This window comes from Tenrec ecaudatus, chromosome 11 (assembly GCF_050624435.1).
Source record: "Tenrec ecaudatus isolate mTenEca1 chromosome 11, mTenEca1.hap1, whole genome shotgun sequence".
Taxonomy (NCBI): Eukaryota; Metazoa; Chordata; class Mammalia; order Afrosoricida; family Tenrecidae; genus Tenrec; species Tenrec ecaudatus.
Window position 1 is genome coordinate 67,869,605 of NC_134540.1, and position 71,422 is coordinate 67,941,026.

General features: G+C 49.6%; 1 protein-coding gene across 2 annotated transcripts; it reads right to left on the reverse strand.

Annotated features, from left to right (window-relative positions):
* Positions 1-1,428: 1,428 nt before the first annotated feature.
* FBLN7 (fibulin 7) lies at positions 1,429-53,084 on the reverse strand. 2 transcript variants are annotated; one of them, XM_075563135.1, is made up of 8 exons: positions 52,760-53,083; positions 26,674-26,833; positions 20,604-20,774; positions 12,452-12,577; positions 9,605-9,799; positions 8,509-8,646; positions 6,509-6,647; positions 1,429-5,030 (listed from the first exon to the last, which is right to left on the reverse strand). In XM_075563135.1, the coding sequence occupies exons 1-8, from the start codon at positions 52,832-52,834 to the stop codon at positions 4,658-4,660; spliced, it is 1,377 nt and encodes a 458-aa protein (XP_075419250.1). In that variant the 5' UTR covers positions 52,835-53,083; the 3' UTR covers positions 1,429-4,657. The 2 variants fall into 2 exon arrangements, with proteins under 2 accessions (XP_075419250.1, XP_075419251.1); XM_075563136.1 differs by lacking the exon at positions 20,604-20,774 and having other exon boundaries at positions 52,760-53,084.
* Between the last annotated feature and the right edge of the window lie 18,338 nt (positions 53,085-71,422).

A 71,422-nucleotide genomic window follows, 5' to 3' on the forward strand; every position in this document is an offset into this window, starting at 1 on the left:
AGGCAGGCTGGAGAGCGGACACATACCTGACCTCTGCCCTGCAGCAGCCAGCCTGGGGCTGGTGTGGATAGGATTCTCCTCCCTACTGAGGCCGGAGGTCAGACATGGCCCTCACAGCAGTTCAACGGCCACCCACCGACCGCACAGACGTGTGTGTTGTTTGAAATAGACCCATGCATGTATGAACGTGAATTTTAGTAGCAAGCAATATGCTTTTGATTTATCCTTTTATATATATAAGAAGGGGCTTCACAAGGTTCATGGAAAATTGGACAATGGAATTTTTTCCTGAACTCTTTTGAAGCCCTTTTATATAGTCATGTACACTTTTGCTATATACTGACAACCCTCTTTCACGGATTTTATTTTTACTGGTCCCATTTTCAAATTATGTATTTTTCTTGCATACATGTCTGTCTATCCATCTCCCCTACTAAAATGTAGGCTCCTTGGGGTCAGGGTCTCCGTTGATCTTGTTGTCCACTGTCCTCCCATGCCTACAACATGGTGTGTAGTAGTATTTGTTCAGCTACGACACACCTGGAGCTTTCACACAGGCAAGCCCGTCAGAAAGGCCCGGCTCTCCAGCCCTTGGGGAGAGCCTGGCAAAGGCGGTGGCTGCCGGGAACCCACCTGTGCAGCTCTCCGACTCTCCTGCTGGAGCACGCACGCAGTCTCCTGAGCCCTCACGTGTATTTCCTGTAACTAGGTGGCAGTGCTGGGTGGCTGCTTCTCTTCTTTTCTAGGCATACTTCCCCTTTTCTGTTTGCGGGTGTTGCAGGTGCTACACTTTACAATATATATATATTTTTAATCACCCTCAAACTTAGCTAACACGCCATTACTCTGGAACTGGGCGCCCCTTTGCCTTGCCTCCGCCATTTCTGCAAGCTGCTGACCGCTACTCAGGAGTCTAAGATGCGCCGGCGATGACAGCCCCTCCACCCAGGCGTCTCTGCCCTTCCAAAGGAGGACCCAGCAGGTGGGGCAGATGAGAGAACTGGGGCACCAGCAAGGGGCTGGCAGGCAGAACTCACCAGGCTGCCTATGTGGATTTAGGAGTGGGAACTCCTACGTCACTGGCTGGGGTAGAAAGTAGGGTGCTCTCCGTGCAGAAACACTTGGCAATGATCTGAGAAACCGACACAAGCGTTTACTTCTGATTACAGTGGCCTGTCACAGAGGTCCGAAGGCAAAGATACGAAAGGACATATGTCTATGGCGGCCATACTTTTAATAGGAAAGCGCTGGAAACGATCCATCTGTCAATCAAGAGGCTGAGTCAACAACGCCACGCTCTCCTTGTGCGCAGTTTCTAGTGGACGGGATTCTATGTAGTTCAAAAAATAAACTGCTGACCAGATAAGGAAAACAAGCGAATGTTAACAAAAAAGAAACAACAACAACAAGACCAAGGTCAAGAATGTGTGAAATTGTATGCTATCTTTTATTATTATTTTTTTAATCGAAGGTAAATGGAAACAGAAATTCTTCACTTAGAGCAGGCGGAGGAACTGGGATGTAGCACATGCTGGGCCAGAAGACAAATCTTCTGGATGCGCGTGGCTATGTGGCTGTGACTCCGGAACTGTATAAAGATTTTACAAAATGGTAAGATGAAAATTTCCAAGTGATCTATAAAAATTTCAGCAAAAACCCCAGTCTTGATTCTAGTTTGGGGCAGAATGACAGAGCGAGGTACGAGTCTGACTGTAGGATAGTAATTTGATTATATATCCCTAATGGCCTAACCCATGAGGACAAAATTAATAGTGAAAGAAAAATTTTAACAGTTTTCAGTCATCCATTTTTGTGGCACAGTTACACTGAGGATTAGGGGAGAAGCACCTGTAATGATTTTGGTGATGTAAGAATGAGGTTTCTGAGATGACAGCAGATATAAGGTCAATGAGGTTAAATAGAATACTACAGTCCTGAGTTGAACTGGAAGTTTCAGTATAAATTATAAATTCAGTATAAATTCATGTTGTGTTTCATCATTTTCTTAGTTCTACCCAGTAATGTCAAGAAATAATGACCAAACCAATTATCAACGACCATTAGCACCTAGTCACACGAAAGCACTGCCCACCACTGCGTCAATGCTGACCCATACTGACCCTCCAGGACAGGGTAGAAGTGCCCCTGCGAGTTTCTGAGACGGTCACTTTCACCTGAGTAGAAAACCCCGTCTTTCTCCGGGGGGTGGCTGCTGGTTTCCAACTTCTTATTGCAGCCCCATGAGTAACCACGGTGCCCCGGGCTCCTTGGCACCCAGATTAGGTCTCTCGTGAGCATTCCCTCTAGAAGGCAGCAAGGATTCCTAGGGTTCATGGCTGGATGCATGGTTGAGACTATGGCTTCATGAATAAGATGATCTTGAACTATCTGCCGTATTAAGTAACTATAAACTCTCTGAAACTATGAGAGCCACGTCAAAGGGAATCAGCCATTTTGAAGTGGCTCCCAAGGGCCAGAGATAAGGTCATTTAAGCCACACCAAGAGCATTAACTGCCATAGATTGACAACCATCAAATGTGTTTAAACTGTGAGTCCAAACAAACATAAATCTCACTGGGCGTCTTTGAAGCATACCAGGGAATAATCTCACTTTGAAATCTGACCAATAAAGAACAAAAAAATGTCAAGAACTTACTCTGCCTTTCCTGTACAAACAAACCCTTAGGATAATCACACCGTTGATGAAAAGGTTCCTCCTAACAGAAGCCTGCAATCGCATGCTCCCTGTCCCCTCGCCACTTGCTGTTCCTTCCGGAAACCAGCTCTTTGTCCTTTCTTGGCTCCACACAGGCACACCTTTGTAAGTTGGTGTTCTGGGACTGGGGTTCAGGGGGTGGTTTCATACATGGAAAGGTTTGATGTTTGCAATGTTGGCGATGTAATTTATTGCCATAGACTGGCCAGTTTGGCATCGCACTTAATACATCAGTGTGGACTGGGCCCTGGCCGCAGGGCCACCAAATCACTCTTCACCCTCGGGATGTAAGAGGCGTGTCCCTCCAAACCATCGCCCAGCGAGAACCTCCCTCTCAGGAGTACAGCCAGCCCCTTGGATTCGCCCACTGGCGGGCAACACGAGGGGTTGGGTGGCATGTAGACTCAGACCCACCATGGCACCATCTGGAAGCACAAAACAGTGGATAATCTCTAACGAACTCCTAGAGCCACCCAGCAGCGCAGTCTAGCAGGTCCTCTCCCATTGTTAAGGAGTGCTGGTGGCACTGTGGCCCAATGCTTAGCTGTTAAGCACAGGGTCAGCAGTTCAAGCCTGCCAGGCGCTCTGCCGGGGAACGATGTAGCAGTCTGTTTCATCAAACACTTACAGGTTTACTCCAAGGGGGCAGCTCTACTCTGTCTTAGAACATTTCTGAGTTAGAAGGTACTTGATGGCAGCGGGACTAGCTTTGGGGGGTTTGCTCTGTCAGAGAGAAGACCGCTGAGCCCATGGAAATAGAAAAAAAAAAATTCACAAACAACTCTTAACCATGAAATAAGACAAAGATAGGTGACTTGGATGTCCTTGACGTAGAGTTTGATCATCAAACTGGCGACACATGTCCTTTAGCCCCATCTCATGCCAGGGAAACCCCAAAAAATTCTTAAATAAAGCATGAGGGATGAAATAAAACCAATAGATGAGCATGCATGTAGATACTGAAGCTTCCTCAGGGCCCAGCAAGTTCTTTACTTGAGCTGTCCTCTACCCTACCCAACTTCTAGCCCCAGCCAGTATTCACAGTTCTGGGAGGTAGGTATCCCCCCACTACCACGCTTGCTTCTTCTAACAGAAGTAGCAGGCCATGGACTTGAGGACAATTTGAGTATTTCTTTAAACTCTTTTATGGACAGAGGTGGTCTTCCCTAGTCTCCCATAAGGCCAAGTCAAACTGCTACTGAGAGAACCGCCCCAAATCCAGTCACTTACTTCAGGGTGTCCAGCTACAGCAGCAGGAGAGCCAGCTAGCCCTCCTAGGAGACAGGGGGGGTCTGGTACGCAGGGGGAGGCCAGGTGGAATAGACTATTTCTTCAGTTACAGCACCAGGCTCTGCCTTGGGACAGGATTTCTTCAAAGGGAAGTGCTTTGGGCAGAACTCACTCATGAGTGTAGGTTCCTTGTTTTGGAAGACTCGGTGGGGGCTCCAGGCCGTCAGGTGACCCTCCGAAGGGAGAGAGGAAGCACGCAGTCAGACGGGCTGGGCCACGGGAGGAACTCCACGGTCTCCACCACCTGCACGGGGGAATGCTGTGCCCTCGGCAGAACCACAGCCACTTCCTAACCACGCTGCAGGGCAGCGGTGCTTTACAGGAAGGCTTGCAGGCCCTCTCCCACACCCCCCCCCCCCCGAGCCCTAACGCATAAGGCCATTCCCACAGCATTTTGGAAAGCTGCCCATCCCCTGAGAAAAAGCTTCGAGAAAGTGAGTGCCTAATCCAGAAGAAACTATGGTGACAGCAGTTTGGGGGGCTGTGGCCTTTCTGTGCCACTCCATGGGGCGGTACGCAGTGTTCCGGGACACCTGGGCAGGTGCAGGGCCGGGAGAGGAGAGATGTCGGCCACAGCTGGTGCCCACAGCAGTCTTTGGGGAAGAAAAATAAGCATAGAGCTCCAGCATCCCCGGTACTCCAGGGACACCCTAGAAGTTATAGGGGGACACAAAGATAGTGACCTTGGAGACATATTTTGTCTGGAAGGAGCGGTCCAGGTATTCTGACATGTCAACGACCACTTCCAGCGTCTGAGGCCCCTCCAGGGTCTTCACGAGGACCACCTCCCCCGTCCGTCGGTCTGCGCGCTGTATCACAAAGTGGTTGTGGCTCTTGCCACCCATGAGTCCAAACCGCAGGCTGGTGGGCCTGGGCCAGCCGAGCGGTGAGGCCGTGGCCATGCGGAAGAGCGCGACGGGCGTCTTCAGGTTGGAGGGCAGGGACAGGTAGTGGAAGGAGATGGTCTTGGGTAAATGGCGGCAGTGTTTGCTGTCCATGGGGCAGGGGCTTCTCTCACACTGGCTGCAGCAAAGAGGCAAAAGGGAGGGAGTGGGCCTTGGGGAAAGCTCAGCAGAACCTGCGCTACCCTGGCTTGCCTCCCTACCTGTCCTCACAACGCCACCCAGGTGACCTTCCCAGCCATGGAAGCCCCCACCACACGAGTTTCAGAGCTGGCAGCATGTGAGGGTGGGTGGCATCGGGCATGGGCAGGGAAGGGAAGGGGTGTCGTCTCTGCTTCTGTTCCTGGGGGCTGCTCTCGCCCACGTAGACTCAGTATTTCCAGGCACTTTGAGACCGATATGAAAATCTAGGTATACATGTGTGACTGTGGACAAGGGACTTCAAAAAGTTGGAAACATTCCATTCTTTTTCAATTCCATTTTCCCACGAACTTTTTGAAGGCCCCTCATATATAACGCTAGTGTTATAATCTAGAGATTGGCGAGCACTGGCCAGGCTGGCACTCAGACCAGAGGGCTCATCTATGGGAACTGGGCACTCAGTGTGAGAAGGCGCATAGCAATCCTCTGGTGACAGACAGCCTGCTACGTGGTTGTTCTCCATCGGTGAGTTTCCGGGGAAAAAAAAGAAAAAAAAATGTTTACTCCTACAGCAGGAAATCCTGCCTTCCTTAACCATTTGGAATGAAGGTCATGTGAACACGCTTTATTTGTCTGCTGCCACATCTGACTGTAATCGGGGATGGAGCCGGGGCTGTGTCCTGAAGGTCCCTTGCCTCTTTCCTGTGTGGCTGCTGAGAGGGCTTTTTGGTGGCTTCTCTCCGGCTTGGTAACAGGTAGCAGGGGCCGTCAGGCTGCTTCAGCGCTACTAGAATTCCCAAACGCTATTCGAAATGGCTAAGCTCATGAAGTCAGTTCTCTGAATGCTGAGGCTCTCGTGGTCTCTTACAGAACCTGGATGTGCTCTGTGGTAACTGCAGGGAGTCCCTAGAGAGTCACATCTCTTAAAAAAAAATCCAAACTCTATTTACAGTGTAAGTACTGACTCTGTGACAAGCTGGGCCTTCTAGTATCACTGGAGAAGCAGAGTGATAGAATGCCTGTAAAGTATATAGATTATTCCACCCACCTGATGGAGCCTCATAGCCACTAGCTAGGTAAACTCGGAAGATTGTTCTCACCCGAGTAGGTGTAATATATACCCACTTCCCGGGCTATTGGACTGATCTAGGTAATGTCACCACCCACCAGCTTTCTTCTCCTCAGTGACGCTCTTAAAGCGCCACCCAGGAGTGGTTTCAATTGCACTGTCCCGATGTCAGCAGGGGTGGACACTTAATGCATCTGTGGCTCTTATTTCACCAGAGAAGCAATGCATTAAATGCAACCACAAAAGGGGAATAGAAATTCAGAGAAACCAGACACCCAGCTAGATCCCAGAAAAGAATCCCTCCTTTCCCAGGAAGCTGCAGGAAGCTTCCAGTTCCTAGGGTCCAGTTCCTAGGAAGGCTTGCTTCAGGGATGCCCGGATATACTCACAGTGGGGACGTCTTCACGTAGCTCCCATTGCTGTTGCCCTCAGGACACTCCGGCTTGACACACTGGAAGCCTCCCCTAGTGTTGATGCACATAGTCCCCTGGGAACACATGTGCTGCGAAGTCACACACTCATTGACATCTGAAATACAGAACACCCAACAAGAGTGACATTCCTGCTGAGTTTCCCTCCATGGCAGGAACACACTATAGTCCCCCTACAAGCACTAGCCTACCCTGTACAAGGGAACGCCCCTCCCGGCACCTGCTCCTCTGGCCTTGGGGTTTGAGAGCTGACAAGTGCTGGAGAGCATCAAATGGGTGCTACCCATGGGAGTCCCCTCTGAAGTCATCATGTCACTCTTCAGAATTCCAATCTTCCTCTGGGAGCGCTGCATCACACCGTGTCTCACGCATACATCCTCACACCACCTCCCAGAGGCCCACTGCTGCCTCAAGTTGCAGGGCCTGGTTTGGGATGACCAATAGGAGATTCCGCTGTGCCTTCGGGAAGTTCTGTTCCTTCTCATGGAGATTCAGAGTATCTGTGTGTACCAATGCTTGCGTGCCCAAAGGTGGAGTGGAGGTAATGGGAGGCTTCCACAGGCGAATAAACAAAAAGAGGTAGTAAACCCCAAACCAATCGCCTGCAGGCAAGTCCGCTAGGACTCCTAGAGACCGGCCGTCATCAGGGAATACAACCCAAGCTCTGGTGGAAGCGCTTAACAAACACCCCCTACTATTTGAGGGGTGAGGCTCAGTGTAGGGCTTCTTGATAAAGATTAGCTGTCTGAGGGGAATGGAGGTTCACGACTGACTTACCTGTTCCATGGGGGGGGGGGCTGGGTTTTCTTCCCAGGCAATACCCCTGATGCACAGCCACCTCCTCCCACCCCCCGCCCGTCAGGGGAGGCTTGAATGGTGCTGTGAGAGGGCACGGCTTCCAGAGTAACAAGGAGTCGGGACAAAAGTCTTTCATCCCATTGTGCACAGGGGTGGTGTGAATCAGGGCTGATGTATTACCGTGCGACGTGTCCCTAGGACTTGCCTGCTGGTGATGATGGTGACTGTGGGGAGGGTCCTGCAACTTCGGCCTCTCGGGTCTACCAACAGCCAGTGATTTCTGTTGGTAAGAGCCCCTACCTCGTCCCCACTCGCCCATCCCTCTCCCAGCTCTGCTCGGTTCAGCTCCCTAGGAGGTTCTGTGCTCTAGACTCCCCAGCTCCGGGGCCCTCTCTCTGGCTTCCAAGTTGAGTTTGGCCCATGGAAGGTCTGGGGAGGCTGGAGTGTTAATTTCCTGCACCATCCCTGCCTGGATGTAGTGCTGGGAGTGGCTGTATCCTCCATGGTCACAGCTGTTTCAGGCAGGCCCTGCTCCCTGGCTCGTCTGCCCCTCTCCTCCTCCCCACTCAAACCCAGGGCTATTGATGGCTTCCCACTCTCGAGGTGCCTGGGTGCTTCCCCTCCCTTTTTGGGACTTGTCCTTAGCCAGCTCTCCAACAGGACTCGCCCTGTGAAGCCAGACCACACCAAGGCACACATGTCTAAAGATAGTGTCCCTTCCAGAGACATGAGTGTGCCGGTGGGAGCGGGGACAGGGTTTCAGGTGCCCACCAGCCAAGGCAAGAGGCACCGCACCCACAGAGCTGTATGTTCTCCTCTAGAGGGCACCATACGGGCGAGTGACTGGCTGATCAGTCCGAGTGAAGGCACTGCTGAGCCGGCAGCCCCGGCCGGAGGAGGAAACATACTCACTGACCGTCTGAAGAAGACTGCGTGGGGAAGGCTAGGCAACCCATGTCCCATTTATGCTGGCACCCTTGTAGCTTGGTCTATGGGAGGTCCTTTTGAGTTTTTGTTTGTTTTTTAGATAAAACATACTTGAGACCTTGACCTATCTATCCCCATTCAGAGGTCCCGGCAGGTCAAGATAGCAAATGGCCACCTGGGCGGTTGCTGTTCTCCCAGTCCCTACTGCCCGCCCTTGCGGCAGGCTCACTCACCCTCACAGCTCTGCCTGTCAGGCAGGATGCGGTACCCGCTGGGGCAGACACAGTGGTAGGAGCCCGGGGTGTTGACGCAATCGTGCATGCAGAGGTTCGGACGTCCCTCCTGCTTGTAGAACTCACACTCATCCACATCTGGGGACAGAAGAGCCAGCTGTCACTCCGGGAGCCCTGCAGCAGGCACTGACACACCTATGAGCCTGGACAGCCACATCTGGCAGTGAAGAGGTGACGGCACGTCTGCCTCAAGGGCTGCACCAGGTGCAGGTCCGGAGCCTTTTCTCCAGCTTCAGAAAAGGCTGGTGTGTGCCCCCTTTCTCCCAAGGCCAGGTGCCCACAGGATGGGGTGTGTGTGTGTGTGTATGTGTGTGTGTGTGTGTGTGTGTGATGTCACAGGACTGAAAGACCCAGGCAGGTTCTGCTATCCTTGGCTGAAGACCAACTGGGGGATCTTGCAGAGCAAATGGGCAGCTGATGAAGCAGAGCCCTAAGCTCTGCCTCACACCCAGTGCCCGCAGCCCCATCTGGTTTCTTCTGCTTCAGACGAGACCATGGCACAGCCGGGCACTGCTGCCTTGTGCGTTTCATTCGGCCATAGGGGCGCTTTGAGTCGCAGCGACATCACCACCTGAGAAACTGCGGGGTTGTTTGGGGAAGGGCCTTAGGTCGGTAAAGCTTGGCTGGGAGAGGACCAGGGAGTGAGGCCAGCCCCGCTCCCCCATCCCCTACCCCCGCCCCCCCCCCATCTACTAGCACAGTGATTTAAGGCCCTCCCAGGGGGTTAAGGGTCCTGATGACTTCAGACAGGACACACGGGTTGGTGGAGATACGTGTGGACACCCAGGCAAGGCTGCTTTCTCCAAAGCAGTCTTCCTTTCTCATGACACCCCCACGTCTGAGCTCTGGTCTCAGCAACCAGAGGGGATCAACTGACAGGGCTTTCGGAGACGCTCCCCACCCCGACGCCCTCTGCGTCCGCCGCCCCGTTGCGCTCGCGGGGTGGGAACCAACGGGATGGGGAAGGGGAACCACCCCCCCGGGGAACACCCCCCCCCCACCCGCAGCACCCCGGCCCGCGGCGGGCTGCACCTACCCAGGCAGACGCTGTCGGCGCCACCGTCGCCGCTCAGTTGGAAACCGGCTTCGCAGCTGCAGTACTGTAAGTGCTCCTCCTGCGTGCAGCGCGGCGCGTGGCTGGAGGCGGGGTCTCCGGTCACGTGGCTGAAGGCGGGGTCGCCGGTCACGAGGCTCAAGGCTGGGTCGCCGGTCACGAGGCCCTCGGGGGCGGCTGCGGGGAGAAGACACCATCAGTGTCGGCCCGGGGCGACCTCGGGGCGGGGGTGGGGGGGTGGGGGTGGCGGGGAGGGCCAAGCGGGGGGCGCGCCCCCCTTGAAGGGCTGACTGGAGCGGGAACGAACGGAAAGCCAAGTCCTGGTCCGGGAACCGGGAACCGAGCAGCGGGCGGGTGCGGGCCAGCGGGGACAGCACCAGATACGCGGGGGCTTTAAACGCGGGCACATGTTTCTGAACACCCCCGCCCCAAATTCCATGATCTTTCCGTTAGTTCATGTTACCACGAACCTTCTGAAGCCGCCCTCTAGAACTTGCCAAAGAAAGAAGCAGGCCTGCCTTAGGGGGAGTTCACGCTTTCCAGATCATTTGGGAAAACGTCAATATACTAACACACCACTGAGTTTGAACTGTGGGCCACGGTGTGTGTGTTTTACCCCTTCCTTTGCGAAAGTGGTCCCTTTTGTTTTTTTTATATTGAGAGAGTGTTATTTTCAAAATCACGGAAAAAGGTTCATTAAAATAATTTTCCAAGTATTCAAAAATCTCACATGGTTGGGAGAAACTCAGAAATCCCTTCCAGTGGGAAAATGGGGACTATACGGAGCCCGCTCTGCCCCCTTCTCCAAGCTGGAAAGACAGGCTACCAGTGACGCTCGGGTGCATCAGGTCAAGGCACAGGTTGGCGTCAAGTGCACCTGCTTACTGGGCACAGCGGCTATGTGTTCGGCTGCCATCTGCAAGGTGAGCAGGTTGGAATCAACAGGTGCCCCATGGGAGAAACATGGGGCTTTAACTGCTGCCAGTGTTTCCGAAAGCCACCTGCTCTACAGGTTCGCTGCGAGTCAGCATCGACTTGATGGCGGTGAACTTTTCCTGGACAAGATTCCTGCGGTGGTGCTGCTCCCTGTTCCCAAGGGCAAATACCTGGAGATCTGGCTGGCTGGACAAACAACGCCTTGGGGTTTTGAAGGTGCAGTACCCAGGACAGTACACTCATCTTCACAGGAGCCCAGGAATTTGAAGCGGTTCATTCTGGGTTGACTCTCTATAGCGAAATCTTATTTCCACTCTAGATACACTAAGCCAGAATCTACAGATATACAGAGATTCTGATTCAGTATATCTGGTGTGGCACGCAATTTCTCAGCAGAGGGTTGAGCTGGAATGAACCAGTTTGCCACCCTACTTCCCCCTTCTTGTTTGTAAGGAGGGGTGGAAGCAGGGGGCTGCCAGAAGCTCCTGCTGTGGCCCTCAGGTCTTCACAGAGAGCAGTGCTGGGGCCCCTCCCACAGACAGAAGCCTTAAGGGGTCCTAGCAGGAGCCCTGAGGCTGACCCTGCCGACCCCAACCAAGACTCAATGAGCACCAGCTCTCTGGAGGCAACATGTACAACCGACATCGAGCTGGGCTCAATGCTGGGGTATACGAGAGAGAAGTTACTTAGACCAAATCAAATCAACAATCACCGCTCAAGAGACTGTTCTCTGTACACTTCGTAATCACCGGCACCTCCACACCCAACAGAGATTGCACAGGGAGCGAAAGACCACCACACAGAATAGGTTATTCTTGTTTGTTTGGTTGGTTGTTTGTTTTAACAAAGGAATAGGGCATTATTTGCATGGAACTTTTTTAAGATAGAAAATATTGTGTTCCATTATAGTACGGGAATATAGGTTCCCTATCTTTGGGCTATCTCAGCCTTCACAAAACCAGCCACGATGTGGTTTCTTAGACCTTCTGGCTGGCCTTCTGTTGGGACTCAGAACTTCATATGTGGATGAAAACCTTATCAGCTGACATGACAGCCCCAAACCAATCTGCAGGGTCTGCACTTGCATTAAGCCTCTGGTGCATCTCCTGTGACCGTTGACCAGGGATGTGAACCACTTGCTAACAGTGCATTGGACGTGACTAATGCAAATGTGGCTAGGTTACAATCGAACACCTGTCATGTGCTCTCCCTGGGGACCCGTTTTAAATTTGTCCTCGTTTTCATTATTCTAGCTTATCAACTGAAGTCTTTCTGGTGCATTGTATTTTTTCCCTTTTCGATTTTGTATGTTTTTCTCTGTCTGAGATCCAAGATCGGTGGGCAAATCCATAGAGTCAGCAATTGAATGACTAGTGCCTCAGGGTAGCGGCAGGGGGTGTGGGGAGAAGATGTTCCAAAATTGGTCGCGGTGATAATTGTACAACTTCTAAAAATATGTTTTAAACCATGCAACTGCAGAATATGTGAGTTGCATGTCAATAAAGCTGTTGAAATGAAAAACCCCACACAAAAGAAAAACTATGTGCAATCCAAACAGCCTTGCTGTTCAGCTCTTGCAGTGCTCTGGCCTGCGTCGATGCCTACTAAATGATGGAGACACTTGCAAGGAGAGGCTGGTCTGCTGGCAGAGGAGATGCTGACCGAGCAAAAGGGGGGCGCAGTGACACTTCTCAGGCCCCAGTCCCAATCTGTTTGCTTCCAGAAGAATCAAAACTCTGGCAGTCCTAGAAAGCTAAGGTCCCCTGCACATCACCACCCCAGGGTGCCAGCGTTTGGAAGCAAGGCCTCAGCTCCCTTGGTGATTCGGGACTAAGGCCCCTCTCTCGCTGCAGCGTACCATCCTCTTCACCACCCCCAGCAGCAGCTCCATACCAGTCTGGGTCTGATGCTGACAGTGGCTCCCGGTCCATCCCGGTGGACAGATGCACTTGTACTGGCTGCCTCCTCTGACACACGTCCCACCATGTTGACAAGGCTGGCTGGAGCACTCGCTGATATCTAGGACAAGAAACACTTTTCAAAGGCCAGTAGGTGAGTTCTCGCTGCTTTATAAACACAACAGAACACTGTTGGGTTCGCTTTCTTCACACTGTGCCTTCCACCGCCTGAGCTGCCCATTCTGCCTTCTCTACCAGCAAGCGCCTGGGCAGTTAAGACTGCCAGTCCCCAAGCCCTGTGTGTGTGAGAGGCCAATAGGCCTGCTCTCAGCGAGCCAAGTATCCTGGCACCACTGAGACCACATAGACCTCTGGGGCTCCTCCTTGGGTGAAAGATGAGGCTTTCTACTCCCATAAAGGTGTACAATCTCAGAAACCCACAGGGGCTGGTCTACTCTATCCTATAGGGGCGCTATGAGTCAGAATTGACTCAATGGCAGTGAGTGAGTGCTCTGAGGGCAGGAGTTGGCTTACCACCCAGCCATGTCCCACCCAGAGGGATCATTTTCTGGTGCAAGGATGCTTTTAGTTAAACGGAGACAACTACCTGAGAGCATCCGCTCTCTTTGCCTTGGAGGCTGGCTCTGCTCCCTGTCAACCTTTCCTCCACCAGCCAGCACCTGGGGGAGAGCACCTTTTCAACAGGAGCACAATTCAGGGCAGTTATAAGGAGGAGGTGGACCCCCTCCTCCCACCCCCCCAAAAACCCAACTCACTGCCATCGGGTTGATGCCTACTCATAGCGACTCGATAGGACAGGGTAGAACCGTCCCTGTGAGTTTCCGAGGCTGTAACTGTTTATGGGAGTAGAAAGCCCCCTCTTTCTCCTTCAGAGTGGCTGGTGGTTTCAAAGTGTGGGCCTTTTGGATTGCAGCCCATTGAATGTGTAAGGCCCCTTGAATTGCCCAGAGATGGGAAAAATTAAAACTCTCTCCCACCCAGGAGCTACTTTGTCCTTGACATTTTGAGGACAACCTGGTCGTAGTTGCTCTTGATCGTTACTGCTGGAAATGGGAAATGTTCCTTGCTTGTAACCAACAGTCCTAGACAGACAAGCTAGACAGACAGAGAGACGTAGTTTATATGTGTGCCAGGCTTCTCTCTGAGTGGCAGATTCACAGATGATTCTCCCGTTTGTTTACACTTTAAAAAATAATCTTCCCCAGTGAACATTTACATATTTTCCAACTAGGGTGGGGGTTTGGGGGGTTATTTTTTTTGAGAACTCTGAAGCCGCCCCCCTCCACTATGAAGAAGTATCTCAGCGCAGTGTTAACGGGCCATTCCCACCAGAGACGTGAGGTTTGTTCATTCACAGCATCTGGGGAAGGACACTTTGAAAATGTGTTCTTGTTGGACACACCGTTCCTTGCTATCTCTCAACGAGAAAAAGGTGCTTTCTTCCGAAGGAGAATGACAGTTTGTTTGGGGTGGGCTGGCAGGGACTTCAACTTCCCTAATACTCCGTAGGACTGGGATGTTCTGTCGACAGTCAGCGGTTCCAATAGAGCCCTGGAGGTGTAGTGGTTACCTGTTAGGCTGCTAACCACAAAGTCAGCCGTTCGAAACCACCAGCCAGGCTCAGAAACCAGAGGCAGTGCTACCCTGTCCTGTAGGGTCCCTATGAGTCAGTGAGTTGAGGGGGCGGCCTTGGGAAGGTACCGTATCAGTTTCATGAAGCCTCACCCCCCTCACCCTTTTCCTCCCCCCGCACAGCATGGGCTCACGACTCACATTCAGGAACAACACTGGGCTCAAAAGCCAGAGCTCGGAATTCTCGTATCCAGCCCCACATTTCTAACCAGTCGAGTCTGGAAGTAGACAGACCAGTAGGACGTGACATTGTGGGCAGAGAGCCAAAGAGTGAATACTGGCATCGTTCAGTGTGGCCCAGTGGGCCCAGCGCCATCACCGATCCCCTGCCGGGCCTCAAGGGAAAGCCACTGGGTCTTGCGCGCACCTGGCCTGGCTGGCTGGTGTTAGGCAGGGGTGGAGGAGTGCCCTGGGACCTGCGTACTCGCTCCCTTTCTGTATCCTGTTCCAGAGACGCTCATTTCTAGACAGGTTCTCCAGAGACTCCATTTCTCATCTGGGGAAGCAACCAGGAGGGACTCTGGCTTCGATACCCTCTCTTTTGGATTGACTTGTATAGCTCCCAAAATACGCATGGAAATTCTGGCCCTCCTGGTGGACATGATCTTGTTTGGAAATAAGGATTTCTGTGCTATGTTAATGAGGCCAAGGCTGCCAGAGTCGAGTGGGTTCTACATCCAATCATTTCTCAGTTAGAGAAAAGCAGGGCAGACAGTGCACATTCGGGGGTGGGGGTGACAGGTCCACGTGAGGATCCTTGAGAAGCCCAGGAAACAAAGACTGCCTGGGACTAACCTGCAAGGATTAAGATCGGCACGGTCAAGGTCCCGACTCAGCCCTTTAGCGTCCGGAACTGTAAGGACATAAATTTCCCTTCTTTAAAGCCACCGACTTGTAGTGTGTCTGTTACAGCAGTCCAGGGACACGAAGGCGTCCTCTCACCTGCCATTTTCTCTAGCACTGTTTCAGCTCTGGATTATCCCGTCAGAAGCAAACAAACGATTTCTACATGTTTCTCCCTTCACACTTCCTGCCCCAAAGTCCTGGGGTCATTCACCCCTGGGCCAGTCGGCGTTCACTTCGGTGCACAGCAACTTCTGTGCCATGATGCAGGCACTGGCAGAGGCTTCGGGAGGGACTGGCTCAAAGCATAGTGGGTAATTAGCTACCATTTACTGAGCACTTGCCTGACTCCTGGAAACCCAGTCCACTCTTTATAGGCAGGATCTGATTTTTGTTTTTTAATTTCTAATCTTTGCTGTGTGCTGTCATCTCATACGTCAAGCTTTCCGTTTCTTCAAATCATCTCAATTCTGGGTTTATCACATTTTCACTTGTGCGGTTCGTTCTGGGTTTTTAATCTCCTTTCAACTTTTGCCTGGTTTTGAAATATGAGCGGGCTTCACCAAGATTGTGGAAACATTCCATTAGCGTCTTATTTTGCTTTCCCACAAGCTTTCTGAGGCCCCGTCCTTCTAGGTTAGAGAGGTTCCCATGTGTGTTCTGTCCCTTCTTCCTGGTCTGCAGGGCCTTTCTTCTCATAAGGAGTTTGTACTGGACTTGACAGTGATCCTTCTCTGCTATTCGAAGCAAGTCAGCTTCCCTGTATATAAGACTCCAACTCTTCCCCTTCTCTCGCGTTTCCACTGGGGTCACAGCTTCTGAGCTCGGCCTCTTTGGCCCCCCCTTGCACTTTTACCTGCACCTTCTCTTTCATCGACACCCATTCCCTGCGTGCTGCCTGGTTTGCTTTCCCTGCTGCTGGGCTCCTCTTCAAGGCTTTGTCCTGGAAAAGAGCATTGGCCTGTAGTTTTGAGGAGCCGGAAACCTCCTACTGGTACGGCACACCACACACCGGAGCAAACCGACGCAGAAAGGCCAGTGTGCCCTAGTGCAAATACTGGGTTTGAAAACAGAAAAAGTCCTTTGGGCATACAGGCAAGCAAAGACATTTATGATGGAAATCATCTCAGCAGTTAAAAATAGAAGACCTAAAAGCAACCTATTTAAGGTACTCAGGAAAGACCATGGAGGCAGGTCTCGGATACCCATCGAATGGACATCCTGCATGGCAGGCTGCAGACCTGCACTGTGAAGGTGCGGACCTGAGAGTCGCTCCCGGATCTCTTCTGAAGGAATTGCTGGAGCGACTGCTGGGGGGCGATGCTGACCAAGGTGCCCGCCTCACAGGAAGAGGGGTGATCAACAGGGCATAGCCTGATAATATGGCCACCTTGCCAAAACGAAACCCCAAATGATCCTGAATCTGATCAAACCACTGAGGCAATGACCAGTTATCAATGCTCAATTCTGTTCAATGACGCCACAGGGATGTAATGAGCAAAATTGAGGCTGTGGAAAATGTCCACAGGATAAGCAACCATTTCCTTCAGGTAAACTGCAAAAGAAAGACACATGGGGTGGGGAGCTAGAGAGCCCGCCAGTGAGCGAGCAAGCCAGAGTGGGAGGAGATTGTTGTTGTTCGGTAACATCACATAGACTGCAGCTCATAGCGACGCCATGCCCCAGAGGAGCCGGGACCCTAGGGTGGTCTTGGCTGTCCTCTCTATGGGAAAGGCCAGCAGGTCTTTCTCTCACAGCCACTGGCTGGGTTCCCCTCTCCAATATGTAAGCGATCAGCCAAGCACTAAACCACTGGGCCACCAGGGCTCCTGGGGACAAGGCTGTTAGCTAGTAAGAGCTATCAGAATACATCGCAGCCCCCCGTAATGCATGGACCTTGCTTTTTACCCTGACTAAATATTTGATGATATTAAGGAATCCCCTGTGTCGACAATGATGGAACCAGAGCTATGGGGGCATGGGGACGTGGCAGTATTGTCGCTACTTTCGTGTGTTTGAAATTTTCCATGATGGGAAATGTTCTAGCATGTTTTTCTCGGCGTTATTTACAATAATGAAAACTATGGAATAATAGAGTTCAATAAAGTAAAGACTAGCCCTTAAGAAACCATTAAAGCCAAACCTTGAGGGCAACGTAACCACACAGAGCAACTCATGAACAGAGAGGTCTACAGGGCTGGCCCCAGTCAGAGCCAAACTGACCCCGCCCCCTTCTCCCAGAAGGATGTGCTACAGAGGACAACACTAAACCTGCAGGAGGTTGGGGAGAGGAGCCAACCTGTCACGCCCATACAGAAGCAAACCAAAAAGGAAAAGGAGACAGATCAACGGACTAGACCCCATCCTGCCACACCAAGCGCTGAGGATGACACGGCCCTTCACGGAGCCGCTAAGGCACAGAGAGGACTGTAGGGCTGACAACAGCTCAAGGCTTCCCTCACTGGAGCACACTGAGACAGAGGACAATACTGGGGACACGTGGCAGGGAGTGAGTCTGGTCTGACCACGCTCCACAGTGGGATGAACCAAGAAGGGAACATAACAGATCAGCAAGGGGAGCAAAGCCAAGCCACAAAGCCCCTGAGGAGTCCCCAAAATAGATTTTAGGTTAGGAGGGGCAGTCCCCCAAAACCCCCAGGACCAATGGGGAGATAGTCATAAAATTCAGTAGGCAGACCTGGAATTGTGTATGTTTTTTTGTGATTTTTTTTGCTAGTTTTTGTCATTTTTCTCTTTTTATTCAGTCTTTTGTTTTTTTGTTTTGGATCCGTTATTGTTGATTTGCCTACCAATGTAAGATAGGCATGGGAAGCAAGCCCGAGGAGAGAGCAAGGGGACCAACAGTTCCAGAGGGACCTGGTGGGAGGAGAAGGCAGGGGGAAGGGAGCTGTGAGCAAACAACACCTTAGACAGGGGAACAACTAGGGAAATATATTCAACAACGAGGAGGATGTAGAGATCCTGGTGGTGTTGGAGCAACAGCAATCTAGCTGAGAGGAATTACTAAGAGGCAGAATGGTGAGTGTGATGGTGGGACAGGAGGAAGGTAAAAGGGACAGAGGAAAGATCAAGGCAGCAAAGCTATGGATAGATGTATAACATAGGTGTATATTTATGTAAATATATCCATATATGGCAATATATTTAGGAAGTGAATGGACTCTAGGCCTCTACTCAAGCCCTCCCTCAATGTAAGGACACTTTGTTCTAACAACCTGGCATTCTGTGATGCTCACCCTCCAGAAAGGATCGCTGAAGACAAAATGGGTGCACATGGCAATGTGGTGAAGAAAGCTGATGGTGCCCAGCTATCAAATGAAATAGTGTCTGATGTCTTAAAGGCTTGACGTTAAACAAGTAGCCATCTATCAGAGAAGCAACGAGCCTCTTGAAATGAACCTCCTGTAATGAAGATTGTCCCCTGCCCCTGCCTTAAGCACCGTGCACACACAGTGATGATGCGGGTGCTGGTACAGACAATGAGATGGGTGCACTCAGAGGCAGCTGCTAAGAGTCTAGGGCCACTCTTGAGGGAGCCACTGAATTGTTTTAAAAAACTCCAGCCCAGTGCCCTGCCTGCTCCGCTACTACTGTCAGGATTGGCCATCAAACAATGCAGATGGAGGCTCTATTTCTCCTTCTGCAGGTTTGGCTGGCACCACTCGATGGCACTTCCTGAAGACAGCATCCATTAATCACATGAGCTGCTGCTGAGAATGGAAAGGCCAACACAGGCACAGCGTGCCCACGTGGTGAGAGGTCAAGTAGAGCAGCTGGGTGAGAACGCTGACTCTAAGAGACCAGTTTCCTTGTCCAATCATGACTACTATGTGGACTCCGGCCAGGCTCAGATGACTCTTAAAGAAATCGAAACTCCATCTAAGGCCCCATTGTGGGCTGGCAGCCTCCTTCTCCCCTGTACGCACCCCACCCAGGTTGGAGATATCAATTGTGGCTCCCGTGGCAATCCTGGGTGAGCTGTTCTGGGCAGTCCTCTGGTGAGGTGGTACGGGGTCTAATTCTCATACCAAGGCAGATTTAGGTGAAGGGGAGAAGGGAACCATGCCAAACTGCAATTCAAGTGTTGATTTGAGTTGATAGCTGGAAGGAGCCCTGGTGGTGCAGTGGGTATGTGTTTCGCTGCAAACCCCCAGGTCAGCAACTCAAAAACCAGCCACTGCATGGGAGAAAGACATGTTACAGGGTCAGAAACCCACATGCACAGTTCTAGCCTGTCCTACTGGGTCGCTTTGGGTCAGAATTGATTCACTGATAATGCGTTCTTTATTTTGGGAAGATAGGTTGAAGTCCTTACCCCCCTAATACCTGTGAATGTGACTTTGTTTGCAAATAGGTCTTTGAAGACATTGTCAGCTAGTTAACCTGAGGCCATATTGAACTAGGGTGGGTCCTCATCCAATCTGAGTGGTGTCCTCTGAAGGAGGGGAGACAGAGAGGAGTGATATTTGTAGCTGTAAACCAAGGACTCTCTTTGGACTATGTGATGCTAATTGGCTTTGTATCCCCCAAAACTATGGTCCTGAGGCCCCTGGTTGAGCAACTCACCTCTTCAGGGAGTTTGGTTATATCTAAGAAGTACTCAAAAGATCTCTTTAAATGGTTGATGTTACTTGGAGGAGAAGGTGTGCTTGGTCCAAGCCATCGTATTTTCTATCGTCTCATAGGTCTGTGAAAGTTGGATATTGACCAAGGAAGACCGAGGAATTTGTTATGGTGCTGGAGAAGGCGATTGTACCATTGACCGCCAAAAGAACAAAGGAATTTGTCTTGGAAGATGCACAACCGGAAAGTTCCTCAGAGACAAGGCAGGGGAGACTTGGTCTCACATACACTGGACGTGTGGTCAGGAGAGACCAGTCCCTGGATGAGGACGTCATGCCCGGGAAAGGGGAGGGGCAGTGAAGAGAGGAAGACTTGTCACAGTAGGAACGGAAACAGTGGCTCCATCAGTGAGCGAAACAAGAATAAGTGTGAGGTCAGTACAATGGGGCCGGACCAGGCAGTGTTTCACCCTGGGGTACACTGGTCGCCATGAGCCAGAACTGACTTGACGGCAGCTAGCCACCTCAGCAAGTACTCATGACTTTGCCCCTTCTGATCCGTCACCTTGAGGGGTAGGTAGATTGACATCTGGAGTAAATACTCCTGTAAAATATCCTCTGTTAAAACCCACGTGTATTCATGGGCATATGTGCCCTCTCTCCTGTCACACCTGTTCAGCCAATGTCCAGAGCTTCTTTGCCTTAACTCCTGCAAGAGCCAGTCACAGATGTCCAGAGCAGAGTGAGGCGTAGAAGGGTGTCCGCAGACTCAGGGGTCAGAGTGTCCAAATGTAAATTCCAGCGCAGCCTAGCCCTTCCTGGCTGTGTGGTCTCAGTTGCCCCGGATGTTAGAGAAGATTAAATTGTTGCGAAGCTTAGCCAGTTCATGCCATTATCAGTCAGGCTAGGGCCTGGCATGAAGAAGGTAAGTGAGCAGTCACATTGGTCACTGTTATGCCTTTGAAGACTCAGGCAGGAAGTGGCCCCAAGGAATGACCCTTTCTGTCCACCAGAGCCGGCTGGGATGTGAAGGGTCCAGCCTACGAGGATGAGTGGAAGGGACGGTACCTTTACAGTGGGGCGGCTCCTCGGACCAGGTGCCATTGGGCAGGCACACCACACTGCTGGGCCCAACCAGCCAGAATCCACGGTTGCAGGTAAAATGGACCTCGTGATCCACCGAGTACTTGCTTCCAAACTTTCTGCCATCCAGGGGGGCATTCAGAGCAGGGCAGGGAACTGCGAGGAGAAAGGGCAGGATTAGGCGCCACTCTGGGGCCATTCAGACACCACTCCTATCTCTAAGGCGTCTCACCTGTGAGCAGGCTTCTGCTGAGGGCCTGCTCCAGGCCAGGCCCTGGAAATGCTTGTGCTCACGGAATCCTCCAAGCACTTTTGAGAACAGGCATGAGGTTCCCACTTAGTGAAAGATGAGGCGACCCCGGCTGGGCCACCGCGTGTTGTGCACAGTGGCTCCCAGTATGTGAGGGTCAGAGCTGGGGCCTCCACGGGACCCCCTTCTTCTTGCTAGGTATCCATGGTGCGCCAGTGGCTCTGGGTCTTGTTCAGTTTCTTGCAGGGGTTGGGCTCAGCCGCACCGCAGCCCTAGGTGTTTGCTCTTCTCTCTGCCTGGGATGAACTTCTCACGGCAGGATTCCTTCTCACCCTTCAGAGCTCCAAATGCCACCAGCTCCCAGACTATGTATGCCTGACCCCCATGCCTGACTCAGAGCTCCGGGCCCTCGCCCCTGGGCTCATGTGGCTTCTTCTCAGGATTGATACCCACCAACTGCCATTGAGTCAGTTCTGAATCGACCACTGGACCTCTCTGACTGGCGACGATGTTTCCATGTTTGTGGTCAGTTGCCTCTGTCAGGAGGCTGCTCCGGAGGGCAGGGCCTATGCCTGTCCTGGCGTCACTGCTGCATCTCCCACACCCGCCCATGGCCTGGCACGTAGGGCGTGCTCAATACACAATTCTTGAGCACATGAATGAGTGACAGATTATTTATTGCGTGCCTGCTATGGACCAGGTTCGATGCGATATTAAGGGCTTGGGATGCGTCAGTGAACGAAACAGATAAAACGTGGCCTTCAGGAAATGCACCTCCTAGCAGGGGAGACAGTTGATCAAACAGATCAATAAGTAAATGGCAGAATAAGTATGCTTCTGCCGCGTGTTGGGTGGGAAATGGAGGGTGACACCTGTTGGGTAGGGAACAGGGCTACAGGTGCCCAAGGAAAGGGTGCAATTTTTGAACAGGATGGTCAAGGTGGGCTGTGTGGATCAAAGACATCAATGGAAAGTGATGGGATCACTCTGCAGACTATCTGTTGGAGGCAGAAGGAAAGGCCAGGGCGTAGGCTCTGAGGTGGGAGTGTGCCCAGCAGGTGTGAGGGACGTCATAGAGGCCACTGCACTCTTAGCAGAGTGGATGAAGCAGAGGGAAGGTGGAGATGAAATCTGAAGGGCCGTGGGGAGTGTGAGAGTTAGGTTTTTTTGTGTCAACATGGCTCCCATAGGAACATGTGGGTGGAGTTTAGCCCGTCAATCAGGTCGCAGCTTGACTGGAGGGCAATGAAGATCAATGGCTTTCCAAGGCCAGCCTCTTGCTCTTTCTCCCTGGAGGCGGGTCACATGCTCTCTCCGCTTCACCCTCCTGTGTGCCAGCCACATGGCTGAGACCTAGGGGAGCCTTATGATGCGTCCACCGCCACTTGTTCCACAAGACTCTGCCCCACCAGCCCGTGATCTTCCTGCATTGTCCATCATCGCACAGAGCCGTGTGAGTCTGGAGAGGGGATTATGAACGAGTATTGGCCGTACAGACTTGGGTTGGACTGGGATGGGATGTTTTCTTGACATCCAATGACTCCTTGAAACAAAGCTCTTTCTTACACATACATGAGTGGCCCTGGATTTGCTTCTCTAGTCTACAAAGGGAACAGAGCTTTACATAAGTCCTGAGAAGGAAGTAGACAGCCATTTGGCAAGTGCTTTGTGTGATGGGGCGCCATTCCTGGGTTCTGATGCAAGGCACAAAGTGGCCCAGCTTACACGTTAGCTGCATTCTTCTGGTTGCGACTTGAGTCTGGAGAACCCCGAGCCCAGAACCCAGGGGTATGAGGAAGGCAGCTCAGACCGGGTGTGGCTGGGGGCGGAAAGAGGGGGTTAGGATTTCAGAGGTATCTTGAGGAAGAACAAACAGGACTTCCTGGTGGACTGTTGTGTCCTGGAGCGAGCAGGAGGAGAAGCCCGGCCGTTGCTCTTCTATCTGCAGAAACCTTGAGCACATGGTCGGTGCTCAGTCAGTTTGTTTGAATGACAGAATGCCTCAAATCGAGATAGGTCTGAGTTGGATTCAGTAGTGTTGGAAACTCAGAACCACTTCTCAAATACATTATAGTTCCATCCCAAGTTTCATGTGTAAAAACACCTGTAGGGTTTTACCCACGGACCATTCCGACTCCTGGAGAAACCCCCGTGACCCAGGGTTTCTGAGGCTGTCAATCTTTATGGGAGCAGGCAGCCTCATTTTTCTTCTAGAGAGGCTGATGGATTCGAACCACTGACCTTGCAGTTAGCAGCCCCATGCTTACTCAACTGTGCCACCACAAACAGAAAGTGCTTGCTTCCGCATTGTAGGCTGAAGTGGGGGAGAGAGAATCCCTCAGCTCCCACCACGAAGTAAACATTTGGCAACACGTCAAGACCTGGGGCCCCAAGAGGAATGCAGCAGGTGCCCCTGCCTAGACCCAGCCCAGGCCCTTCAGGGCGAGGCCACCGCAGCCTGGCCTGGGGAGATCGCAACCAGTCCCTCCACGTACTCTCCTGGCCCTTGGTTCCTGGGGAATTTCTGACCAGGGTTGAATCACTTTCCCTTGGTAACATTCCCTCTTGGAATCCAGTGGGCGAGTCCTTGTGAGAAGAAGCGAGTGCGGGACAGACTCCTAACTCTTGGGCGCTCCTCGGATGCTGTAAACAATGGCCTCATGACTCATTTTAAAAATGTGCTTCATTGCATCGAAAAGGATTTAAAACACTGTGAGGGTGAAGGGGAAGTAGAGCCTCTTGAAATGATAATCTTTGACCTAAAAAAAAAACATACACCAAACAACAGTACACCTGCTGGAGCCGCTCACAGATAAAATTGGACTTAGCAGACTAAGTGGTAATGACCCATGGCATATGCTCAGTATATGTCAGTGGAATGGATGAATGAATGGGTTCAAGTCCATTAAAAATCCCTTTGCGTTGACATCCTAGGCAGGAGTCAAAGGACGGATTCATTTCCGTGGGGGTCCCTGGGAAGCTCAGCTTCCTTCCCCTGCTGGAAGGAGGTTCATGTGTGAGCAATGTGACGAGCAGGTCAGCAAGCACGGAGACCTGGGAACGGGGCTACGCGCCTGCAGTCAGGCAGCTGCGATGCTCCCGGGAGAAGGGCTAGGAGTGCAGGTGGGAGAGCCTTTCTCTAGAAGCCAGGAAGCAGAGGAGCAGGCCTCCCCAGTACGACAAGCTTCCTGCCCTCCCCGACTCCTGGCAAATGCCCTTTAAGATCCTTTCCCCACTAGTTACAAGCTGACTTGGGGCAGGTGTCAGGTGAGATTGTGACTGGTGCCCAGGTGGCACCTGGAGACACAACGTTGTGGTTCGCTGCTCTCAGGTCACTTCGAGACTCAGGGCCGGTCCTGCACATCCCGGAGGTCAGCTGGGCCCAAACCATTTTATGCTCCAGAGAATTTTGGGAAGTAGGCTGCGTTTTGGAAGTCGATCGCTAGGCATCTCTTCCTGGTCCATCTTGGTCTGGAAGCTGCCGAAACCTGCTCAGCATCACCCCAGCCATGGGCAAGCCTCCACTGACAGAAGAGGTGCATCAGCCAGGGATCAAACTCCGGTCCTGGCATGCAGAATTCTCCCACGGGCCCACCAAAGCCTTCATGCGAAGGATACCTATAGGGTGGTAAGTTTTCAAAAGGGATTTGCCGATTTTTGAAACCCAACACTATGCAGGAAAGAAAGCCCCTGGATGTGGGCAGGAGAGGACCCGCGACTGGCCCTGAGTCCTCCCTAACATGAAAGGACCCTGGTGGCGGAGGGGTTACGTGTTGGCTTGCTCACCATAAGGGCAGCCGTTCGAACTGCCCGTCGGGAGAGGTGAGGCTCTCTGCTCCTGTACAGACTGACAGCCTTGGAAACCCACAGGGGCACTTCTGGTCTGTCCCACTGGGCTGCGATGAGTGGGCATGGACTCGAGGGCAGTGAGTTTGCTTTGGGGCTACCCTAGCGGGAGGTGGCATGGGGATTAAGTGAACTAACCCACCAAGCCCACCAGCTGCTCCGCGGGAGAAAGAGGTGGCAGCTCAGCATGATACAGAAGTCAGCTCTGGACAGCCTGGGCGGCAGTTCTGTCCTGCTTCTGCAGGGAAACGAAGAGCCACAGCCACCGTCCCTGGTGCCGGTGGTGTGGACCCTCGCATCGCGGGGTGATTTGATCAGTTACTCCCTGGGCGCTCTTCTGTGAAGCTGCAGCTGCTGCTGATGGGTCTGATCCTACGAAAACAGGACCCAAACCAAGCACTCACTGTCTTCCAGTCAATTGCTAACTCACCATGGCGCTATAGGACAGAGTGGAACTTCCCCAGAGGTTTCTGAGACTTGTCTTACAGGAGTAGACCGGTTCATCTTTCTCCTGCAGAGCGGCTGGTGGATTTGAACCGATGGACCTGTGGTCCACAGCTCCATGCACTGCCCACGACACCCCGTCTGTATAATGACTGGCTAGCAGAAGCACTTCTCAGTCAGGGTCCTCCCTGCTGCTGCTGCTGGCTCACTTCTCTTGGCCTCAGCTTCCCCCTCGGTGGCAGGAAGGGAGGCTCCCGGCCTGTCTCACAGGGTTTGATGGATGGAGCCTCCTCAAGGCCTTGGACCTCACAGTCCCTTGGAAGGTGGACAGGAGGCTTGGCCGGGAGGTTTCCTTCTGCCCCAGAGGAGCCAAAGGCAACAGGAGTAGACTCTGTGGCCTCTAACAAGGTGGGAGATTCCACTCCGTCGCCCCACACCACAAAGACGGCCCTTGGTCACATGTCTGCAGTGAGTCAATGGCTTCTACAGGTCCTGACTTAGAGCAAGCGCGATGATGTGCACCCAGCATGACCCTGCGGGCGAGTGGAGGTCAACCAGCCGTAGGTCTCTGGGCCCTGGCAGCAGCTAGAAGCCATGACTGGGACAAGCAGGGAGGCGGTGGTGCCCCAGTGTCGACTGGAGCTTGGCTCTTGCGCGTGGGAGTCTGAGGCCCGCACTATAACCTCAGCAGACAAATGGAACCTGGCCTCCACAGCCCCTCCTCCGCATATGCACCGGCAATGATGGGGCTCCTCACAGAGGACTTGTTCTCACGTCTAGAACCTGAACTAATGGGGAGGCCCATCTGGGTGGGAACAGGGAAGGGAGCACTGGCTCTGCTCTGAACACTGTGCCTTTGGGCAAATGTTTACAGGTTTTGTGGACATGCACGGATGTACTTGCGTTACGGTGCTGGTGAAGAATACCTCAAGTTCCCTCTGTCTGGGAAGAAGTACAGCCAGAATGCTCCTTAGCAGGGAGCGCAGCCAGACTTGGTGTTGTGTACTTTGGACAAGTTGTGAGGAGAGACGGGTCCCTGGAGAGGGACCTCATGCTTGGGTCGATTGAAGATCGGCTAAAAAGACCTTTAATGAGATGGATTCACACAGTGGCTGCCAACAGTGGCTCAAACACAACAAGCGTGGAAATGCTGCCGGACTGGGCGGTGTTTCACCGTGTTGCCCACGGGGTCGCTGTGAGTCGGGGCTGACCCGATGGCCACTTGGCAGCAGCAACCACCCCACGTCAACCCACGTGGGCATGCTAGCTGTTAAGCCCAGAATGCACCCTTGTGCACGGTCAGGGCATGGCGTCCAGACCGTGGGCGAGGAGAGAAGTCAGGCACTCATCCCTTCCCACCCCTCACCCCCACCAGGGTCACAGACAAGGAGAGGCAGGGACAGGCCTGGGCGTCCACTCCAAGACTAGGGGTCCTGTGGGCCAAGTAGGTATTTAGGGAGAGCCTGAGGTCTTGGGGCACCAGTGGCTGCTGGTTTGGGGACTTTGGGGACCCACCTGAGGGCGCGTCTGAGACTGTTTTGCTCACGGAGTTCTGCAGCGCCGCCAGCCAGCTCCTCATGTTGCGGATGCCCCGGGTGAAGTGGGTCTCCTGGCCCCTCAGCAGCTGCTGCAGCTGGCGGATGACAGTGAGGAGCTGCTGGTTGTTGACACAGTTCTGGGGAGAGGAAGGGTCACAGGCTCATCACGGACTAGCGGCTCACTGAGTACGACGTTGGCGCCTCTGGGTGGCCCGCCCAGGGAAGCACCGCAGGGTGGGCAGCTCACACTCACCCAGAAGACAGCCCTGGCACTCTGCTTCCCAAAGCTAGTCACTGCACGCCCTGCGGGCAGGTCTACCACGGACACACTCGGGGCCATGATACGTCAAGAGGGGACTCGGTGCCAAGTGGCCTGATTGAAGGGCAATGTGAGTAATTTCCCTCCTTCTCCTGCTCTGGGCTTCTAGTTGGATGGGGACATCTGCTGAGTCAGGTCACCACGTCACAAGGGGTCCAAGCACACCCCTCAACAAAACCAATGAAGTCGTTACTTTCCAACACGTCCTGCATTCTTTCCACAGAGGCCCTGCAGTCCGCACGGTGGCGGACCTCTCTCTTGGACGTCTTAGACCAGGGGTTCTCCACCTGCCTCAGGCCACCACCCTTTCACACAGTTCCTTATGTGTGGTGACTCCCCCCAACCATAACATTGTTTTCGTTGCTACTTCATCACTGTCATTTTGCGACTGCTATGAATCAGGCGACCCCTGTGAAAGGGTCGATGGACCTCCAAAGGGGTCGCGACCCACGGGTTGAGAACGGCTCACTGTCTTCGCCAGTAGGTGGATGCTAACCCAGGACTGGTGCAACAAGAGTAGCTTCTACACTTAAGAAAAGGTGAGAGGAGAGAGAGGAAACGGATGACATTCATAGCGCGAAAGAACCATTGGCGACGTTTCCACAGCCGGCCCTGGTGGCTCTTCTAAAGTTATTAAGAAGGGGAGGAAGTCGGAAAGCGCGTGCCTCGCACGAGGAGCGCCATCCGCCCGCGGGCACCGCGCTGTGCAGCCTGTTTCTAGAAGACCTCCTGGAGTGGAGAGGGAGAAGGGGGCGTCCAGGGGCCGTGCCAATGGCTATTGTGCTGGGCTGCCAGGGGAAAGGTTGGCGATTGAGTCCATCCAGATGCGCCTGGCTGGGAGAGGGAGGGAGGGGAGGGGCTTGATTTCTGAAACATCAGTCACCCGAAAACTCAATAAACCCAAACACAAACACCCACGGCCATCGAATCAAGGCCGACTGACAGCGATGCTCTAGGACAGGGTAGAACTTCCCCTGTGGGTTTCAGAGACTGTGGCCCTTTATGGGAGTAGAATGCCTCACCTTTCTACCAGAGAGCGGCCGGTGCTTTCAAACTGCTCACCTTGCAGTTCGCAGTCCAGTGCATAACCACGATGCCACCCCAGGCTCGTATGAAGACCCTGTCGTGCACGGTTCTGTTCTCACAGGGGGTGGGAGCGCCTCTGGTTGGCGCTGCCTGTACTGGAACTGCGGGTGTCCATGATGAGTAGGGACAGGCTCGGTGATGGGGAAATGGTCTTTCCCTTCATGTGAGAAGCTCTTCCAGGGTCCTGAGGGGCTGTGTGTTACCTGAGGGGCTGTGTGTTACACAGCAGAGCCTAGTCTACCCTGACTAATTTTACCTCAAGGCAGAGAGAAGGTGTGTTAATCCAGGTAGACTAGAGAAACAAATTCAAAGACACTCATATGTGTATAAAAAAGATCCCAGCTCAGTCCTGATCAAGTCCATGAGTCCTATATTAGCCCCTATGTCTGATACCAATCTATCAATTCCTCTTCAGACTCATGCAACACATGCAATGACGTGGAATGCAGGAAGATCACAGGTGAGTGGGTGGAAAGTCTTGTGGATCCACAGATGGTGGAAGCATCTCAGTGCTGGCATGGGTCTCCATGTGGCTCCTCCAGCTCCAGGACCCTTGCTCCCATCAGTGTGTCTCCATGTGGCTTGTCAACAGGAGTGTCTTGCAGGGAGACAAGCAGAAAGAGTGTGTGTGTGTGTCTGGCCTCCAGTGAGCTATTTATCTGTCATGCCTCCAAATGAGGTCATCAGGCTGTGACCTGATTGGCAGGCTAGACTCCACCCCTTTGTGAGTTGACAGGAGATTAGGTAACTGCCACAGAAGGAAATGATGGTTGGCTCCAAGGATAGGCTTTTGGATACTGTATTTTATTTTTATTTTTGAATTTTTCTACAATATAGTTTTATCGAGTAAAAATTCAGTAAAACCTGCAAAACTCAGAATTCACGCAAAACAGAAACTTGTAACTGAAGGAAAACTCAAATATATTCCACTAGAATGAGTGATCACCAGCCTATGAAAGGCTGAAAGCTTGAGAGCCCCGGAAAAGCCCACAGCTACAGGGAGTTCCGGCTCTCAGGGGGTCGCTGTCTTTCTAACAGCCAGAGGGGCAGCTATGGGGCGGGGAGGCCCGGGGCCCAGGCAGCCTGGGTGGCTTCTGGACTTGCCAGTGGAAACAGAGTCCCTGCCGCTCTCCCAGGAAGGCTGCCACTCTCAACCTTGGAGGCTGCACCAAACACGACTCCCTGGCCTGACTTAATGCATGCTTTTGGCGAAGGGATGAACCCCGAGTTGCCTCTGGAACTTGTTTATTCTTGGGGGCTCTCTGGCCTCTCCTCTTCCTAGGGTCTTCCTGGGCCTGGCTCCAAAACAAAATGGTTGGGAAGAAAATTTTCTTTGCCTTCCTCCTTTCCCATTGTGTTCCTTCCCACCAAGGCATGGGCATTCAGACGGGAACTTCCTGTAGCCCTGCCGCCCGGCACCTACCAACGAACCTACCAACCCTGAAGTCCAACACTCACAACCCCCTTAAAATCAATAGATAGATGATAGACAGACAGACAGACAGACAGACAGATAGATGATAGCTAGCAAGAGAGAGCTGATTTCCTATGGCCCATGCCTTATGTGTTATTCCCACAGACAACCGTCAGTCAGCCTCTTGCTGGCAGCAGTTGGATACAGATGGGCACTGATGATTTGTGATTGTCCAATTCCTAGATGAAGATCCAGAGCAAAGGGAGCAATCCCACCCCCCATGGGGTTCTGGAACGATTTAAAAATTTAAAAAACCTCTCACTGCCTTCAAGTCGATTCCAACATAGCACCCCTGTGGGTCAGGGGGCAGCTGCCCCGCGTGGGTTTCTGAGGCTGTAACTCTTTACAGGAGCAAAAACGTCATCTTTCTCCTGAGGTGTGGCTGGATTTGAACCGCTGGCTAATGCAGTGCCTACTGTGTATGCAGTGCTCCCAGGAACCATCGAGGGGGCTACAAAAGCAAGACCTAGATTTTATCCTGGATTTGGGGCTATCCTACCTAAGTTCTTAACTGCCACGTAGACACTGAGATGTGTTTGTTTTTTTCCTGAAAAGGGGGCAGTAGGTCAAATAAGTTTGGGAACCTGTAGCTTGGAGGCTGAATGCCAAGCTGCTTGCCCGTCTGAGAGGGAGAGCTGGGCTGGGACCCTGCTCCCCATCACGCCACCTGCCTTACAGATGCTGGTGTCTAATGCATGGCCTACGCCCGGTCTTTTCACACAACCCTGTGCACTCAGCGATCTCCCTGACGAATTTGCACGGGGGACTGGTAACTGTAGGACTCAACCCATGTGCCCCCACAGGTGTGGCAGTGCGGAGTTGGGGATGGAGAGTCTGGGCAGGGGACCAGGCAGAGTGGTGGTGGTAGGAAGTGGGAAGGGAGGGGTAAAGAAACATCTCACAATGAGCCAAGCCAGCAGCTGCCTGCCTCCCGTTCCTACGAGCCAGCCAAGCGCATGACTGCCCGAAGACTGATGGCAGGCTGCAGCTGCCTCGCAGGATGCCTGCGGAAGGACAAGGTCTTCAAAGTGTGGCGAGAAGGACATCGGTGCCAAGGGTTCTTCTGGGAAGCAGCGAGGACTCTGACGGGAACCTAGGGTGGTGGCACGGGAGTGCCAATACACACAGAAAGAAGGAGAGACTGCGTGGGTGGGGCGGGGGGGTTGCCTGCTTTCCACACTGCCGCTGGACAGAGCGTAGTCTCCATCCCGGGGCTCTGGGCTCATCTGCTCCTAGCCTCTTCAGCTCCTCCCAGAAGAGTCTTCGCAGCGCCTGCTCTGTGGACCACACGCAGCTCCGGCCTTCGCCCCCCTTAGGCTGAGATGGGCTCACCTCACCCGTCACTCCTAGAGACCCTTCCAGACCAAGAGACGGAGGCCGCATCCAAGGTCTGTTGAGTGAGATCCGGGAGCTAACAGAGCTCACGGTGGAGCGGGGAGACCCTTGCTATTCTGGCAAGCCAGCATACAAGCATCAGGCCCGGAGCGGCCTGGGCACGGAGAGCGGCTTGCCAGCTGTGCTGCTCACAGGGCCAGCTGCGATCGAGCCCCAAGGGCTCGCCCAACGCTGCCGTAGCCGGTGTCTGCACACACATCCCCAAATGTCTCTGGAGAGCCGCGATGAGGCAGGCATCCTTACAGACCAGGTCAAGGTCGCTCCTCAAGGGCTCGGCTCTGAGGGCACCGGGTGGTAGTGACCATGGTCATGGAAGGCACTATGGGCTTCTCCTTCAAAACCAAGAAAGAGTGATCGTTCTGTCTGATCCTCAGGCAGCCCCAGCTCCCTGGAAGATCATTCAAATAGTAGGCAGCACATCACAAACTAAGGGTGAATCTCAGGACCAATTCTTGGTGCTTTCTTGTCTGCACTGTGCCAGGGCATCCTTTCCGCTTCAGGTCCCTGGGCCTTGATTTTGCTTCGGTTCTTCAGTGCTGTGAGGAGGGGGGTCCTTTCTACCCTCCATGTGTTGGCCCCCTTCTCCTCCCCCCTACCCCCACCCTTACTCCAGACTGAGAAGAACGTGGCAGAACAGATCCTTCCCTTCTTTGCAAACATGGCCCTTGCTGAGGTCAGCCCAGAGGATGGCCAGGGCCTCGAGGCTGTGGGGCAGGAAGCAGGTGGGAGGTTGGCATCACCCACCAGGTTTTTGGCACTTCAGACCTGGGCCTGCCACCCGTGAGGGCTGGCTCTGGGCCCTCAAGTACCCACTGTCATGAGAACCCACAGGCTCCACACACCCCTTCCAGAACTGCCTCCCACTCGGGCACCACGAGATGGTGACAGGGTGAAGGTTAAATCCAGACACGGACTGGCTCCCTGAGACCTGCATCAATGACGCCAAATGCTGAGGGAGCTGCTGCTGGGGCCTTCCTGTCACCAACCCCTTCCCAGCCCCTTTATGTTTATTTATTTTTATTTCTTTATAGACATTCCCGCAAATGGTAGAAATTTCAGTTCCTTCCAAACCTGGCTGTACTGCTGACTCGTGCCGTTGCACATACACAGTGGGAAAAAGTGTTTGCTGTGTCTTTCAGTTAATAACTTATTTGAAACAAAACCAAGGAAAGACACGAGAGTGAAACTCTTGCATCTTTGAGAAGAAGGGATCAACACTGACCGACTCTTTAAAGGGACTGGCCACTTCTCCTAGCAGGACACGACCAGTAGTACTGGTGGAGAGAAAGAGGTGGCCCGACTTACGAAGTAAAAATGAACTTCCCAGATGGAGGAAGAGGCTGCGTCGACGGTTCTGGAACACTCCAGCCAGCGCCAAGGGCTGTGAGGCTGGAATTGAGTTCTAAGGCGCTCAGGGAGCGAGGAGGCCGCAGAACGATATTCCATCCCATCTTCAACTCAGAGAAAATCTTGTCTATCCTTTTTCCAACTCTTTACTCTGTTTGGAAACCATCCAATGCTTACAGCATTCCCCTTTCACGGAGAAAGAACAAGCACTCCTAAAAAGTTTCGCCTTCGAGGAAGGGAGAGGGGAAAATGAGGAGCTGATACCAAGGGCCCGGAAGAAAGAAAATGTTTTGAAAATGATGGCGACATATGTGCAAATGTGCTTGATACAATGGAGGAATGTATGGATTGTGATAGAGATCTAAGAGCCCCCAGTAAAAGTTCTTTTTTAAAAGTGTCACCTTTACCTCTAGACACCGCCCCACTAACCCAGGGTGGACCCCACCAGTTGTGCCCACGTGGGCGGCTCCCCTCACAGCACCGTCCAGGCAGGCTTCCATGCTCTTTGGGCACAGTCTCGGTGAAGCTCAAGACCCAGCCCCAGCGCTCCAGGCACTGAGGGGCACAGGTGAAGCTTTAGGGGGGTGCGTGTGTTGTGTAGGGGACCCTGAGGGGGAGCCTGAGGCATTTATCCCGGGTGACCCAGACTACAGTCTTCCTCACAGTGACAGTCCTGTCACCATGACGTTTTCTGGGAGCCACTCTCGGTGAATACGGAATCGCAAGGACTTCAGGTGGCCATAGGTGACCCCAGGGACCTTGCCGTCTCTCACGCTAGTCTCTGCTAAGCCAGAGCTATGCTTCCTGTCAGCATTCTGTTCACGGGAAACAGACGTGTGGATGCCATTAGGTGTTAGCATTCCAAGCGCACTCGCCAAATGTGTGCCTCCTCGCCAAGGCTGGGAGCCCTCACGCCACGTCTGAGTCATGCTAAGCTCACGCATGTGTGTTCTCCAGAAGCTATTTTTACTGGAGGACAAGTCAGAGGCAGATAATCCCCTCGGCCTCTCTTCCCTCCCGTGCCCCCCCCCCCATGCCCACCCCTCACCGCTTGTTGGGTCTGAGCCCTGGGTGCTCCGGAGCCAGGGGAGCGGACAGCACTCCCCTCTCCCACACGGGAGGCCAGCACCTACGGTGGTTTTTTGGTTAGTTTTGTTTTAAATCATGCTCGCTGCCCGTCCCACAAGCAGGTCTGCTTCTCGACTCAGTTAGTTTTCATCTAGTCATTCTTCCACAGATGTTCCTCGGCATTGGCCTGCCAAGCGCAAGGTCAGGAGTTCAAAATCACCAGCCACCCCTCGGGAGAAAGATGAGTCCGTTTGCTCCCAGGTAGAGGCCCAGTCTCAGAGACCAGAGAGGCAACTCTCTCCTCTCGGGTTGCTTTGAGTCGGCATCAACTTGCTGACAGTGAAGGAAGGGAGGAAGGAAGCAGTGAGTGGAGCGTCGGAATCAACCCGACGGCGGTGGGTTTGGTTTTCACTCTCCTGCCAGGTTGCTGACATAGAAAACAACACAATATTTGTCTCCGCGAGTCCCCCTTAACCCTGGTAGCACAATGGATAAGCACTGGACTGTTAACTAAAAGGTCAGCGGTTCAAAGCTGCCAGCCACTCCATGAGAAAAAGGACTAGTGAGTTGCTCCTGAAACTATTAGAGCCTCAAAAAACCCCACGGGGCAGCTCTACTCTGCTACAGGGGTCTCTGGCAGCCCTGAGCAGCTCCATTAATGCGGCTTGGGCTGACGCTCCCGGGTGCCTGACTGGTAGATGCTGGGCTTTAACCCATCACATCCCGCCTAAATCATTGTCTGCCTCCTTTCTTCAGCCCATGGGAAGTAGGGTGAGGGGCTTACACAAGGGCCCCCAGCTCCAGCGGCCCCTCTGCCTTCCCACCACACACACACACACACACACACACACACACACACCCTTCCTGGCGCACTCACAGTAGGCTGTCCTAGTGTGTGCATGCAGGTGCATGCACACTTATGCAGGGTTCCAAGTTGACGGGACTTGTGACAATCAGCGTGGACGCTGTACCAGGGGGCCTGCCTCCTGTGGCTGACTCTGAGGAGGTGGAGGGCAAGGGTGAGGTTGTGGAGAGGGCTTCAGTCTGGCAGGCAGGATGGGTAACTGTGGGCTTGGTCACGTTGTGAGGATTCTTTGCTTTAGAACCGTATTCTAGAGTGACTCACCTAGGTGGCTGTGAACGCTGAATGAAAGGTGTGGGGTGCTCTCAGGTTTCCTGGAAAAGCTCAGTGTGTATGGTAGGAGGGCAGTGGTGGCAAGGAAATGACCCTCTCTGGACTGTGACACTTGCCTTCTGCTTATTCTCCTGGTCTCCTCCGTGGCCCTCCGACAAGCTGTGCTTTCCAAAGACAGGAGGCAGAATGTACCCTGCCCTCTGTAAGCCCCACGGCGGATTCCCCACCTGCGAGACTAATGGCATTTGCAGCGTGATCAGCTTTCTGTGACTGCCGAAACCAATCAGCATGAACCGGGTAGCTTGGACGAACCAAATTCTACAGTTGATCTGACAGGTCAGTAGGTCAGCAGTCTGACCCAGGGCCCAAGGAGCTGGAATTTGGCTATCAGCAAGGCTTGTCCCTTGCAGAAGCTCGAAGGGAGAACCCATTTCTTCCATTTCCCAGTGTCTGCAGGCCGCCAACACGCTTTGGCTCACGGCCGCCTCCTCCAGCTCAAAGCCAGCAATGGCCAGTGGAGCCCTGCAGGTAGTGCATGGCTCTGCCGCCGGGCTCTGCCGCACGCTTCCACTTTCAAAGATCCTTGTGATTACAGAGGACACACCCAGAAAATGCAAAATCACCTCATCTTAAAAAATCATCTGAATAGAAACTTAATTGTACCTGCAACCTTAAGTCCCCCTTATAACTTAACAAGTTCACCGGTCCCTGCACTGGGACATGGACTTTCAGGGCCTAGTAGTTTGCCTACACCGTTATCTGTGATTGGCCAGTCCTCGGGCAACCCCGCCCCCCCTACCTTCTTGCCAACCACCATGCTCCCAGCGCTGAGCCTTCTCTGTCTGGGCTCCACACTCCTCAGCAAGCTCATTGCCACCCCAGGGCCTCGGCCTGGGCTGTTTTCTCGTCTCCCGAGCCTCCAACCAGCCCCCTTCTCTTTTTGCTTTCACTTAGAAGGTGTCTTGGCTGCTCTCTAACCTCATGCCCATTTTCTGCCCTCTGATATCTTATAGGGTTTGTGTGTCTTTCTGCTCACTACTCTGGAGAGCAACCTGACAATAAGCACCGTGTCTGCCTCAACCTGCTCTCCGCTGTTGAGTACTGAGCGCTTACTGTGCTCTTTGAGTGAGGCGCCTGCTGGCTCCATGGATAAAGCGCTCTGCTGCCAACTGAGAGGTCTGTGGTTGGAACCCACCAGCTGCTCCACAGGAGAAAGATATGGTCGGTGGCCTGCTTCCAGACAGAGTGACGGCCTTGGGAATGTCACGGGCAGCTGGGGCTGCTCTGTCCTTTAGGATTGGCAGGAGCTAGAATTGCCCAACAAGCATTCCCTGCCCTTTCTGGTCTCTGGCTGCCTTCATTTTGTCCTCACGACAGCCCCCAGTGGAGAGATGTGCATATCACCCCCATTGTTCCGGCCAGGAACCAGATTGGCAAGAGGTGGTAGCTTGTCCCCGGTCGGTTTCTCAGCCAGCAGGGCCAGAGCCAGGGCCTGGCTGTGAGTCGTAACCACTTATCACACGGCCTCACGCGACACTGACTCTCAGGCCCAGAGGAGCACCGGGCCCTCCGCGTGATGCGCTCTCGGGACATACTTGTCGAATGAGTGCATCTTGATCCCCTTGGACTCCTTCAAAAAGGGTCGGATCTCTTATGACACCAGAGACAAAATCTAAAGAGCAGAGGCCCCGAGGGAGTCTCTCCTTCTAGTCGGCTGGTGAATCAGCCACAGGCAGATGCGCTGCAGTGTGACTTCAGAGGACCCCTTCAGCGACCGTCCACAAGACAGGCTGACATGGTGGGCTCGGCAACCGGGGAACACAGAGCTGGACAGGGCAGTGCTTCGTTCTGTTGTACAGCGGGTCACCATGAGTCACAGCCCACACAGGGACAACAGCCGGGCCCTGGTGACTCCCGCGAAGTGACTTCTCCAAGGACTATGGAAACACGGCTTTGTGGCTGGGCAGCCTGCTGAGCATGCCAGGACAGGGCACAGAGCCCCTGCCAGGTTGGAGCCAGGAAAGTGAGGAAATAGGTGACAAGAGCCCTAATGAGAGGATCGGTCTGTTTTGCCCTCCTGCTCACGGTTAAAAGGGAGAGAATCAATCCCAGAGTGCAGGAGGGACCTCACCATCACCAGGGAAAAAGAGTTGGGAGTAAGGTGTGTCCTTTGGACCTGGCGTCCCGGCACTGAGTCTCGGAGCCGCGGGACACAGAGAGCTCGGCCATGGGGCGCGGCACACAATGGGGAGAAGCGGTGGCAGGGAAACCGCAGCAGGACCCAGAGACCAGTGGGAAAAGGTGCAGTGCGCTTGCCGGCCTCCAGAGGGGGCAGCGACAGTTGCGCGTCCTGGAGGAAGGGAGTGTGCGCCCGCAGAGCCAGTGTCCTTGTTGTTAGGGGCCTCGGCGCCAGTTCTGAGTCACCGCAAGCCTGTGCGCAGCAGAAAGAAGCACCTCCTGGTCTTGTGCCAGCCCCGCAATTGGTCCTATGCTGAGAGCCCATGGTGGCAGCCAGTGCTGACCTGTCTTGTGGAGGGTCTTCCTCGTAACACTGCCGCTCTGCTCTACCCAGCAGACGGAGCTTTCCCAAGGACTGGTCTCTCCTGCCAACATGTCCCAACTACCCGAGACGAAGCCTCAGCGTCCCTGCTTCCAGGGAGCAGTCTGGCTGTGCTTCCTCCAAGACAGGCTGCTTTTATGTAAGTTTTCGGTTGGCAGTTCAATCATTTCACAGCACCTGGATTCCCATGCAGTAATGCTGCTTCTGTCTTCCTTAGCCAATGACCATGGCTCGAGTCAGGAGGACCTTCGTGCAGCAGACTTACCCCCCACAATGCATCGTGCGACCCCTGCCTGCTGCTTCCATGGACACAGAAGTCGTCGAGGATTTCAACTTGCTTGGAACCACATTTTTCCTCCATTGATCATGTTGTCCCAGTTGTAAGGACTTTCGTTTACATTAAGTTGTAGTCTGCAATCCTGGATCCCCATCAAGTGCTTCAGGTCCTCCTCGATTTCAGCATGCAAGGCACTGACAGACAGAGCTAAAAGGCCTTACAACATTTGCACCAGCAGGGCAGAGGCCAAGTCAGGAGGGTCGAAGGCTGAAGTCATGGCTGAGAAGAGGCTGTCCGGATTAAAGAACAATATTCCGATCCTGAATTGTGGCCCATGACTTCTCTAACAAACCTCCCAGCAGTAACTATGAACTGTGAGTTCTGTGTCCACTGCAATAACGTGTGGGCCTGGAAGGGCCGGAGAGAGTGCTATCCGTGGACTGCAGAGTGGTGAAAGGTTGCAGGATGGTCGTAGGTCTGGCTTAAACTTCAAAACAGCTGTTAGGTTGGATTGTCTAGAGCAGTGGTTCTCAACCTTCCTACTGCCTCGACCCTTTAAAACAGTTCTTCATGTTGTGGTCAACCATAAAGTTATTTTTTGTTGCTACTTCACAACTGTAATTTGGCTACTGTTGTGAACCTGGTGATCCCTGTGAAAATGTCATTTGACCCCCAAAGGGGTAGCGACCCACAGGTTGAGAACCCAAGGGTCTAGAGAAACAAAATCAGGGATGTTCAAATATGTATAAGGAAGAACTTTATATCAAGGAGTAATTTCATATCAAGCAGGCATCCCAGTCCAGTACAATTCAAGTTCATGGGTCTGATACTAGCCAGATCATTGCTCAGGCTCACATAAATGCAGGCTGATGATGAAATCCACAGCACTCTAGGTGGATTTGAGCCACCAGCTTCGCAGTCAGGCATTTAACCACTGCACCACCCAAGGACTCCATTGATAGTCTAGAAGCAACTCAATCTCCAGCATAGGAAAATGTCTATGTCCATGACAATCAAATAGCAATGTGGGACTAAGGGACACTTGGGGAGTCTCCTCACAGAGGCCACCAGCTTGCTCTCCCCCTCCCGGCTTCATACGAACCACTGTCATGTACTGCTGCTGTTGCCGGGTCGGTTCCACACGCACAGTGAGCGCACCGCCTCGTGCCACGCCATCCTCACGCGTGTCCTTATGCCTCAGCCCATTCTTGCAGCCACGGCGTCAGTCCATCTTGTCGAGGGCCTCCCTCTTTCCGCTGCCCCTCTACCTCACCAAGCATGCCGTCCTTCTCCAAGGACTGGTCTCGTCTGAGATCGTGTCCAAAGTGTGTGAGATGAAGTCCCCCTGTCGCTGGAATAGAACTTAGACACGAATCAAGGCTTCAAGGATGCACACGAGGGTCAGCGTGTTTTGCAAATGGATCATGTTGAGTCTCAAGAAAACGCAAACATTCCGTGTGTGTGTGTGTGTGTGTGTGTGTGTGTGTGTGTGTGTGTGTGTGTGATTCCTGGGGTTTGTTTGTTCCTTGGTTCCTTGCTTTAAAGATTGTATCTTTGCAGCACCAGATGACTTGTTTTCTTAGATGATGACTTTTGCGAAAGTCATTTTTCGACTTAAAAAGAATTTGAGTAAATGTCACCAGTCATGTATTCCTAAACTCGAACACGAATAGAGAGGACACAGCTCAGTTCCTTGCTCCATGCCTGAGCGAGGTGTGGCCCTCTGCTGTTTCACAGATTCATTCCGTGTGCTTCTCCTTCCTCTGTGGCTCCGTTCATTTACAACAATATCTCCCCACCCTGGCCTCAAAGGAGCATTCTGGCTGTACTTCTTTCAAGACAGACTTGCTTGTTCTTTTGGCAGTCCACAGTATTTTTCAATATTCTTATCCAGCACCATAAAGTAGAAAATATTAAAAACTGAGGCAATTTAAAAATAGGTCAAAAGGGAGGTCAAATGATAAAGCGCTACATTTTAAGCCAACTACATCTGCCACAATTGACTTTACGATGTGCTCACGCAGGAATTTAAGCTCTGCTATTGTTCCTTCCTTTAGATTTGGGTTTTATTCTTTACAATCCTTGTATCACACAGGCTGGTGTGCTGCGTCCACGTGGACTTGGTGGACATGTCCTTTAGATGGCTCCATTATCCTTTCATTCCACTTTCCCATGAACTTTATGAACCTCTTCATAGAAACTCAAGCTAGCTAGCCTACTGGAGAACAAGAAGTCATATGGAGCAAACCTACGACGTGCCAGACGGGCCATCCTATACCCACCAACCCTAGTTAACATGGCAGCTGATGACAGATGACTGAGGATCCAAGTCCCGGTGAGCTGAGTCTGACTCTGGGTCACAGATCAGTCCAGCTGAACCAGATCAAATCACTACCTTCATCTTCTGACTCCAGGTCCGTAGCTGCTAGGTCACACCCAATAACAAATGCTTCTTGGCTGTGGCGGTTACATACTCTCCTGGCAACTTGCCACAGGGTTCAATCTAGCCTGTCCATCAGGTCACACCTTGATGACCTCATTTGGATGTGCAACGGAGATAAACAGTTCCCTGGAGGCCAGGTTCATACAGATTATCTGCTTTGTCTTCCTGCTGACAAGCCACAGGGAGTTACACTGATATAGCCAGAGCCCTGGACCTGGAGGAGTCACGTGAAGACCCACATCAGTGCTGAGATGCTTCCACGGCCACTGCATCCACAAGATGTTCCCCCCACTGGCCTGGGATCTTCTTGGATTCAGCATCAATGCAGGGCTGCATGAGCCTAAAGATGAATTTATGGACTAGTATTGACATAAGGAGTAACATCAGACTTATGGACTTGATCTGGACTGCACTGGGATGTTTTCTTTTTTTCTTTTTTTTTTAAATTTTAAATCATTTTATTGGGAACTCTTACAGATATTATAACATTCCATAATTCAATTAGGTCAAGCATAATTGCACAATTGCTACCACAATAAGTTTCTGAACATTTTCTCTTCTTGAACTCTTTGATATCAATCTTTGATATTATCTTCTTAAACTCTATAAGGGTTTTTTATCCCCTCCCTCCCCCACCCTACCCCCAGGAATCCTTATTATTCTTATAATATGTTATTATTATTATTGTGGGGTTTTTTTGCCATATGTTACCCCATCTAATATATCCATTCACCTACAATTCTGATATTCACTCTCCTCGAGTGGGGTTATACAGTCATCCTTCCTATCAGCTCCCCCTTCTCCATGTACCCCCATCTCTTCCAGGAGCCTCAAGGAATCATTACTCCTGTTACTGTTTCAGAAGGGTTCTCGATCTTGGCTTTCATGCATGGACCGATCTTAGTTATACAAATGAACATATGCAAGTCTAACAAGATTAATGAGGTAAAACAAAGACCATAATAGTAAGGGAAGGAAATGTTAAAGAACTAGAGGATAGTTCTGTGTTTTATCAGTGCTGTACCACACCTTGGATTTATCATCTCTTCCATCTGGCCCTTGTATGAGGGATTTGCGGGAGACATTTTCAACAATAACACCTGAGTGAGCTAGAAGCAACATTGTGTACTGATTGTGTACCATGTACCTTTCTAAGATCTTTTCATGAATTATTTTTCAGTCCTTACTATTTATCTTATTAGATAAGCAAGTGAACCAAGGATAATAAACTACCCACTCATGAAAATGATATAATCAGTATTCAAATTTAGTCTGTCTTTTTTTCTGAAGCCACATTAGAAGTCACTATACTGTTGCAGACATAAATGATTTCCTGCATAGGGAGGAACAGGTCCTCTTTTGTACTGTGTGAACTTTCAGGAATTTAATAATTCAGAGGGAGACTGGGAACTCCATGAAGGAGTTTTTATATTTATTTGAAATGTAACCATACTGATAATATAATTGTGGTAGTTTCTAAGTAATTTTCTACATTTTCATTATTTCCCTAATTTGATGTTTACCTTCTGCTAGTAATCTGTACAGTCTTTGCCCTAATCATTTTTTTCTCTTTTCTTCTTTTACATTTTATTAGGGACTCATACAACTCTTACCACAATCCATACATATACATACATCAATTGTATAAAGCACATCCATACATTCCCTGCCCCAATCATTCTCAAGGCATTTGCTCTCCACTTAAGCCCCTTGCATCAGGTCCTCTTTTTTTTCCTCCTCCCTCCCCATTCCCCCCTCCCTCATATGCCCTTGGTAATTTATACATCATTATTTTGTCATATCTTGCCCTATCCGGAGTCTCCCTTCCCCCTTCTCTGCTGTCCCTCTCCCAGGGAAGAGGTCACATGTGGATCCTTGTAATCAGTTCCCCCTTTCCAACCCACTCACCCTCCACTCTCCCAGCATCGTCCCTCACACCCTTGGTCCTGGGGGATGTTTTCTTAATGTATAATTGCTCTTAGATATAAAGCTCTTTCTTATACACATATGAGTCTGTAGTCTACCCAGACTAACACATCAGCTTTCTCTTCTCAGTGCCTGGCCTATTAAAGGTACCAAATATGTGTTTCACAAAATACCTCCTTTTAGATATGGATGATTCACAAGCCCCTGTACCCTATGTGTGCAATGGTGAAGCACTGGGCTGCTCACTAGAAGGTTGGCAGTTTAAACCCACCAGCAGTTCCTCAAGGGAAAAGACTTGGAGATCCACGGCTGTAAAAATTACCATCTAAGAAAAATGCAGTCTATGGGGCAGTTCAGTTCTATGATGTAAGGGTCGTGCGGAGTTGGGCATGACACAACAGATGCAACAATAGCAATAATCCCGGACTGGCGACTGTTCCTCTGCCGTGACCATGGATGACACTTTTCATCAATCATGGGATCCTCTTCTGATCAGCTCAAAAGCAGCCAATAAGTCACTTCCATGCCAGGCAGCTCCGGCGAAACCCACACCAAACCAAAGCCAAAACCTTTGCTTTCAAGTGAATTCAGACTCCCAGCAACCCTGAAGGACTGAACAGAACTGCGCTACGGAGCTGCCAAAGTTGCCATCGTGGAGAAGCAGACTGCCACCTCTTTCTCCAGGAGCAGCTGGTGGGTTCAAACCACTGACCCTCTGGTTGGCGGCCAAGCACTTCCTTGGCAGTTCCATCAATCCAAACTAGCAGCTAAATTGGCACGAAGCTGACTCAAGCCGCACTCTGCTGGGTTTTCTTTATCCTACCACGTTTTAGCTCATGAAGGAGCCCTGAGGCCACGAAGTGAAGTGAGTGGCTAACTCCAAGGTCAGAGGGTTAAGCCCAGCCCGTGGGGAAAAAGAAGAGGCCGTCTGCTTCCAGATTTTCTCTGCCCTGTGGGCTCACCATGATCCAGAATCAACTTAACAGTGATGGGTCTGGTTGTTAGATGCCCGTGGTGATTCAGAATTTTATAGAGAAGGCCAATGAAACTAGGATAGCTAAAACAATTTTGACAAAGAAGAATAAGCTTAATGAACTCACTCTGCTTGATTTTAAGACGTACTCTACGTTACAGTCATCAAGAAGGTATCATTGGCAGAAATAGGGACATATATATATCATATAAATATGATACAGAGATTTTTGACAAAGTTCTTGGGCAGTTCAATTGTCCTTTAGACAAAAGATGTTAGAGCAAGTGTATATTCATAGGCAACAAACGGTCCTCAACACAAACCTCACATCTTGAGACAACAATTAGCTCAGACGGATCACAGACTTCAATGTGAAATAGACAACTGCCACAGTATGAGGCAAAAAATAAGCAAACAGGAAAAATCAAGCAAAGAGTTCTTAGGCATGCCACCAAAAGCATGATTCATAAAAATTATGCACTTTCACAGTAAAGCAGTTACAATTATACAATGAAACAGCGGATTAGCAGAGAGGCTTGCCAGCTCCGTCAACCCCCTGCCCCAGCAAGATGCACTACGGAGGACAGCACTGAGCTACAGCCTGGGGAGAACGATGGGGGAGGGGGAGAAAGGGGGAACCAATTGTAATGATCATCGTATAACACCCACCCACCCCAAGGGGGATGACTAACAGAAATGTGGGTGAAGGGAGACAGCGGATGATGTAAGATATGAAACAGCAATTATTTATAATTTGTCAAGGGTTCAAGAGGTGGGGGGTGAGGGAGTTAAGATGAGCTCAAGTAGAAATGCATTGAAAATGATGATGGCAACATATGCACAAATGTGACTGATACAATTGATGTATGGATTGTTATGACAGCTATAAGAGCCCCCGATAAAAAGATTTTTTAAAATTATACACCGGGCTTCATAAAATTGTAAACTTTCTTGTAGGATGTTTAGATAAACCCATTGCCATTGAGGTCAATTCTACCTCACAGCGATCCCTTATGGGTTTCCCAAGGCTGTAAATCTTTGTGGGAACAGCCTCATTCTTTCTCCTGTAGAGCCACTGGTGAGTTTGAACCATTGATCTTGTGGTTCAACGCTTACCTGACAGCGTACTCTATGACCAATTACTGAAATTGAAAATAAAGTGGTTTCAAGGGAGTAAAAAAAAAAAAAGTAAATTTTCTGCTCTGTGAAAGACACTGTCCTGGAGTGAATTTCATCTCCCCCAAATATGTGTCAACGTGGCTGGGCCACGATTCTCAGTAGTTTTGTCAGTTACATAATTGAGAGTTGTAGAATGACTTGATTATATCCCCATGATGTGATCTAATGTGATCAGCCACTCCAGTAAGAGGACTCCAGGTCACAACCTTGTTCTGACCTAAGGGCAGTTTCCCGGGTATGGCCTGCCTCCTCCTTTATCCTAGAAGAGAAGGAGGAGCCAGACTGTGGACAAGAAAGAAGAGCTGGGCCAGAGCGCACCTTTGGATCTGGGTCCCTTGTTGAGACCCTCCTAGGCCCAGGGGAGGACTGAAGACAGTCCACAGGAAGAGCTAACAGAAGGAGCAGCTAAAAGTCACAGGACCTTCCTCTAGAACTGACAGAACAAGACTGCCTTCCCCATGAGCTGGCAGTCCGAATTTAGCTTCCTAACCTGTGAGAAAGGGCATTCCTTTTGTTAAAGTCAGCCATTGGTGGTATGTCGGTTCCAGCAATAGCAGGCAATCAAGATCGCCACTGTTAAGATAAGCTCCGGCCCAAAAGAAAATATCTCCAACCCACATATTTGGGAAAGAGCTTGTGGTGAGGATACATAAACAACACTCAAAACTCAATAATAAGGCAACAATCCACCTTTGAAAATGATCAAAAAAGTTTATGGACACTCCATCCGTAGATGATTTCTATGGCAAAACCAGGTGCTTACTATTATTGTCGCTGTTGTCAGGTGCACGGGGCTGGTTCTGACTCGTACTGAGCCTGTGCACAGCAGAACAAAACCCTGCCCGGTCCTGCGCCACCCCACAATTGTTCCTGTGCCCCAGCCCATTGATGCAGCCACTGTGTCCGTCCATCTCATGGAGGGCCTGCCTCTTTCTCTGCCCCTCCACTCTACTGAACAGGATGTCCTTCTTCAAGGACTGGTCTCACCTGATAACGTGTCCAATATACGTGAGGCGAAGTCTTGCCAGCCTGGCCTCTAAGGGACATTCTGGCTCTACTTCTTCCAACACAGATTGGTTTGTTCTTGTGGGAGTCCATGGAAATTTCAATATTCTTCACCAATACCAAAAGTGCATTGATTTTTCTTCAGCCTTCCTTAGTCGGTGTCCAACTTTCACATGCATATGAGGCCATCAAAAATCCCGTGGCTTGGGTCAGGTGCACCTTAGTCTTCAAAATAACACCCTTGCTTTTCAACCCTTTACCGGTCTTGTGCAGCATATTTGCCCAATGCGTCCTCTGATCTCTTTACTGCTGCTCTCATGAGCACTGATTGTGGATCCAAGCAAGAGGAAATCCTCGACAACTGAATCTTTTCTCCAACGATCTTGAAATCGCCCCTTGGTCCAGTTGTGGGGATTTGAATTTTCTTTACATTAAGTTGTAATCCATCCTGAAGGTGCAATCCTTGATCTTCATCAGCAAGGGCTTCAAGTCCTCCTCCCTTGCAACAAGCAAGGGTGTGTCACCTGCACCGCTCAGGTTGTTATAAAGCCTCCCTCCAGTCCTCATGCAACACTCTTCTTCATATGACCCAGCTTCTCTGATCATTCTCTGGTTTTCAATGGAGAGAGGATCCAGCCCTGACACACACCTTTCCTGATTTAAACCATACCGTATTTCCTTGCTCTGTTAGAACTGCCTCTTGCCCCATATACACTGGTTCCGCGTGAACACAATGAAATGTTCTGGAATGATATCCCTTGTTCCATGTCCTCTTCTGAACTTGGCCTGAACCTCTGGCCGCTCCCTATCCATGAACCACTACAACCGCTGTTGGATGATCTTCAGCAAAATTGTACTTGTGTGTGATACAATGATTGTTTTATAATTTGAGCATTCTGTTGAGCATTCCAATTTTTCTTTGGAATGGGTACAAATGTGGATCTCTTCCAGTCAATTGGCCAGCTAGCTCTTTTCCCAGTTTCTAGCACACACTCCTGAGTGCTTTCAGTGCTTCGTCGGCTTGTTGAAACATTTCAATTGGTATTCCATCCATTCTTGGAGGCTTGTTTTTGCTTAATGCATTCAGTGCAGCTTGGCCTTCTTCCTTCAAAACCATTGGTTCTTGCCCACCTCTGGAAGTGGTGAATGTTTTTTGGCATGGCATCTTTTTTTGATGCTTCCTGCATCATTCAATATTTTGCCCATAAAATATTTCAATATTGCCAATTGAGGCTTGAAATTTTTCTTTAGTTCTTTCAGTTTAACATAAGTTGAAGGTGTTCTCCTTTTTCTCAGTTTCATAACTAGGGCTTTGCACATCTATCATATTTTACTTTGTCTTTTTGAGCCACCCTTTGAAGTTTTCTGTTCAAATCTTTGACTTCCTTTCTTCTCTTTGCTTTAGCTGCTCTATGATGACGAGAGAGTTTGAGTCTCTTCTGACACCCCCCACTGATTGATCTTTTCTTTCTTTCTTGTCTTTTTTTTCCTTCTAGTTTTCACAAATTATTTTGTGTGTTTCAGGTTAAGATTTCGACACCAAATGGAGGAGCCAACCGGTTTCTGACCTTATCCTCTCTAGTTTGCTTGTAAAAACAATAGAGTCCTCCGTAACCAAGAGTAGAGATGGCTCAATTTATTGCTCTCTACAATTCAGAAAACAAAACCCAAACCAGAAAATAACGTAGTGTTCATTTCCAGTTTCTAATGGGTCATTTTGGTCATTTTCCCATCATATTGGTATCGACCTACACTTGCATGGATGAATAAGTATGGGCTGATAGTGCAACTCTAAGACGTTTTACTTTATGAAAGGCAAGAAGTACCAGTACATGGTTCCCCTGGGACCCTCACCGCTGTCCTTTCTTGCTACTCTAGTGATTAGAAAATAACAGGTAAATCAGCAATAATTGCTACTTTAGCCAAGTGATATTGCACAATGGATGATATAAATATATTAGGATCCTTATTTAGAGGTTGTTTTAAGAAATCTTGATTCTAACCCATTTATGGTCTGAACAAAATTTTGAAGGTGCATATACAGTTTTTGTTTGTTTGTTTGTTTTTAAACATTTTATTAGGGACTCATACAACTCTTATCACAATCCATACATATACATACATCAATTGTATAAAGCACATCTGTACATTCTTTGCCCTCATCATTTCAAAGCATTTGCTCTCCACTTAAGCCCTTTGCATCAAGTCCTCTTTTTTTCCCCTCCCTCCCCGCTCCCCGCTCCCTCATGAGCCCTTGAAAATTTATAAATTGTTATTTTGTCATATCTTGCCCTATCTGGCGTCTCCCTTCACCCACTTTTCTGATGTCCCTTCCCCAGTGTGGAGGTCACATGTAGATCCTTGTAATCGGTCCCCCCTTTCCAACCCACTCACTCTCTACCCTCCCAGTATCGCCCCTCACATCCCTGGTCCTGAAGGTATCATCCACTCTGGATTCCCTGTGCCTCCAGGTCCTATCTGCACCAGTGTACAACCTCTGCTCTATCCAGACTTGCAAGGTAGAATTTGGATCATGGTAGTTGGGGGGTAGGAAACATTTAGGAACTGGAGGAAAGCTGTATTCTACATTGGTGCTATGTCACACCCTGACTGACTCATCTCCTCCTCTAGACCCCTTTTGCTTCTTTCATGTACGATGTTGTAATCCCACAAATCAACAAGTTTTCTGTCATTAGTGTGGAATGCAAATCTGTTCTTGAGATCTTTTTGACATTCAGATGGGATAGACTGAAAGTTGTGTTTTGGCTCTCATGGACTTGTTTCCATTTTCTTCTACTTCAACTTGAACTTACATAGGAGCCATTGATGGTCTGGTCCACAGTCAGCCCCTGGCCTGGGTTTGGCTGCTGATTTTGAGCTTCCCTAGTGTGTCTTCCCACAGATATAGTCAATTTGAGAAGGAGTCCATGGGCATAGTCCATTTGTGTTGTTGAAAAAGGGTATTTGTGATGAAGAAGTCATTGGTTTTACAAAATTCTATCATGCAACCTCCAACTTTGTTTCTTTCTATCACCAAGGCCATATTTTCCAATTGCTATTCCTTCCTCTTTGTTTCCAACTTTTGCATTCCGATTGCCCATCGCTATCAATGCATCTTGATTGCATTTTGGGTCCATTTCAAGCTGACGACACTGGGAGGGCTCTTCTATTTCTGCGTCAGGAGCTTGAGTAGGTGGTGTATAAATCTGAATAATAGTCAGATGGATTGGATTTCCTTGCATTCAGGTAGATATTATCCTCTCACAGATAGCATTGTACTTCAAGATAGATCTTCAATGTCCTTTTTGACAACGAATGCAATGCCATTCCTCTTGATTTGCATTGTTGCTAACATCGTAACCCATGTGATTTTCTGATTCAAAATAGCCAATCCCAGTCGATTTCAGCTCACCAAAATATCAATCTCTACACATTCCATCTCATTTTTAATGACTTTGATTTTTCTAGATTCATACTTTGTACAGTCAAAATTTCAATTATTAATTGATGTTTGCAGCATTTCTCATCACTTTGAGGTGCGTCCATCTGCAAATGAAGGTCCTGAAGGATCTACTCCACCAGGCTCTTCTCCATTCAAGCCATCATGGTCAACTCCTTTGAGAAGGCAGCTCTTTCTTGGTCATCTTTTGAGTGCCTTTGGACCCGAGGGACTCATTTCTGACACTACCTTTGATAATGTTCTGATTCCATTCATTAGATTTTCAGTTCTAACAATTTTTTTTATCCATAGGGTTTCCAGTGGCTGCTTCCTGTGAAGGGGACAGTGTGTTCTTAGCCTGGAATCTCTGCTGAAAACAGTTCACTTTGGGTGTCCCTGCTGCATATGAAATACCAGTGATATAGCTTTCAGCCTCACACCAACACACAAGCCAACACAATACAACACACTGACAGACAACTGGTGGTCAATATGATTAGTCAACAAAGAAACACATGAGATAGCAATACTTTTTAGAAACACACACACACACACACGAACTGTGCTGACAAAGATGGAGAATCGCTGGGCTGGGTGGGACTCTACAATGGTCTGACTACTCTTGAAAACAGTTTGGCAGTTTTTTATAGAGTTAAACAAACATTTACCAAATGGCCCAGCAATGCTACTCCTAGGTGTCCCAGAGAAAGAAAAATATATATATTGACACAAAAGCTGAGGTGAATTTCTAACAGTTTAAGCCACAATCCTCAGAATGGAAATGATACACAAGGTGCATTCAGTGAGTGGGTTGATAACAAAAGTGAATACCAGTTGGTAGGGATATAGTGTTATACTAGTCAGCAATGCATGGAGTCTCCTGAGGAAGAACCAACGGCAACTGGGACTGAGGCCTAGACCAGCATGGATGACTCCCTGATGCACAGGCTAAGTTACAAAGCCAGACTCAAAAGGGTTTCAAACTGTGGACCTTGCAACTTGCAGCCAAACACACACAGGAGCTCCATCCACTGTACAAGTTTTGGTGAAGAATGTTTCATGAGACTTTTTTAAAGGAACAGCGGACAATCCCTATTTTGCTCCCTTTGCTTCTCCCGAAGCCCAGTGAGGCTGGTGCTTTTGTGAAGGAGAAATCTGGTCATGCTTGGTGGTGGCAGGGCAGGGATTGGGCCCAGCTTTCTGGAAGCAGAGCCTGAGTGAGCTGCAAACCTCAGAACTGCCATGGCCTCCCCTGTGTTCCGGGTCACTCGGGAGAGAGGTCTTAAGCCCATTCAAGGAGAGTTCAAGCAGCTGAGACCAGATCCAAGCTGAGCCCACGCCTTAAGCATCTCATTGCATTCTGTCCACACTGCTGCCCAGGCCAGTCCAGTCTGGGAGGTACGTCGGCCTGCACCTCCAACTCCTTCACAGCTCTGCTCTCTCCCCCCCTGACGTGTGGTTTGGGCTTGAGACCCACGCTCTAGCCTTGCTGTCAGTTTCAAATCATGCAGCCAGCTACCCCATCAGCCTGGCTTGGCCGTCATCTGTAGAGAATCAGAGCCCCGTGCCTTTCTTTCATGGGGCTTCTGGGTCGGTTTGGACCACCGGGCTCTGTTGCAGTGGTTCTCAACCTGTGGGTCGCGACCCCTTGGGGAGGGATGGAACGACCCTTTCACAGGGGTCCCCTGATTCATCACAGTAACAAAATTACAGCTATGAAGGAGCAACAGAAATAACTGTATGGTGGGGGTCACCACAACACGAGGCACTGTATGAAAGGGTGGCGGCGTGAGGAAAGATCGAGAAGTGCGGTTCGGTTGGACGCACTCACTGGGACCTTCAGGCAGGGTTTCCGCCTGCTGCTTGGTCTCCAAGTCGATTTCTGCCAGACCCACTCGCTACCTCCTCCACCAACATCACCCACATTTGGTCTGCCTGGGATTCCTGCCTGTAGCCCAGGGTCTTCCAGGTGGACATAGGCATGTCTGCCTGGCCTGGGAGTTTGGTGAAAGGCAAGGAGTATGAACCAGTGAGTGTCTGAGGGAGGGTGGGAAAGGCATGGAGCCCCAAACTCCACACTCCCTGTCATCGCATCAATTCCAACCCATAGTAACTCCATCTCCACACTCCCTGCCATCCAGTCGGACAGCAACCCCGTAAGGCAGAGGAGAACGGCCCCTGGGGCTTTCCAAGACTTCTACATCTTTACCAGTGTTAACGGACTCATCTTTCTCCTGCAAAGCAGATGGTGGATCCCATGCTTAACCCACCAGGGCACCAGAGCTACGACAGCGACTGAATATACTCCATTCCTCTCTGGGTGTGTGACCTTGAATACGTTGGACCTCAGTCTCCTCGTCTGCAAAATAGAAATGGCAACCGTCCGCACCTCGCAGGGCTTCTCTGGGAATTCACCTCTGGAAGGGGCTCTTCACAAAAGGCCCAACATTCCAACATGCTCAGTAAGCAGTGCTGTTTGCCTGCCGTTACCATGACTCCTGTTAGTCGGCTTGGGATAGCCGCTGCCTGCACAGGTGTGGCCAGCATCTCTGATGGCCAGTTAGCGTGCTGGTTGCTGACCCTGAATTTGGCTGCTTCAATGCCACCGTCAGATGATGCACTTAAATCTGCATTCTTCTTATTATTATTATATTATAATCACCTCCTGGTGACAGTGTCTCAAGCACTCACCTGCTAACCCAAAGGCAGGGGGTTAGCGCCCTCCAGCTGCTCTGCCGGCGGAAGATGTGAAAATCCGTTTCCATAAAGATCCCAACCCAAACCACATGGTCATCAAATCCTTTCTGATTCCCAGCGACCATCTAGGACCAGGTGGAACTGCCCTAGTGAGTTTCCAAGGCAACTCTTTATGGGAATAGAAAGCCTCCTCTTTCTCCTGAGGAGAGGCTGATGGGTTCGAACTGCTGCCCTGGTGGCCCGTAGCCTAACATGTAAGCACTAAGCTAGCAGGGCTCACAAAGATTACAGCCTGGGAACCCCTACAGGACAGTTCCACTCTGTTCTAGAGGGTTGCGATGAGTCCGAACCCACTGAAGGGGTAAGGGATTGGGTGGTGTGAACAGTAAGCTCTTGGCAAGTAATTGAAAGTTAGCACTTCAAATCCACCCAGAGGGTTTTCTCATCAGATTTTCAAAAGGTTACGGCCACGGAAGATCCCACAGAGCACAGCTCTACTCTGAAAGGCATGGGGTCGCCACGAATCCAGTTCAACTGGATGGCAACTCAAAAGGCACTCACTGCCATTGAAGTGATGCTGACTCGTGGCAGCCCTTACCTGAGGTAGTGAAGAACTGTGCAGGTGTGTTCCCAGGACTGGAACTCTTCATGGGAGGAGGATGCCTCGACTTTCTCCTGGTGGTTTTGACCTGCTCACCTTGCAGTTAGCAGCCCAACGCGTACCCACCATGTCACCATAGATGGCAACTGGCTAGAGGGTTTTTGCTTCTGAATAAGTCATTAAAGCGGAATCTGGCCAAGCAAATTAATCCAATGGGGCTTATTGAACAAATAAAAATACGGAAAGAGAAACCACAAGCTGCCTGTTTCTGTGTGTGAGAGACAGTGGAGTCCCCGATCCAAGACCTCTCAGGCTTAAGATATGACTGTTTCTGAACCCGCCTGTCCAGGCCAGCCTTGGGAATGCGGCCAGCTGTGTGTGTGTGTGTAAGGAGCTGATGATGAGGAAAATGACAATTCAGTTTGTTGGAAGCTAGAAGGCAGGGCAATCTAATTTAATTGGGTGACTGAGTGCTCTCAGGAGGACCCAGGAAAGATCCAGATCTCATAAAGCCCGAGGTGGGGTAGAAAGGGGAAACCGATTACAAGGATCTACATATAACTCCTCCCTTGGGGAGATGGACAACAGAAAAGTGTGTAAAGGGAGACGTCAGACAGTATAAGATATGACAAAATAATAATTTATAAATTATCAAGGGTTCATGAGGGAAAGCGGGGAGATGAGTGGCTGATACCAAGGGCTCAAGTATAAAGCAAATGTTTTGAGAGTGATGATGGCAACAAATATACAAATGTGCTTGACACAATGGATGGATGTATGGATTGTGATTAAGAGTTGAACGAGCTCCCCCTCCCTACTCACCCCCTTTCCCAAAAAAGCCGGGAGGAATCCTTCTCCAACCTGCGATTCTCATGCGGACCAACCAAGGCTCTAAGCACAAACTGCCTGGCGGGCGTGTCGTTCGCGGATCCCGCCAGGGTCGCCTAGACGCCAGGAACACTGCGCATCCGCGGTGATACAAGATGGGCATTGCCCCTCCAGTAAGAAAACTGAACCCCTGCCCAAGAATCACCCGAAGCCCCACGCCCAAGCATCCAGGTGGACTAGGGCCAGCCCGGGTCCTCGCGGCCTTGGCGATGCCTCGGTGCCAGCGGGCGGGGAGAGAGGCGGGCACTGACCTGGGAAGCCCGCGCCTCGGGGCAGGCGCCGAGCAGCAGGAGCAGGAAGAGCGCGCCGGCGGAGAGGGGCCCCATCGTGCTCGGCGGAGTCAGTCCTTCGGCGTGTGCAGCGGGAAGGACGCGGGAAGCTGTCCCGCGGAGCGTGTCCCGCCGGGGTGGCAGCTGCTCCTCGCGGGGCGCCGGGTGCCGCGGACAGGAGGGAGGCTGCAGCGCGCTGGGGCGCCGCGCTCGCAGGCTGGCTGGCTCGCGGGCGGAGGCGCAGTGTCACGTCCAGGTGCGCAGCGCGCCGAGTCCAGAGTGCCAGGGGCCACCGCGTCCGCAGCCGCCCGCAGGAGCCCGCCCCAGCGAGGAGCGGAGGGAGGCGCCAGCCCCTCGGCCAAGGCCGGAGGAGGAGGGGCTGCCCGGCCAGGAATGCGCCTGGGAGCGCGCCCAACCCGCGGGGCTCCCGGAGGAGGCTGCGCCGGCGCCGGGGTCGGCGTCCGAGTCGGAAGGGAGCGCGGGCATCCTTCGGGCCACCTGGCCGGCCGAGCGTCGGGCGGCCGCACGTGCTGGAGGCCGCGGGCCCCTCCTGCCAGCCCGTCGTCCCACTCTGACCGAGGCTCCCGTCCCCCCGCGACCACCGGCAGGGCCGCGGTTCCAACCTGGGTCTGTCCGGAGGGCAGCTGGCCAGCACGGGAACCGGAGCACAGGACCGGTTTGGCCCATGAATTAGAGTAAACGCTTCATTCAGCTCGGTGGGCTGAACCCACTGTCAGGGGACGCTAACGTCAAGGTTGGCAGTTCGAAACCGCCAGCTGCTGCTCCGGAGATAAAGGAGGCTTTCTACTCCAGTCAAGAGTTACAGTCTCAGACACCCACAGGACAGTCCTCCCTGCTCTGTGGGTGAGCTAGGACGGCGGGGAGTGAGGTTTTGAGTCATCAATTCACCCTCACAGAGACTCTATACAGCCATGTTGGAAACTGTCAGTAATTTTAGGAGCAGACAGTTTCCTCTTCCTCCTGTGGAACGGGTGCTTTTAAATCGTTCTACTCGGAGGAGGAAGACTCGCGGCCTGGCGACAGAGTGGGTTACACCTTGTGCTGCTCACCTCCGGGTCAGCAGGTTGAACCCATTCCCCACTTTCTCTGTTGCACATAGACAAGGCTTTTCCATCTCTGCTTAAGGTTCACCACCTCAGAAAACCCCGGGGGCAGTGCCACTCTGTCCTGGAGACTTTGACTTGATGGTCCTAGGTTGTTCAGAATAGGCCTCTCTGGGTGGTACAAGCCACCATTTCCGTGGTGGATGTACAGGGGTTCCAATAAAATGTTCTGGGATGACCGTTCATCTCAATGTTGCCCATCATTCGTTCTTGGAGCCACCTGTCAAACACCTTTACATAGTCAGTAAAGCACAAGTAAACTTTCTAAAAATCGCTCCTTTTAGCCAAGTTCCATCTGGTTTCAGCAATGATCCATCCATCCCTGTGCCTGTCATCTTCTGAATCTGGCTAGAATTTCTGGTAGCTCCTTGGTGATATACCTATTGCAACTGGCTTTGCATGATTTTCAACAAAAGCTTGTTTGTTGGTAAATTTTATTTGCCTGTAATATCAATATTCCCATATTCTGTTGGAGCCGCTTATTTTGGAATGGATACAAATACGGTTCTCTTCCGGTTAGTCGTCCGCTTTCTTGACATACACTAGTGAGCACTTGCAATGCTGCATCACTTTATTCAAATACTTCATCCGTTTCTGGAGCCTTATTTTTCTCCAGTTCCTCAGGGCAGCGTAGACTTCTTCCTTCGACATGATGGGTTCTCCATCACATGCTACCTCTTGAAACTGCTGAAAGCGGCCAGTCCTTCTTGCTGCAGTAACTGTATACATGACAGTGCTTTGAAGCGATGCAAAGGGTTTTAGGTGAATATACTTGAAGTCATATTTTGGGGCTGTGGGCTTTTAAATTTTTCGTCAGCTTTCATCTGTATTGCATACGGATGATGGTCTGTTCCAGAGTTGGCCAATGGCCATGTTTTGGCTGATGATATTGAGCTTCTCCATTGTATCTTCACACAGTCATTTGATTTCTGTGTATTCATCTAGTGAAGCCCATATGTATACCAAACAACAACAACCAACCCAACAAACTTACTGCCACGGAGTCGATATTGACTCATAGCAACCCAAAAGGCCAGGGTAGTAGAACTACCCAAGACTGTAACTCTTTATGGGGACAGGAAGTCACATCTTTCTCCCTCAGAGTGGTCGATGGATTCGAACTGTGAACCTTGTAGTGAGCTGTCGCCCAACACATAACCACTACACCACCAGGGTTCCTATAGCTCATGTATAAGTCGCCTTTTGTGTTGTGGGAAAAAAATTTGCAAGGAAGAAGTCATTAGTCTTTCAAATTCCATCATGTGATCTTCAACATTATTTCTAGGGCCAAGGCCATATTTGCCAACCACAAATCCTTCTTCTTTGTTTCTAACGTTCGCATTACAATCACCAGTTATTATTAATGCTTCTTGATTGTATGTTTGATTAATATCAGATTGAAGAAGTTGGTAGAATTATTCAATTTCTTTATTATGGGTTTCAGAGTTTGGTGTGTGTGGTAGTCACCTAATCTGGTGTCAATTTAAGGACTAAGAGTGTAGGGGTGGAGTCTAGGCTGTCAATCTGGAGATAGCCAATGAGACTTCTGGGTGGAGATGGCCTTCTCCTGGGAAATCTGGTACTTCCTCCTTGGAGGCAGAAGACACCTAGCTCTCTACTACTCCCTGGGAGACATTGCAGAAGACAAGCCACATGGATGCAACCAGGCCCAGAAGCCAGAGAAGCCACAGAGAGACCCCTGCTAGCACTGAGATGCTTACAACGCCACTGGACCCAAAGACTTTCTACCCTCTGGCTTGTGATTGTCCTGCATTTGGCTTCATTGCATGTGTTTCGTGAGTCTGAAGAGGACTTTATAGATTGGTATCGGACATATGGGTTAATATCAGACTTATGGACTTGGACTGGATGATTTGGGATGTTTTCTCAATGTTCAATTCCTCTTGTATATAAACTTCTCCCTTATATACATATGCGTGTTTATAAATTTGTTTCTCTAGTCTACCCAGACTACCACAGTGTGTAAGTTTAAATAATTAACTGGTTTTCCTTGTAGGTGAATAGATATCCTATTGCAGAAAGCATGCTACATCCGGATAAAGTTTAAAATGCTCTTTTTGATGATGAATTCATCGTCATTCTGCTTGAATTTGCCATCATAAGCCATATGATTGTCTGACTCAAAATGGCCAACATCAGTCCATTTCAGCTAATGCCTAAGATACCCATCTCCATGTGTTTCACTTCAGTTTTGACAACCGCCAATTTTCCTAGATTCATACTTGCTACATTCTATATTCCTATTACTAATAAATGAATGCTCGCGGTAGTGTCTTCTCACTTTGAGTCGTGTCCAACAGCAATTGAAGGTCCCAAAAGATGTGCAAGAGCCAAGTCATTGAGATCAACCCTGTTCAGGGGAGGCATCTCCTCCTCAGTGGTATTTTGAGTGTCTTCCAACCCGAAGGGCTTGTCTTCAGGCACTAGATCTGACGGGGTCACGCTGTTATTCTTAAAGTTTTCGCTGTGTAAGTCTAGAAGCGGCTGACACTTGTCCATCCTGAGTGACCAGTACTACTGGTACTCTAAGCACCCGCGACATTGCTTCCAACGTCAGAGCAACAATGAAGCCACCACAGTCCGACACACTGATGGGTGATTGTCGGAGTTAAAAGACTTAAAAAGACATAATGCTCAAAGCAGACATGTTTAGAAGGCAAACTGTTGTTTGGTTTTAAGGATATGTCAGGAGATTTTTGATTTGATGTTTAAAGATCAGGACAATGTTTTAGGGGTACATGACCTCTCAATGGCTCTGAAAAGTCAAAAATCCATTAAAATTCTGGTCTGCATTTTCCCTCTTTTGACCAGGATTTTAATTTCATTTTAAATAGTTTGATCGGCATATAACTCGCATATACAATTTAATAGTTTGATCACATCAAGAATGGTACAATTACCACTATAATCAATTTTAGAACATTCTCTTCTTTCTTATACTCATCAGTATTAGTTGGCCATTTCTCCCCAACCTCCCTTGCCAGACCCCCAAGAAACCATTCGTGCAATTACTATCTCTCTAGATTTATCTCTCCTGGATTTCTTTTTTTTCTCCTGGATTTCAAATAGAGAAAAACATTTTTTTAAACCAACAATAACAAAGTAAAACATTTTTTAAAAACCTCAACTGAGGACCTGATGCAAAGGGCTTAAGTGGAGAGCAAATGCTTTGAGAATGATTGGGGCAGGGAATGTATGGATGTGCTTTATACAATTGATGTATGTATATGTATGGATTGTGATAAGAGTTGTATGAGTCCCTAATAAAATGTAAAAAAAGAAAAGAGGAGAAAAAAAAAGAAAATGATTAGGGCAAAGAATGTACAGATGTGCTTTATACAATTGATGTATGTATATGTATGGACTGTGATAAGAGTTGTATGAGCCCCTAATAAATTGTTTTTTTAAAAAAAGCAAAAACAACAATAAAAAATACAATCTTGTTCTGAGAAAAAAAAAGAAAATAAAGAAATTAAGCTTTAATGCTTAAAAAACAAAACAAAACAAAAACCTCAACTGAGAAGAAAGCAGAAAATATTAAAAATGAACAAATTTCAAATGGATCAACATGGGGATCAAATGATAAGTAAACAATAATCCTAATTTCTAATGCATTATTCATGATAGTGAGGTGATTCACATCCCAGGTTTATGATCGGAGGGGATTCACCAGAGGTTTAATCCATGTGCATTTCCCCTTTTAAAAAAAACAAACAAACTGAAATAACTTTTAAATGGGTCAAAACCCAACCAACCAAGCAAACTTGCCATAGCAACCCTGTAGGACAGGGAGAAGTGCCCCCTGTGAGTTCCAAGACTATAATTATTGATGGACAGAGAAAGTCCTGTCATGAGCCCATGGAAAATGAGCCCAATGGGAGATCAAATGATAAGACACCGCATTAAAAAAGTCATTTTATTGGGAGCTCATACAACTCTTATCACAATCCATATATCCATCCATTGTGTCAAGCACATTCACACATCCGTTGCCAGCATTATTCTCAAAACGTTTGCTTTTTGCTTGAGCCCTTAGTATCAGCTCTTTCCCCCACTCCCTTCCCGATCCCCACTCCCTCATGAACCCTTGATAATTTATAAATTATTATTTTGTCATATCTTACACTGTCCAACATCTCCCTTCACCAACTTTTCTGTTGTCCATCCTCCAGGGAGGAGGTTATATGTAGATCCTTGTAATAGGTTCTCCCTTTTTACCCCACCCTCCCTCCACCCTCCCAGTATTGCCAGTCTCTGCACTGGTACTGAAGGGATCATCTGCCCTGGATTCCCTGTGTTTCCAGTTGCTATCTGTACCAGTGTACAGGCTCTGGTCTAGCCAGATTTGTAAGGTAGAACTGGGATCATGATAGGCAGGGGTGTTGGGGCGGGGAGTGGGAAGTACTTAGGAACTGGAGGAAAGTTGTATGTTTCATCGTTGCTACACTTCACCCTGACTGGCTCATCTCCTCCCCATGACCCTTCTGTAAGGGGATGTCTTGTTGCCTACAGATGGGTCTTGGGTCTCCACTCTGCTCTCCCCTTCATTCACAATGATTTGATTTTTTTTGTTCTTTGATGCCTGATACCTGATCCCTCTGAAACTTTGTGATCACACAGGCTGGTGTGCTTTCACATAACTCAACTATGATCAGAGGGGATTCACCAGAGACTTAATCCATCTGTGAATCTTGTGAATGGATTTGGGCTTCCACTGTCTTTCATAGCCTTCTGCAGACAATTCAAGCTCCGATACCATTCTTTTCTTCCGATTTTTATTTTATTATTTGCAATCCATGGATCACATGAGCTGGTGTGTTTATTCCATGTGGACCTTGGTTGATGCCTCACCTAATTACATAGCTGCTTATTTGAAAACAAGTCTTGAAGACCTCAGAGACGATTCCTTCTGATAGCCGGGCACCATCTAGTTTCTTCACCACACTTTGCTAGAGCCCCATATCTTCAGTGAGGATGAGCACCAAGCAGCACCATGTCATACGTGTTAGACTGGGTTGACTAGAGAAACATTCAGTGACACTCATGTGTGTAAGAGAGAGTTTTATAGAAAAGAGCAATTGTTTATTGAGAAAACATCCCAGCCCAGTCCAAATCAAGTCCATAAGTCCGATATTAGCCTATAAGCCCAATACTAGTCCATAAATTCCTCTTCAGACTCACGTAGCCACTCGCAATTATGCCAAATGCAGGCAGATCACAGGACAGTGGGCGAAAAGTCTCGTGGATCCAGTGTGGTGGACTCTTCTCCAGGGCTCTGGCTGCCATCAGCGTGGCTCCATGTGGTATACATCCTTAGAGCTAATTTTTTTTAGCAGGAGTCCTAAGTAATGCAAAGCCGTTAGCATGCTCAACTGCAAACTGGCAAGCTGACAGTAGAGTCCACCCAGAGGCATCACAGAGGAAAGGCGAAGTGGCCTTATTTCTGAAAAATCAATGATCGAAAACCCTCTATGAGCCTGTAGAACAGAATTTCAAATTCTCATTGACTCCAGAGTTTTTGGAGCCAGGGGCTAGAGGAACTTCTGCAACGATTGCCAAGAAAATCTTTAAGTCTTAAACCAAAAATACCCTCTGTAGACTTAAAACCAAACAATAGTTTAGCCTAGCTAGTGAAATACTACCTATATGGGATGGATTTTAAAAATGAATTGTGCATCAGCACAGCAGCATGGGATCAGTGACAACAGCTGCTGGAACTATAAGACCGAAACCTTAAGGGAGATGAGGGCATGCTGATGTGAGGGGCCGCCCATGTGAGGGGCCGCCCATGTGAGGGGCCGCCCATGTGAGGGGCCGCCGATGTGAGGGGCCGCCGATGTGAGGGGCCGCCGATGTGAGGGGCCGCCGATGTGAGGGGCCGCCGATGTGAGGGGCCGCCGAAGTGAGGGGACGCCGATGTGAGGGGCCGCCGATGTGAGGGGACGCCGAAGTGAGGGGACGCCGATGTGAGGGGCCGCCGATGTGAGGGGACGCCGAAGTGAGGGGACGCCGATGTGAGGGGCCGCCGATGTGAGGGGCCGCCCATGTGAGGGGACGCCGATGTGAGGGGACGCCGATGTGAGGGGACGCCGATGTGAGGGGACGCCGATGTGAGGGGCCGCCGATGTGAGGGGACGCCGATGTGGGAGGACCAGTGGAGGCTGAGCATGGTTGCAGAAACCATACAACGTAATTCATGTCGCGGAACGATACACGGAGAAACTATTGGATTGGCATACACTTTTCAGTGTGTAGTCTCAAAAACCAACAAAATAAAAAAAAAATAACCTTAGGGATCACAGGTCTACACTACACATGTGGTCACCAAAATTCAAAATCATCTGATGGCAACCGGTTAGTTGGAATTTTACTTTTTCAAAGAAAATGCCTTACAACTAAATCGATGCATTTATCCCTTTTCTGTTATAGTTGTCATGTGTTATATATTAAAATCCCCAAAGTCACTGGTGTAATTTTTGCTTCTAATAGTCATGTATATATTTTTTGCATATTTTAAATAGCTGAAAGGAAGAGGTAATCTAAAAGTTGGAAACAAGCAGGAAGGAGCAATAGTTGGAAAATAAGGCTCGGGTAACAGAAACAAAGCTTGAGGTCACAGGATAAAATTGTGAAGATCTCTGACTTCTTCATTGCATATAACGTTTTTCAGAAACATAGATGGCGTCTATAGATGTGCACTTCTCCAGATGGAATGCACAAGAATCAAATGAACTGTACATGTGGGAAGAGGTGATTGAGAAGCTGAATGCCAGCAGACAAACGTAGCTGGGATGGCCTGTGGAACCACCATCAATTGCTCATTTGTAAGTTCAAGTGGAAGTGGAAGAAAATTCACAAGAGCCAAAATACTTTCAATATCTCCCACTTGAATGTAAAGAACGTCTCAAGATTTGATGACAGGCGGGTTGACAAGCTGTGGAGCACATGCAGACCGCCACACCTGAGGAGAGTGAAAGGCCATTCAAAAGGCAGGAAGGAAAGAAGACATCAAAGTGGATGACAGAAGAGACTCTGAAACATGATCTTCAATGTGCAGTACTAAAGCAAGTTGACTAATTGATAAGGTAGAGTTTCTGCTGAGCAGAACGGTCAAAGCACAGCTCAAGAAGACAATTATAAGGAAATGTGCTACCGGCATGAAGCAGGGAACCAACAGAGAGGTCTGAGGGGCCAGCCCCAATCCAAACTCCGTGGACAGCCCCCTCTCCACAGAAGAATTCACTTCAGAGGACAGCACTGAAGCTACAGCTCAGAGAGAGGGACATGTCTGATCACAGCACACAGGGGCAAATGAAGGGAAAGGAAGAGAGTAGAACACATCCTGGCCCACCAAGATTTGCTCAGAGCAGCCAAAGTACAGAGAAGACCATATGGCCAACCCCACTACTAGACACAAAGTCCCTCATTGACCCTATAGCGCTGCGGGGAACAATACTGGAGACACAGTGCAGGAATTGCGCCCGATCTGACCCCACCACACTGAAGTGAAATACTAAGGGTGTGCAACAGAATAGCAATGGGAACAGAGCAACAAAGTCCCCAAGGAATACCAAAAATAGACTTTGGGGCCAGGGCTTGTTACCCCATCAGACGCGACCAGAAAACACTCCTAAAGGCCAAAAAAACACATTTTGACTATTTACAGGCTTTTCTTCTTTCTGTCATTGTTTTTTTTGTTGTTGTTGTCCTTTTTGTTTTGTTGCTTTGTTTTGCTCTGTCTTGTTTTTGTGCATACTATTATCTCTACAGAGCTATCTAGATAAACATTCTGGAGGAGAAAACAATGGGACCTACTGTTGTGGGGTAGGGGACTTGGGAGAGGGGGATATGGGAGAAAGGAAGTTGGAGTACTCAAGTACTCCCTGAACAAAAACACTTTGTTCTATTTAAACTGGCATTCGTCGATGCTCATCTTCCCGACACAATCGCTGAAGACATGGGTGCATAAGCAAATGTGGTGAAGAAAGCTGATGGTGCCCAGCTATCAAAAGATATAGCATCTGGGGTCTTAAAGGCTTGAAGAAAAAACTAGTGGAGAGGTCTGAGGGGCCAGGCCCAATCCCAACTACTTTGTGGACACCAGCCCCTCCCCAACCCCGAAGAACTTATTTTTAAAAACAGCATTGAATCTGAAGCTTCAGGAGAGAAACATATCTGATCAGAGCACATGGGAGCAGATGAAGGGGGAGGAGGAGAGTGGAGCACATCCTGGCCCACCAGGCCCTGAGGACAATGTTCCCGATTAGGGCTGCCAGTCCACAGAGAGGACCACATGGCTGGCCCCACTATGAGACATGACATCCCTCACTGACCCATAACTCTACAGGGGACAACATTGGAGACATAGTGTGGGAATTGCACCCGAACTTATCACGCCACACAGAAGCAAAACACTAAGGGGGTGCAACAGAACAGCAAGGGAATGGAGTGACAATGTCTCCAGAGGATGCTGAAGGTGGACTTTGGGGCTAGGGCGTGGTGCTCCAACAGACTGGACTGGAAAACACTCCTAAAGGCCAACAAACAGTACTTGAATTAACTACACGCTATTCTTTCTTGTGTTTTGTTTTGTTTTCTCGTCATTGGTTTGTTGTGGTGTTGGTTTTGTTGTATATTGTTGCCTGGTTTTGCTCTGTCTTGTTTTTGTGTATGTTTTTATCTCCACAGGTCTGTCTAAATAACATAGGTTGGATGAACAATCTGGAGGAGAAAACAACGGGACCAACAGTTCCAGGGGGACATGGGAGAGGGGGACTTGGGGGAAAGGTAGTGGTTTTAACAAACCCAGGGACAAGGGAACAACAAGTGATCCAAATCGGTGGTGAGGAGGGTGTGGGAGGCCTGGATCAAGGGTAAAGGAACCAAGAGGAATTGCTGAAACCCAGGTGAGAACTGAGCATGATAGTGGGACAAGAGGAAAGTCAAAGGAAATAGAGGAAAGAGCTGGGAGGCAAAGGGCATTTATAGCGGTGTAGATAAAGGCATGTACATATGCAAATATATTTTTATATGAGGATGGGGAAATAGATCTATGTGCCTACATTTATAGGTTTAGTATTAAGGTGGCAGAAGGACATTGGATCTCCACAAAAGTACTCCCAATACTTTCTTCTTGCATTCTATGATGCTCACCTTCCCAACACAACTGCTGAAGAAAAAGCGGGTGAACAAGCAAATATGGTGAAGAAAGCTGATGGTGCCCAGCTATCAAAAGATATAGCGTCTGGGGTCTTAAAGGCTTGAAGGTAAACAAGTAGCCGTCTAGCTCAGAAGCAACAAAGCCCACATGGAAGAAGCACACCAGCCTGTGCGATCACGAGGTGTTGAAAGGATCAGGTATCAGGCATCATCATAACAAAAAAATCTTATGGTGAATGAGGTGGGGAGTGCGGAGTGGAGACCCAAAGCTCATTTGTAGGCCACTGGACATCCCCTTACAGAAGGGTCGTGGGGAGGAGACGAGCCAGTCAGGGTGCAATGTAGCAACAATGAACCATACAAATTTCCTCTAGTTCCTAAATGCTTCCTCCTCCCCCATTCCTCCTCCCCCACTATCATGATCCCAGTTCTACCTTACAAATCTGGATAGACCAGAGGATGGACACTGGTATAGATAGGACCTGGAAACACAGGGAATCCAGGGTGGATGATCCCTTCAGGACAAGTGGTGTGAGTGGCAATACTGGGAGGGTAGAGGGAAGGTGGGTTGGAAAGGGGAACCGATTAAAAGGATCTACATATGATCTCCTCCCTGGGGGATGGACAACAGAAAAGTGGTGAAGGGAGACGTCGGACAGGGCAAGATATGACAATATAATAATTTATTCCAAATAAGATAGGCTGGATGAATTATCTGGAGGAAAAACAATGGGACCGACAGTTCTGGGGGGACTTGGGATAGGGGGAGATGGGGGGTAAGGAAGTGGTGTTAACAAACACAGGGACAAGGGAACAACATGGGATCCAAATTGGTGGTGAGGTGGGAGTGGCAGGCCTGGTAGGGAATGATCAAGGGTAAGGTAACGTAAAGAAGAGGTATAGCTGTAACCCAGGTGGGGACAGAGCAGGATAGTGGGGCAGGAGGAAAGTCAAGGGAAATAGAGGAAAGAACTAGGAGTCAAAGGGAATTTATAGAGGTCTAGACAAAGACATGTACATGCAAATATATATATGAGGGTGGGGAAATAGATCTATGTGCCTATATTTATAGGTTTAGTATTAAGGTGGCAGAAGGACCTTGGGCCTCTACTCAAGCACTCCCTCAATGCATAAATACTTTCTTCTATTAAATTGGCATTCTATGATGCTCACTCTCCCGACACAACCGCTGAAGCCAAAGCGGGTGAACAAGCAAATGTGGTGAAGAAAGCTGATGGTGCTGGCTATCGAAAGATATAACATCTGGGGTCTTAAAGACTTGAAGATAAACAAGCGGCCATCTAGCCCAGAAGCAACAAAGCCCACATGGAAGAACACACCAGCCTGTGTGATCACATGGTTCCGAAAGGATCAGTTATCAGGCATCAAAGAACAAAAATCATATCATTGGGTGCACACCTCCATGATATGATTGCCGAGGACAAACGGGTGCATAAGCGAATGTGGTGAAGAAAGCTGATGGTGCCCAGCTATCAAAAGTGATAGTGTCTGGGGTCTTAAAGGCTTGAAGGTGAACAAACGGCCATCTAGCTCAGAAGCAGCAAAGCCAACATGGAAGAAGCACACCAGCCTGTGCGATCACGAGGTGTCAAAGGGATCAGGTATAAGGCATCATCAAAAAAAAAAATCTTACCATAGTGAATGAATGGGCAAGTGCAGAGTGGAGACCCAAAACCTATTTGTTGGCCACTGAAGATCCCCTCACAGAGGGGTCTAGGGGAAGAGATGAGTCAGTCAGGGTGCGACGTAGCACCGATGAAGAATACAGCTTTCCTCCAGTTCCTAAATGCTTCCTTCCCTCCCCCTCCCCTTACTACCATGTTCCGAATTCTACCTTGCAAGTCTGGATAGAACAGAGGTTGTACACTGGTGCAGATAGGAGCTGGAGGCACAGGGAATTCAGGGTGGATGATACCTTCAGGACCAGGGGTGTGAGGGGCGATACTGGGAGGGTAGAGGGTGAGTGGATTGGACAGAGGGAACCGATTACAAGGATCTACATGTGGCCTCCTCCCTGGGGGACGGACAGCAGAAAGGGGGGTGAAGGGAGACGCCGGATAGGGCAAGATATGACAAAATAATAATTTATAAATTATCAAGGGCTCATGAGGGAGGGGGAGTAGGGAGGGAGGGGAAAAAGAGGACTTGATACAAAGGGCTTAAGTGGAGAGCAAATGCTTTGAAATGATGAGGGCAAAGAATGTACAGATGTGCTTTATACAATTGATGTATGTATATGTGTGGATTGTGATAAGAGTTGTATGCGTCCCTAATAAAATGTTAAAAAAATAATAATTTATACATGATAAATTATACATTATCATGAAGGAGGGAGGAGCGAGGAGGGAGGGGAAAAATGAGGAGTTGATGTCAGGGATTTAGGTGGAGAGAATGATGAGGGCAATGAATGTACAAATGCGCTTTACACAATTGATTTATGTATGGGTTGTGATCAGAGTTGTACAAGCCCCTAATAAAATGATTTTTTTTAAAAGGCTTGAAGATAAACAAGTGGCCATCTAGCTGAGAAGCAACAAAGCCCACATGGAAGAAGCACACCAACTTGTGTGATCATGAGGTGTCGATGGGATCAGGTATCAAGTGTCAAAGAACAAAAAATCTTATCATTGTGAATGAGGGGGAGTGCAGAGTGGAAACCCAAAAGACCATCTGTAGACAACTGGACATCCCCTTACAGAAGGGTCACAAGGAAGAGACATGCCAGTCAGGGTGCAGTATTGCACTGACGAGACATACAACTTTCCTCTAGTTCTTTAATGCTTCCTCCCCCTCCCCCCACTAACATGATCCCAATTCTACCTTACAAATCAGCTAGACCAGAGGATGGACACTGGTACAGGTAACAGCTGGAAATGCAAGGAATCCAGGACAGATAAACCCCTCAGGACTAATAGTGAGAGTAGTGATACCAGGAGGGGAAGAGGAAGGTGGGGGTGAAAGGGGGGACTGATCACAATGAGATCACAACTGATCCCCCTGCCTGGGGGATGGACAATAGAAAAGTGGGTGAGGGGAGACATCAGACAGTGTAACACATGAAATAATAAAAATAACTTATAAATTATCAAGGGTTTGTGAGGCAGGGAGGGTAGGGCGCGAGGAAGGAGGAGCTAATGCAAAGGACTCAAGTAGAAAGCAAATGTTTTGAGAATGATGATGGCAACAAATGTATAAATGTGTTTAACACAATGGATGTATGTATGGATTGTGATAAGAGTTGTATGAGCCCCCATAAAGGGATGAAAAATAGAAAAGAAAAAATGGAAATGTGCAGAGAACTAGAGTTAGAAATCCAAAACGGACGAAGATGCTCAACATATTTCAAGCTGAAAGAACTGAAACAAAACTGAACCCAAACCTTCAAGCCTTGATGAAACCCAGGACAACTTCAGCCTTTCTCCTTTCATCAGGGGTGCATCTATGGTCCAGTGGTGAGGCTCTGTGTCTCCTTGACATTGAGTTGTCATCCATCCTGAAGGCTGCCGCCCTTGATCTCATGAGCATGGGCGTCCAGTCCTCCTCACTTTCAGCATCGTGAAGTTTCCAGCATATGTTTTGCATCCTTTTGTTTAATTATCTGCTGAGTGTTTTACTTCTTTAAAAGCATTTGTCAATTGTTTTCCTAATCTCAAGTATATAGGAAAAAGATGATTTGTAAATATTGATCTTGTGTCCCTGCAGCCTAATAAAAGTGACTCGTTTGTTAGTTCTAGTAGTTTTGCTTACTATATTCACTAGGATTTTCTAGATACAAGGTCATAGACTTGTGAACAGAGAAGGGGTTCCTTCTTCTTTTCCAATGTACATGGCTTTTCTTTTTGGCTTTATTGCCCAGGCTAGCGCCTTCAGGGTAAAGTTGACTAAGAGTGCTGAGAGTGGGCATCCTTGTCTTGTCTCTGATCTTAGGGAAACGTAGAGGATCTTTCAACATTACTAACATTATTTATGATATTAGCTGTGGGTTTTTAAAAAGTAATTTTATTGGGGGCTTGGGCAACTCTTATCACAATCCATACATCCATCGTGTCAAGCACATTTGTACATTTGCTTCCATCATCATCTTCAAGGCCTTTTCTTTCTACTTGAGCCCTTGGTATCAGCTCGTCATTTTAAACTCCTCCCTCACGAACCCTTAATAATTTATAAATTATTATTATTTCATGTGTTACATTGTCTGATGACTCCCTTGACCCACTTTTCTGTTGTCCGTCCCCCAGGGGAGGGGTTGTATGTAGATCATTGTGATCAGTTCCCCCTTCCTCCCCCCCTTCCTCTTCCCCTCCTGGTATGACTACTCTCATGATTGGTCCTGAGGGGTTTATCTATCCTGGATTTCCTGTGTTTCCAGCTCTTATCTGTACCTGTGTACTTCCTCTGGTATAGCCGGATTTGTAAGGTAGAATTGAGATCATGATAGTGGTCATGGTGGTTGGGGGGGCGGGGTGGGAGAAGAAGGATTGAGGAACTAGAGGAAAGTTGTATGTTTCTTTTTTGTTTTTTAGTGTTTTTTTTAACAATTTATTGGGCCTCATACAATTCTTATCACAGTTCATACATATACATACATCAATTGTATAAAGCACATCTGTACAGTCTTTGCCCTAATCATTTTTTCTTTTCTTTTTTTACATTTTATTAGGGACTCATACAACTCTTATCACAATCCATACATATACATACATCGATTGTATAAAGCACATCCATACATTCCCTGCCCCAATCATTCTCAAAGCATTTGCTCTCCACTTAAGCCCCTTGCATCAGGTCCTCTTTTTTTTTCCCCTCCCTCATGTGCCCTTGGTAATTTATACATCGTTATTTTGTCATATCTTGCCCTATCCAGAGTCTCCCTTCCCCCCTTCTCTGCTGTCCCTCTCCCAGGATAGAGGTCACATGTGGATCCTTGTAATCAGTTCCTCCTTTTCAACCCACTCACCCTCCACTCTCCTAGCATCGTCCCTCACACCCTTGGTCCTGAAGGTATCATCCACCCTGGATTCCCTGTACCTCCAGCCCTCATATGTACGAAAGTTGTATGTTTCATTGGTGCTATATATGCATCCTGGCTGGCTTGTCTCCGCCCAGCTGTGGGTTTTTTGTGGATGCCCTCTAACATGTTGAAGTTCCCTTCTATACCTAGTTTGTTGAGTGTTTTTATCATGAGAGAATGTTTTATTTTGTCAAATGCTCTGCGTCTTTTGAGATGATCAAATGCTTTTCGTGTTTTGTCTGGTTGATATGATAGATCACATAAGTTATTCCTGTATACGAAACTATTCTTGCATATCATTCATAGATATAATTACTTTCTATGCTGCTTGATTTTGGTTGGCTGTTTCCTTAGGGTTGGGACGATCTGTATTCATAGGGTATCTATTTCTTACGGTATCTTGTATAGTTTTTGATATCAAGGCAATACCAGTCTCATTAAAAAAGCTGGGAAGAGTTCCCCCTGTTCTGATCTCTGGACGTCTGAGAAGAATTGATGTTCTTTAAATGGTTCGTAGAACTCAGCAGGAAAGGCTCTGATCTTTTCTTCCTGGGCGCTTTTCTGAGTATTAACTCAATCCCTCGACATGTTATGGGGCTGTTCATAGGATGAGTTTCTGCTTGAGGTAACTTTGGTAGCTTTTGTCTTTCTAAGAATTTGTCATTTCATCTCATTAATTAATGTCATAGATTGTCCATCAAATTCCTCTATGATCCTTACGTATGAAAAATCTGTCAGAATCTCCCCTCTGTCTAGTCTTCTAGTAAGTTGAGTCTTGGTTTCCTTGATCCATCTAGACCGAGTGTCAAGATTTTGACTTTTTCACAGACTCATGCGGTAAGACCTACGGATCTTGGTTGCCCTGTTCCTATTTCATTAAGGAGTCATTTTCTAATTGAATCGAATTTGTTTTCACTCGAGGCTTTTTATTTCATTCCTTCTGCTTGCTCTAGGTTGTTTCACAAATGCATTTTAAATTCACATGCCTCGTCCAGCCCTCCGTGGCATCTTTCTCCTTCCAGCCCCAAAGTCTCAGGATGAGAACAGCAAACTGGGTGTCTGGCTGCGCGGCAGTGTTCCTGAGGGGCCCTGGGGCCGGTAAAGCTTCCCTGGGCACCTCCTCTCTCTCTTCTGGAGAATAAATGACCTCAGAGGCCCTTTCCAGCTTTCAAGTTCTAACTCTGAAGGTTTTCCTTCCTTCCCAAATTTGTTTAAAGGCATTTAGAACGCAAAGGGAATTCCATAAAGCAGCGGTTCTCCACCTTCCCAATGCTGCGACCCTTTCATACAGGTCCTCATGTTGTGGTGACCCCCAACCAGAACATTATTTTTGTTGCTCCTTCATCACTGTAATTTTGCTACTGTTGTGAACCGAGAGACCCCTGTGAAAGGGTTGTTTGACCCCCCAAAGGCGTTGGGACCCACAGGTTGCAGACGCCGCCATAAAGCTTTTTGAAGGCAAGCATTCGAGACTGAGCACGCTAGGGTGACGACTCTCCAGAGCTGTGACTATGGCGCCATCTGCTGGTCTGGCAGCTTCTCATACAGAAACTTCTGTTTTTGTTTTAAAATCATTTTATAGGTGCTCTTACAGCTCGTATAACAATCCATCCATCCATTGTGTCAAGCACATTTGTGCCTATGATGCCATCATCATTCTCAAAACATTTCCTTTCTACTTGAGCCCTGGGATCAGCTCCTCTTTTTTCCCTCCCCCCCCCTCCTTGTGAACCCTTCATAAATTATAAATTATTATTTTCATATCTTTCACCATCCACTGTCTTCCTTAACCCACTTTTCTATTGTTCGTCCCCTTCAAGGGGGGGGGGGTGATTATACATCCACCCTCCGAGCTAAAATAACTGCCTGGAGCAAAGAGTCCCAAATCTCCCCATCAAATTTTCCCAGGAGCTAACTAGGGTGGGTGACTGGCCAAGATGCAGGGACCTAGCTCTGTGAGACCAGCCAGGGCAGATAAGGACAAATAGGCCTGACTGTGGGCCCAAGCCGAGGGAGCTCAGGTGTGACACCCTCCCCCCATAACTCCTCAATAAGGGGGATTGGACAGCATGGGGCTAAGTGGGGGCCACTCTACTGGGCAGCCTGGAAGGGCCATGAGGAGTGAACAGCACACACCACACACACACACACACACACACACACACACACCCCACCACCCCAACCCCCATCTGCAAAACGCAAAGCCATTCACAGGCTTTGCTTTTTTAACTTATTTGATGAGTTAGTTAATTGTGTCAACCTGGCTGATAAACACATGTGGAGTTAACTGAAGGGTGGAGGGATAAATGGCTTGGTGAGCCTCAACTTTCTAGTTCTCGGGTCTCTTGCTTTCTGATGGTTGGACCAGGGTGCAGCTGCCTTAGCCAGTTTCCCTGCTTCAGGTGGCAAGGCCTACTTCCTGCAAGGCATCCCCGAGGAGAAGCCATATGAACCTGCCCTGATGCAGCCCTGGGTGCTGGAGCAGCCGTGTGGAGACCCCTGCCAGCGCTGAGATGCTTGCACGTTCACTGACTCGGCTTTCCTCCTGCAGTCGGCATCATAGCGTGTGTTTTGTGAGATGGAGGAGGACTTTGTGGATTGGTGTTGGACATATGGGTTAATGTTGGACTTGTGGGCTTGGGCAGCACTGGGTTGGGATGTTTTCTTGATGTGCACTTACCCTTTATATAAAACTCTCTTACACATATGAGTTCCTTTGGATTTGTTTCTTTAAAGTACCCCGACTAACACATTTGGGTAGCATTTAGCACACACCTGGCCCTTTAACAAGGTATTAGCATACACTACAAATAGAAACTGCAACAGAGGGTCTTACAAAGCACGAGCAGGGAGTCTGGGTCTTACAGAACACAGACAGGGAGTCTGGGCGGGAGACAAAGACTAAAATTCTAAAGGCCCAGAAACCATCCCGGTTCACAAACCTAGCTTTTCACCACCTGTCCCTGAGTCCAGTCCCTGGTCAGCACCCCAAGCTGTTTAGATAAGCAACCTGCCCTCTGAGTAGGCTATTGCTTCATTCCTCCCGCCAAACCACCTCAGTAAGTGGCAGGTATAGACCCCACTCCCTCACCCCAACTCGGTCACCTCCATCATCGTCAAAGAGCAAACCCCATGCCCTCTGATCTGTTCCACCAGAGCCCCATTCCTTTATGATAATTAATGTAAATCATAAGAATACAGGACTCTCAGGTATATGAGACACCAAAATCATTCCCCTAATCTCAACTTTAATCTCACCAAATCATTCCCTTAATCTCAACACTACCGTGACAGCCTATCACAGTGGTT

What these genes read in the sequence shown, in the direction of transcription:
- FBLN7 (XM_075563135.1), bottom strand. Translation starts at nt 52,834, where the DNA reads ATGGGGCCCCTCTCCGCCGGCGCGCTCTTCCTGCTCCTGCTGCTCGGC. An exon ending in AGTCTCAGACGCGCCCTCAG is followed by an intron (nt 20,775 to 26,673) that starts GTGGGTCCCCAA and finishes TTCTCCTCGCAG; the next exon opens with TTCCCTGCCCTGCTCTGAAT. An exon ending in TACGTGAAGACGTCCCCACT is followed by an intron (nt 5,031 to 6,508) that starts GTGAGTATATCC and finishes TCTTTGCTGCAG; the next exon opens with CCAGTGTGAGAGAAGCCCCT.